Raw genomic sequence first — 70,447 nt, forward strand, 5'->3', positions numbered from 1 at the left:
ATAAAAAATATATTAAGTTCTATTTTTAAATTTTTTTATATTATTTAATTAATTATAAAAATTTAATTTTTTATATCTATAGTTATGTTTCCTATTTTGTAATTTATTTTTTTAATGTAAAAAAAGTGCCACTGACCATCACGATGTTCGTGACAATACAATACATTGTCAATCATCACTCTATCTCAAAAAAGGCCAGCGGTAGCCCCCAGTAGAGCTACCAGCGGTGCCCTAAGCATTTTCCCTAGAATAATTGTGCCTCCCATATATATCTACATCTTGTACAGATAAACCAACAGCACAACGACGATAGAGATTAGAGAACCTTCCCTCGCTCTATATAAGATAGATGGTGATAACCCAGGCTGGATTTGGGTAGATTCAAAGATGTTCTATGTTATCTCTCAGCCCTTGAAACAGAGCATCAAAAGATATAATTTTGCAGTTTACCCAACAATGTAGACTGCAAAACTCATTACAGCAATCTCATACTTAAGAATAGAAGTTGCGTTCCATTTTTGTAGGAATTTTGGTTATAATGGGCTTCGGTTTATAATAGCTTTTTGGGAGTTAGAAATACGAGTGGTGCTACCTGCCAACTGAAATGTGCAGAAGAAACTGTTAGAAACCCCCCAAGTGTGAGTTGCCATTTGAGTTTGCAGCCACCCACCCACATAACGAAGCTTCCCACTAGTCCTAGAGAGTTGTAGCAGCCCTTCAACAATCAATGAAAGCTGCTGGAAATTTCTTGGTTGTCAACTATGGAGGCTACGTTAGGTGGGCTTCTCCTATAAAAGGAGATCATTTGTAATGGTAAAAATTATCCTCACTGCGGTGAGAGATCAAGGCAGAGGGCTGGGCGAAATTTGGGTTATGGAGAAACCCAGAACAGAGGCCATTTGAGAGAGATAGAGAGTTGATCATGAGTATTTGTAAAATTGTACAAACATATTGAAAATATTGATTTTTCGCTTCAGTGGACGTAAGCAAGTTGCCGAACCACTTAAATATTATCTCTCTATCATCTTGTGTGATTTTTGGACAGGCCAGAGGCACAACAATTGGTATCAGAGCTCTGGTTCGAGCTGTCTGAAAATTCAAGTTGGTCAAAATCAAATTTTGAAGGCTTCAGGGTGTTACTCGAGTTGAAACGAATTCGTTGCTACAAACAGAATTGAAAACGGAGGTCGAAGGAGCCTACACGCGCCTCGAGAAGATCGGCGCGTGCATCTGCTGCAACCCACGCGCCCCACGCGCACCAGAGGAAGAAGACGAGAGGGGACACGCGCCCCCACGCGCGGCTGGACGAAGAAGATGCGTGGGGGACACGCTCCCACGCGCCCAAGAGGTGTTCTGCGGGTGTTCGTCACGCACCAGACGCGAACCCACGCACACTATGCCGCGTGTGTACTGCACGTGCCAGATTATCTGGACCATCTATTTTTCAGATATTTTTTGGGCTAGATTTAAGTCATTCGGAGTCTGATTTCGACGATCAAATAGTGCTTTCTAATTATTTGGATCATTTCGGACTTATCCGTACGGTGGGAATGTTGAGATTCGCCATCGGTACATTCAATCTGAACCGTTCATAGTTGCAGATCAGTTGTGGGCTTGATCGTAGCTAGTCGGAGTCGTGACGGACTCATTTGTTTTAGGCTTGATCGCAGCCAGTTGGAGTCGTGACGGACTCATTTGTTTTGGACTTAATCGTAGCAAGTTGGAGTCGTGGCAGACTCAATTGTTTTTTGGCTTGATCGCAACCAGTTGGAGTCGTGCCATACTCATTGGTTTTGGGCTTAATGTCAGCCAATTGGAGTCCAATGTTGCCGGACTCAGTTCGTTTGGGTTTGATTTAAGCCAGTTGGGATCGTGAAATTTGATGAGCAAATTTCAAATCATTGGACGATGCTGATTAACTTGTTATATCAGCAAGTTTTTTGCAGTCATACAATTCATGGAGAATAATGTTATTAAGAGGAGAACCGCAACGGATCTCATTGTGGCTTTCTTTGAAAAACCAGTTGCAAATAACAAAGTGCAGATGAAGAAACAGTTCAATTTCAGAAAAGGCAAAAGGTACTATTGTTACCCAATAGTATTTGACGTTATGGTCAAAAGGTTGGGAGGTCATGAGAATGGCTATGAGTAATTCTGAAAAGAAGTCGAAGTTGAAGTTTCTTAATGCAAGAAATCTTATCCTAGATGAGGAGGTGCGCAGAAGAGATTCTGCCAAGATCTCGAGTTGTTGGTCTTGAATGTTGATAGTAAGGACAGAAGTAAGTCAAGATCTAGACAATAGATGACTCGCTAGAAATTGTGGCAAGATAGGCCACAAGAGACTGCTAAAATAGGAGAAAATTGAGAATGATGCTGTGAATATGGTGACTGAAGAAATACATGGCGTTGCATTTCTTGCAATGCACAATGCTGTTAAAAACAGCTTGAAGACAATAGTCATTCAGTAGTGTTTTCTCAAAAAGACATGAAAATTCATGAATGATTCATTGGTATTGGCTCGTGGTAATGGTCCTGTGAATTAGATGAGGAAGTAAAATGAACTCAATTTTACTTTTCCTCATCTAAACCTGAAGAAATCTCCCTAGATCACGACATGAAACAAATGTGTGAGAGATGGGAATAAAACGTCAGATGTTCCTGGGATATCTACACCTAAAGTTGATGATTGCATGACTACCAAGACGATCAGACCTCCATGGTGGTTACTACCTTAAACTATATCCTGCTGAATGAAGGTAGTGAACTACGCTATGAAGAAAATCTTGCAAGAGTGGAGATTATGCAAGTCGAAGTTAGCAAAGACTGCACACAAGATGGGCACATCGACTGAAGATAGGATATGTTAGCAGCAGGATGTGGAGTCAGTCGCGCAGATCAGAGATAGAGACCTCAGCAACAAGTTCTCTAATATGTGTCAAGGTCCGTGTGAGACCATTGATTCTTAGTGCAGTAGGAGATATGTTGCCCTGTATATATGTGTTGATTAAGGGCACTGTATGTGATAAACTAAAGTTATGCATCACTTTAGTTAGTCTTCTAACTTGAAGACATGAGCTGTAAAATTGTATAAGGGATCATGCTGGAGATAGAGGCTAGCATGTTGAGAACCAGTTTCTAAGTTGGAGATTGGTATGATTGTAGGATTATGAAGCCTGGTTTGAAAGCTACAAAGGCACCAGGTAGATTGTTTGCTCGACTATGGCTCGAGCTAAACTCAGTTTGCTCAAGGTGTACATGAGTGCGGACTCATGGACTCGAGCGAAAGAAGAATCCTAGAGAGTTGAGATTGTGCAGTAAAGAACTTATAAATCTCCTCTGAAGAAGATCCCTTGCAAGTTTCGTGGATGTAGACGATGCGAATGCATTTGAAGATGCATTTGGAGAGGCATTTGGACATCCATTTGAAGATGTACCTGCAGATGTATTTGATAGCAGAAATCTCTCATGGCTAACAAGCATTCCAATGAGGGAGTGCAATCGTTTGACAACCGTTTGTAGCATCCTAGTATGGCACACTTGGGTGGAGGGCATCCTAGTATGGCATACTTGGGTGGAGGGAGTGGTTGTTGGAAACCCCCTAAGTGTGAGTTGCCATTTGAGTTTGCAGCCACCCACCCATAGAAAGAAGCTTCCCACTAGTCCTAGAGAGCTGCAGCAGCCCCTCAACAGTCAATGAAAGCTGCTGGAAATTTCTTGATTGTCAACTGTGGAGGCTACGTTAGGTGGGCTTCTCCTATAAAAGGAGATCATTTGCAATGGTAAAAATTATCCTCACTACGGTGAGAAATCAATGCAGAGGGCTGGGCAAAATTTGGGTTCTGAGGAAATCCAGAACAGAGGCCATTTGAGAGAGATAGAGAGTTGTTCATGAGTGTTTGTAAAATTATACAAATATATTAAAAATATTAATTTTCCGCTTCAGTGGACATAAGCAAGTTGCCAAACCACTTAAATATTATCTCTCTATTGTCTTGTGTAATTTTTAGACAAACCAGAGGCACAACAGAAACTGCGCCATTGATGTGGCCTTACCACATAGCGACCACCTCATCGACGTATTATGAAAGAAAAGCTAAAAACAAAACCGAAACCAAAACATCAGAAATCCATTTGAACGAAATGGTCTTTGAAGCCCTAAAACCGCTCCTTGGCGTTTTCCCCATAACGTATGATTACAAGAGATCTGGAGCTTCTGAAACAATATTGCTCTTGGTCTTCTTGGAAGTTACTTCCTGTAGAAAGTCTGCACCTCCTTTCATTTCTGGACATTTGAAACCCACACATTCGAAGAACTCGAGAACAATTTCACGTGGACCTTGATATACAATCTGACCCTCAGAGAGAAGGATAATGTCATAAAAAACACCAGATATTACGGGGGATGGCTGCAAGAGAGAGATGATCATGGTGACATCCATAATATGAACCATTGGTCTCGTGAACTTGACAATCTGAAACGTGGTGGAGCTGTCAAGACTCCAGCCCTGTTGATATTTCATTCGTTGATCAACTTAACTATAATTAAAGGGAATTTACAACTCTTTTTTGTATTTGATTTTTTTAAAAAAATTTAATTTTATTTAATAGTTAAAGAAGTAATTATTAGTAAAATTATATAATTTTTTAATTTTTTTAATGATTAAGGATATAAAAAAAATATTTAAAAGAAAATAATAAAATAATAAAAAATTTCTAATATTTTTTTAATAGTAAATAGGTAATAATAATGCAGTAATCCTATCACTGCCCATAATTAAAAAGAAGGAAAACGGCTTCAGGAAATGGTGCGTTGGTTAAATGGGAGAGAGGATACCATGTTCGGTCTAGGTTTTTGTTTTTTGTTTTTAAGAATGAGCCACCGTCAAGGGGCAAGTTCAGTTGTATACTTGAGGCGGCATCCTGGCATTTATATTGAACTGGACATGACATGCGGATCTTTTTAAAGGCAAATTGGTAAGTAAGGATAAGGATTGCTTTAATTAATTAGTCAAAGAAAGCCTTGTACAAGAGACAACAGGAAAAAGGAAAGGAAAAGACGAACCAATTACACCTGCAAGTCCTCTTTCTCATAAATATTCATTGCACCCCATGCTGTTTTAGTCCTTTTCACCTATTTTTTTTTTCTCTCAAAAACTTGAGTTGAGATTCCGAGTTCCCATGTTTGCATGGCTTCTTCTCGTTCTTCCGAATTTACGTAACTGAGAGGATAAAAGATGTGAAAGACAGACCAAAAGGAACAGAGATGGTTAAGTCACATTAGCCGTGCTGCTTTCTCAGTCCTTCCTACCCCTCTTCTCTCAAATCAATCCCCATTTTTCTGACTATAATGCAGACCCTCAAATAGTGTCAAGACAGTAATAGAGGGTGTTGAAAAAAAAAAATGGCAGGCAGCCCGACACACAGAGAAAGTAGACACTCATTTTTGGGTCCACCGTTGTGCTCCTTTTAACTCTTTGGTCGAACTGAGCGCATATTTGAACATTTAGTTCTAGCTTCTCGAATCTCTTTTATTTCCTTCTCTTTTCTCGCTATATAAACTCATGCATCCTTCTCTTCAATGAAACAATATGCATATCTTCCTGCACATACATTCCACTTCATAGCATCCTTAAATATCATCGTGCATGTCCTCACAGTCCCTCCAAGCCTGTCTTTTCTTTCTCAACATCCTTTTTTATTTTGCTCCTTAAGAATCTCTTACCCATGAGACCAAACATAGGCTCACTTGTTCATGACAGTTGCTGGAGTAAACAGGAGCACTTTGGCTTCCACCACAAAGGGAGAACGAAGAAAGCGGTAGGGGATTAATGGTGGTGCTATCCTGATTGAGCTATTTTCATCTCTTTCCCTCTAATTTTCTTCTGCTTTTTCTTTTTCAGTTTAATCTGTCAACAATCTTGTGATCTTCATTACTAGTATTTTTCTTATAAAGTTTTTCTTGACCTTGCAAGGCTTTTAAATTTTTATTTAATCGTTATGATTATTCTGTATTTTTAATTTATACATAATTTCTATTGTCGTCATCTCTAATACTCTCATCTTATCTGTACTGATCTATTCCTCCTGAGCTTTAGAAAGATGCGTGAAAACAGTGTTCATGTAATTTAGTTTATATAATTTGTAACTCTTTGCTTTTGGCTTTCATGTTCTGTTCAAAGGTTACTCAAATTCTCTCTTATTGTTTATGAAGTGTCGTGTTTTTTTGAGCAATAATAACAATAATGCACTAGCAAACAAGTTGGCAGTTGATAGTGATCATTGTCGATCAAGTTCTTGTTCCTTGTAGCTTCACGTGTATGTGCGACGGATAAGTTCTTGTCAATGAGCTAAAAGATTAGCTTTTTATAGTTTCTTGCATTTTGCCGCTTACACTCGAACATCAAGACATCAATGAAGCCGGAAGTGAAAGCAAACTGATGGATTCTGGTTCCGTTGCAGAAATCGATGAACTTGTTCTCAAAATAACAAAAGGGGCTGCAACGAGGCCTTTTTAGCCGGGCAATAAAATCTGTAAGTTGGACGTTCATGTAAAGAGTAATTGGGCCCGAAATTGATTAGACAAACCTTTTAATAGCAGGAAAAAATGGCTGATTTTGAATGGGGCGGGGTGGGGAATGAAGAAAGCGAGAATGACTGTACTGTGGGCCGTGGGCTAAGGCTATCAGTCCGATAGAACAGTCGTCAGGCCTCAAGCTAGCCCAAGCCGATTTTAATGTCCACGTTTATATCATTATCATCAGCGACAGTGCGACACCAAAAGAAACCGAATTATTAATAGAAAAAATATAATTACAGACATAATTATGTATTAATCTGTGTACTAATGTGATGTGATTGGTCAAAAAGTAGATTTTATTAAAAACAGTATTAATTTAAATTTTAAATATGAATAAATTAGTATTAGTACACAAATTAGTGCGCGATTGTACTTGTATATAGCAAAACTCTAACAATCTGTCATGGGTTTCGAACAAGAATCCTGCTATATGCAACCGGGATGGGGAACCGTTGGAGAAATCGGCTGACGTGGCATCGATATATTTAAAAAAAAAAAATAGACGAAACATAAGACGAGGAAGAAGACAACTGGGTGTTTTCATTTTCAAAACCAGAGAAAGTGGCCGTCGTTGTAGGTAGGGGAAGAGGCGTCTACGTCGTCATTGTCGTTGGTACAACCCCACGAGATTGAAGCCGTGGAATGATCTAATTTGGGAGCCTGAGAGGTTGAAAATGGAAATTTTGGATTTTCTTCATATGGGTGTTTCAGATTTTGTGTGAGAAGAGTCGGGTTCAAGAAATTGTGACCAAAACCTTTACATTGGTCATAGATCATCCATGAAAGTCCCTTTTGTGCTGCTAGAAAAGATCTATTTTAATCTGTTTTGCAAATCGGCTTTAGTGTGTGTAAAAACAACAATAGAGATCTAGAGAATTAAAAGTGAATAAAGTGGCGAGAAAACGGGAAGAAACAAGAATGAAAACAATACCCAGTAACTAATCTTACAAATTACACATAAAAGTTATGGGTTTTGTCTCAGGAACACACGAAAAAGTAAATACTAATAAAAGAAATGGGATTATTTGCAGCAAATTATAAAAAGAAAAAGGGTTAATAGCATCAAGGGAACCCGAAACTCAATGAAAATGTAATTAAGGTTTAAAATATTGAAGATAATTAGTAGAAATAGGTGGGTCTGAGCTTGAGATGGCCTTTTATTGAAGTGTGCTTTTTCTCCTACCCACTCAAATACGACCACAGATTTCTCTCTGTCCAACCACGACGACGACTACAATTTCTGGATCTATCACCATTAACCCCAAGAAAGTTATGGAACTCAAAGTAAGAGAGACCTTGCCTTAGAACTTCGATCCCAAATACCAATCTTGAGGCCCATCATCCATGCTAGGAGGGCGCACTTCACTATAAAGTTTCAAGATCTTTATAGTTTCACAGTAGAAGGGAATGTGGACGATTTCAATGTATGGAATGAGGTGAAGGAGAAGAGGGTTGCGTGTGGGGCTGGGAGCTTTTAGGTTCGTTGAATGAAGCTACGTCGTTTCATTTTTGCCACGTGGATGCGGTTCCCCTGCGTTTTCCCACCCCGGTTGCGAATAACATTTTTCTTCAGACAAAGAGATTTTTTTTTTTTATCATTTCCGACGCTAATAATATTGCAAATTTTATTGGTTTCGGATGCTGTACGCCCGTGTTGATACATAAATTCGTCCTTTATTTGTTTGTAATTATTTCATGCTGCCTTTTTATATTTTATGGAAGAGGCCATCGAAGGTGGCCACCAAAGAGTTCTCTTTTTTTTTTTATACTTTTTTTTATTTCTTTAGATATTTTTTTTTTAAAAAATTATAATATTATTTAAAAATACTTTTTTAATTATTAAGTAAAAAAAACAAAATGGGAATTGGTGGCCGGCTTTTCTATGTGGGATAAGCAATTCCCTTTATGAAAAGTATTGTTAGTTGTATTCAAAGGGTTTGACATTTTAATTTTCTTGGTTCGGTGAGATATAAGAACTAACCTTTGAAACTGTGGTCATATGGGACGAGAGTTGTTAACAATGATGCAGAAGATCAAGTGGAATATTAGTTAAGTTTAAGGCCGAGACCTATCTCTTATTAATTAATTGCATGTTTTACCTAATAATTTCTTCGATTGTTTTGACATTTTCGTGTCAATGTTTTTTAGGCACCGACGAGAGTAGGAATCATGCCTCCATCTCCCTCTAAAATGGTTCAAAAAACACATTTTTGGGAAGAAAATTTCAATGTTTGGGAGCTGCTGCTCTTTCTTTATTATTATTTTTTTTCCCTTTAGCAAGAATTTGTCAAAAGTCAACAGCCTAATCTTGTCACGGCCTTCTTGAGTTAAATGGTAAACATTTTAGATATATAGCATCATTAAAAATGATAAAATTGATCATTTCTCTTTTATTGTTACGTGCGTGTCATATTCGTGACAGTGCATGGAGCGAGTTCAAAAGCATAAAAATGCTGAACTCATCCTTGAGCAACAAGTCCGAAGCAGATGGTCAAGGTGCCAATTTAGTTGGGCTTTGAGCAGGAGGTCAACTAAAAGATTGAATACTTGAATCATAATCAATGGGAGTTAATATTGAAAAAATGCCTCGGCCAGCAATAAGATATGACATTGATCTTACCGTACAAGGACAAACAGAAGAGGCTAGCCGCTAATTATAACAACGTGGTCATGTCACACTCCCACCCATCAATTCTATTTGTAGGTTTTGGAGAAAATGTAATCGACCTTGGCCGCATGTATGGAAAACTTGTCTTTGCCTTCTTGTCATGAAGTGGCCTAGCCTGGCATCGTCAACTCAGGTTTTATATATATATATGATTCCATTATCATCCCTCCGCCCAAGGCAAACTAATTAATTTTGTATATATCATGCACAACATGATTGCACTTTCCACGCACTGTATACGTAGTTTCTGTTTTTGTATATTTCTGCATGAGGCTGTGGCGCATCCCGACCACGACAATCATATCGACAAAACTACTACATATATGTGTTTGTGTGTGTGTCAGCAAATTGCATCGCGACGATGTTGCTTCCATAAGCAAACTCGGATTCACTTGTGTAGTTGTTCAGTTGACTTTCTTTTATATAAATGTACAAACTGCAACACTCGTTCTATCTCTTTCTAGATTTAAAGAAGCAGTACCAATTCAGGGGAAAAATGAATTTGGATTCATACCATCTAACTATTTTTATGTATTTCTTCTACCACTTTTCTTTCGTCTCGCGTAGCCTTTGAAAAAATGTCATGGAGACTTTTTTTTCATTTCGGGTACTGTGCAATGCACGCATTTTAGTGTCATTGGTAATCTTACAAACGACAAGATCGTTTTCTTGAACGTGATATTAACTCGATCCAGTGTACAAAACATTATAATCCTTCTATGCTTACGCTTTTGTGTTACCTTCCAAATTATTGGGAATAAAGTTCATGTGTTTAACAAGTAATTAGTTGCCTTTAATCAATCATGCCTTTCCATTGTCGAGTAGCAGTACTTGAGAGGAGTGGTACGGAACCAGCGTCATTGACGTAAGTAAAATAAAGTTTTTTTTTTTTTTTTATAATAAATAAATAGCTGAAGTTTTTCCTGTCTTTTTAACGTGTTTTTTTTTTAAGAAACTTAAGATTGTAGATAGAGTATGGTCATACGTTAGCATCACTTAATTATAAAGTATTAAGTATAATTTCAATTTGATAATATGATATCAACTCATTATTATTATATATTATTGGTATGAGATTGACGAGCGCGCTGAAAAGTAATTGTCAATTAAAACATACATGGTGTGCCAACAAATTTTCTTGGAAAATGAGGCCGTTCGCTTTCTCAAAGTTGGCTGGTGTTTGGTAAAAACAGAGAGAAAAAAAGGGCATAGGGAGGAATCTGCCCTTGAGAGGGGGAGTGTGAAAGCATCAGCATTGATAGATATAGGAGATGAAGTCAAGCAAGAGAGAGAGGGGAAAAATAACAACCCTGACTTAAAATTATCGAGCCACGAAGATTTTTTTTTTTTTTTTTGAAAAAAAGGGACTCAGATTGAAAATTGTCTCATCTAAGATGTTTTGGCTTGTTAGGTTGCAAAGATCGCGGACTTGGAGAAGCATCTTCTATTCACCGCATGTACGTGAAAGAATTGATGTCGGAATCCAATGGCTTCGCGCGCATAGGCTATGTAAATCCTAACTGCATGCATGGTCCCTTATTTCAGGTTGACTTTGTTAGATCGAAGAAAATACAGTAAAATTGACAGAAGTCAAGAATTAAGGTTGTCCATGGGTTTTAGATATGTAAGAGTATTATTATTGGATTATGCATATGTAAATTATATTTGTGATGAATATAAGATGAAATTAGATTTTGACTATTCTATTTACATAAATCGCGACTCTCCTTATTGGAATAGCTATTTTTTTTATTATATAACAATAAAATAATATAAGATAAATTTGATTTTGGCTATTCATATCACATCTCCACATTGGATTATTTATTTATTTATTATATAGTAATGGGTAATTAATAATTTAAAAAATATTTAAATTTTTTATTTATTTTATTTTATCATATTTTAATTATTAATTATTTTATTTTATCATGTTTTACTATTTAATTTAAAGAAACTGAGAGAAGTTTGTGAATGTAGATAGAGAGAAGAGAGAGAGTGTTATAAAAAATAAAAAATTAAGTATTTGATATGTGTATAGTAATTATCGAATTTGGTTTTGATTTTAGAATTACTATAGCTAAAAGCTACTGTAGCTACCATTTGCCTAATCTAACGTGGACAATTTTATTGTCCTAATAACTAAAAAGTACAACATTTTAACATTTAAATATTTCAATAAGAGTGCTCTAAGAGCTAGCAGTGGTATGAGACTAAGTTTCTCTTCCTTGCGTTTTGCTGTTCTTAATTTCTACTTCTTTTGCTAAGTTAAAGCACTCGCAATGAATTTTTTATCTTATCACTTAAAATATATTATCAAAATTTACTTTTTTTTATTTTACATATTAATTTTTACAATATTTAAATTTATACCTTTTAATATTTTGTGAGAGAAAAAATACAAGGAAAGAGAAATTAATTTGGAAGAAAAAGTACAAGAGGAGATAGAAAATAGATAAAAAAGATGTTTACATTTGTGCACAGTTTCTTCTACATCTAGCGGCAATCCCGTAGAGAAATAGAAAATAGAAATGAAATGAAGAATCTGTTGGATACACATTTGGGCTATTTTTCTTTAAATTTTACATAAAAATAGATTTTACAAAATCCATTGAGAGTGCTCTAAGCCTCTTAAGTGAGCACTTTGAGAGGAATATGTCTAATAAATTGTCCTCCATTTGTAGTTATGTCTTGGGTCTCAACTTCAGAAAACAACCTAAACAAGTTGTTAGTTACCGACAAGATATCTAACCATACTCGACCATTCACAAGGTAGGGAATAATCTTACTCAAATACCTTAGCGCATTTTTAATTAATCAGTATTTAACCACACTTTTCAGGAGATGGGGAGGTCCTTCCAAATAACTGGCTCACTTTTAAATTGCACAGAACTCCGTATCATAAGCTTTCGGTTCTACCACTCTTTCCATCCAAAAATTATCTCTCTTGAAACTTCGTGACGACTTCCATCCATATTTTTGTCCTACCGAGGAGAGACCAAGTTACAGATTAGAAGTGGAATAGAAGAACTGAAAAGTAATCGGTGCAAAAAGAAACTTTAAAGAAAGAGGGAAAAACTGAAGACCCCACTCGAGTTCACATTTCCAAATGTAATAATAAAAAAATCCGCAATTTTCTACTGAATATTAATTTTTTGTTGTTGGGGTATTAAATGGGCATTGAAGTTGATGTAAGGGTTTCTTTGAAGTCAAACAGAAGAGCCGTGCATTTCATGAAATCATCGCAGCAAAGTCATCCCAACGTTTTCTGTCTTTCCTTTTTATCATTTACATAATGAATGGGATTGGCAGTCTAATTTTTAGCTAATGTGATATCTTTCCATTAAGGGCAGATTACTACTCTTTTTGAAATCTCACCTTCTGGCACCATTTATTTCTACTCTTTAAAACCTCACATTGAATTCGGTCCCTCTTTCTCTCTCCCTCTTTCTTGAGGGAAAGGAAAAGATTGAGGTGAACTATAGTCTCTGGAAATACATCTCTTTCTGGGCTTCTTCTCCATTTGGTCTTGGACTTCTTTCTTGCTACTGCATGGAATTCTTCATATTACATGATCCATCCTGAAAGCGGCATTCCGGGTGAGTTTTCTCAATCTTTCTTTCCAAAAGATGGACCGGGTTCTCCTCGAAATCAAAGAACAAAACTTTGCTGCTCCATCACAATCAAATTTCCTTTCTCAGTCAGTACCCCCCCCTCCATCACCCGCTATTCAGTCTGATGGCTTCAATTTGAACAACAGGGTCAGTCCAAGCGTATTGCTCATCATTATAATTCTTGCTATCATCTTCTTTGTTTCTGGTTTGCTTCACCTTCTTGTTAGATTCCTCATAAGACCCCATAATAGAGACCCAGATGATTTGGAGAGTGTGACTGCTCTTCAAGGGCAATTGCAGCAACTCTTCCATCTGCATGATGCTGGGGTTGACCAGTCCTACATAGACACCCTCCCTGTATTCCATTACAAAGCCATTATAGGGTTGAAGAACCCGTTTGACTGCGCTGTCTGTCTGTGTGAATTTGAGACTGAAGACAAACTCAGGTTGTTGCCAAAATGCAGCCACGCCTTCCACATGGAATGCATAGACACATGGCTCTTGTCCCATTCCACTTGCCCACTCTGTCGGGCTACCTTGCTCCCTGATTTCTCTCCAAATCACAACTGCTCACCCATTGTATTTGTTCTTGAATCTGGAAGTGAGAGCTCAAGAGAGATTATCTCAGAGGCTCCTACTCTTGGCAGAACCAGTTCAGTCGGAGGAGTCGGTCCCCATCTGGGTTCTCATGCTGCCAATGAATCTACCCGCATCGATTTATCGCAGAAGTCCGGAGATTTTTCTGAAAAAGACGATACCAGCCCAGTAGTAGTGGGGGATTCAGAATCAAAAGTAGTGCCCGTAAAGCTCGGAAAGTTCAGGAACGTGGATGGTGGTGAAGGAAGTAGCAACAACAATGCCGATGCAAGAAGGTGCTTCTCAATGGGGTCATTTGCTTATGTAATGGACGAGAATTCTTCATTGCAAGTACCCATTAGAACCCCCATAAAGAAGCAGTCGAGTAAGAAGCCTTCTTTGCCATTAACACCTGGACACAGGCCAGCAATGTCTGAATGTGACTGCGAATCTGCAAGAGAATTCAAGTTCAACGGGTTTGAAGCAAGTAAGAACTTCGAAGCTTATGGAGGTGCTAGTATTAGCAATGCCAGTAGCGATGGCAATGCTATTGGGAGGAACAAAAGAGAGAGCTTCTCCATATCAAAGATTTGGCTCCGAGGAAAGGACAAGCCGAATGCAGCAGCTGATGCATCGAGGCGGACCGTTTCGTTCCGGTTTCCGGTCCACATCACTGCTGAAGATTTGAAGGCCAAGAATGGGAATATTAATGGTGCAAGGAGGAGTATTTCTGAGTTTGACATTAGGAGCTTAGAGAATGGAGGAAGTGAAATGGGTGGTGACGATGAAAGGCAGATCTGTAACAGTTTAGATTCTCAGACAAATGCTCCATCTTTTGCAAGGCGGACATTGCTCTGGCTTACGGGAAAACAGAACAAGGTGGTTCACTCGTCCTCAGCTCCCAATGTCTAGTTTCCATTTTTTTTTTTCTTTGATAGTTAATTTGCTATTTGATTGCCAATCATGGCAAGGCATAATTGGAAGATTTAAGGTAGAAAATAGAGAGAGAAGATTTGAAAGGTGAAAGAGATTTGAGCAGAGTGTCTGCATTTCACTGCATATTTTTATTATAATAATTCGAAATAATAATTTATATATATACACACAAATAAATAGTTAAAAAAGAAGAAAAAAAAAAAGGGTTCGTGTATGTTACCCAATTCAAAAAATTCCCATTTTCCTTTGGCTCACAACATGAACATGTTTTTACGTCTCAATCCTAAAATTATTTTTCATTCCCAACAAACAAGACAAATGCAATTCGTCAATTCAATGGTTGACGCGATAATCCCATATGACACAACCACGTCAATTTATAAGACTATTTTATTAAAATGATTTATTTTCCCTACCCTGTAGGCAAGGAAAATGGGTTTGATCTGATAACATTTTACTATTATTAGATGCTTTTAAGCAATTCCACACAGTGACTTTTCAGGACCACCCACGATTTTGAAATTTAACGTACTCGAGTATATCCTGAACGACACTCCATACAACTCACCATTTAATGATTTTGAATCTAAAGTTGGGAGCTTTTATAGTTCCTTTCATTGCTTCGCAGAAAGCAGGGGAGATTTTAAAGGTAAGTTGTATATACTTATCACCAATAATGACAGAAAGTAGTTGTATCCTCTGTTCAGTAGAAGGTGTGATTTGAGATCTGACTATCGTAATAAATAGCAGCAGAGAATTCAAAATCGAATTGAACACAAACAACACAGGTTGATCTTTCATTTTCTTTCGAACTGCTTAAATGAATTTGAAGCTTGAAGGCTAAGCAGAAACTGCCATGGAAGGCAAATTATCATCTGTAAATATTTGCTGGCGGGTGCGTATCGAGGGACTAAAACATTAATGGCTGATGACAGATGTTAAGAACGTCACGGGAACGGTTGGACGGCGCTTTCTGTTTTACTTCGTGGCACCTAACTCGTTTTATGGTGCCTTGGCCTTAAATGTAAGGAAAAAAACAAAAAAGAGTGCGTTAGAAACAACAGAGTTTTCATATATGCATACCCTACAACAGCCCTCTCACTTTCTTGCATTTCCTCAGTCATTGCATGCATTGACAGATGTCTAGGATTAGTTTTATTACGTATAAATAAAGTTACACACTAATTTATATATTAATATTAATTTATTTATATTTAAAATTTAAATTGATATTATTTTTACTAAAATTTACTTTTTGACCAATCATATTAGATTGATATACATAATAACATATTAATGCAAAATTATATTTGTAATTAGATTTTTCTTAAATGTAATAGATTTCACAATAAATGATATATTTATCTGATAACTTATATTTATTATTCATTTAGTGTGAAATATGAAATATTCTTTATATGGGCATTTTAACAACTAATCGCAAAAGGTTGAAGTATGAGACAAGAGATATGGGATTGAGGTACGAGGTACTAATCACACACTTGTTTGAATATGACATCCAAAGACAAGTTTTTAGTACTGTTAAATATAGAGAAATACAAGATATGATTTGAGGTACACAAATATACTAATGGTATTACCATTATAGGAGATTTGATGAGGAACATATGGCTTTGTGTGGCCTGAACTGGTCCAGCTGTGGAAGAGATATGATGAGTAGGCCTTTTATTGTGTAGATTGCTCAATAACGAGGCTAGGATCTCTTTCCAACTCATGCTTAAATCAGTATTATTTCTTTGCCAAAAAATAAATTTTTCACAAAAATAGCATGATTTCTAAATTCTAATATTCTGTCATTAATCCTGCTATTTATTTGGGATGTTCATATAATCTGTGATTTGTAGGGATGATGTAGTTATATATGGATGGTATTGAAATAAAGTAATACTAGATATAGTTATGAATTGTGTAAGTGTTATGCACTTATTTTAAAAAGGAGTGAGATTTATTATTAAAAAATTAATTTTTTTTTATATGAAACTTATATTTATTCATTTTTTATAAAAGAAATGTGCAGTGCTTGCGTACTCTATGATTGTGAATATAATCTATTTTTAAAAAATTAATTTTTTTTTTCATTTGTATCCCATATATACTTCACTTTAAAAAAAAAAAAAAAAATACACAACACTTGCATATTTGATAACTGCATATATCATTTACAATTGAAATAGGTAGCCCCGATAGAACTTAATTCTTTGTTTCGGGCATGGCCTGGCCAGTTTTGATAAGCAATTAATTCACCGAGGTTGCGTTGGGATGTTCAGATGAATTGATTTGTGAATAGTAATATTTTATAAATCTTATTAAGATAGGTTTAACTTTTTTTAAAGTTGATATAAGTTTAACCTTTTAAGTTTAAATATACAAAGTATATTAAGATTAGTTTAATTTAAAAAAAAAAATTAAAAAGTTATGGGTTCTGTTAATAATTAGTTTTAGATAAGTTAAATTTTGTTCATCTTCCATACACAGCCTGACTTCTATATATGTATGAAGCCCAATACCAAGTTGGTGTGTAGAAACTACGTATGTCTGTGGCCTTTGATGCAATAAGGTTAGAAAATCCATCTGATTGGTCAAATAATATCTCTATAAGCTTGTTGGGAAGGCTATCTATAGTACTTACCAGTTACCAACCGACAAGGCTAAGGTGGACTTATTGAGAAGGACTGGCCCACAATAAGCTTCGTTTGTTAAAGATCTTGGCCCAGACTTAACTCACCAAGTAATACACGCTTCAGGCCAATCAAAGCAATTCGGCCCACCTTACATGGGAAATTCGAACATGACTCTTTTGTGTGTGTGTGTGTGTGTTAGGAGATCGGTTTTGGTCTCATGAATTCTTGGCCCACGAGCTTGCTATTTGCGGACTCACGGAGAATAAGCCTCGTATTTTTCCTTTTTGCCCTTGAGTTACGCATCCCCGTGAAATCATTCTCCTTTTTGGGGTCATCTCCGTGTGTGTCTGGAGTCTGGGTAACTTTCTGAAACAAACCCCGCCCTCTTCGTTCCCCACAAAAAAATCCCTTTGATCTCTAACAATCAGAGCGCGAGAATCCCCCAGTCAGTCCCCATGCCTCCTTACCATCACGACCGAACACCGCCACCACACCTGCAACCATCCCCATCTAAACCAAACCCAAAGCTCCTTTCCCTCCTCCTTAAGGCCATTATCATGACCCTCCTCACCTCCCTCTTCTTCCTCTTCCTCGGCATCGCCTCCGCCGCCTTGCTCCTTCTCCACCTCTCCCTCTCCTCCCACCGCCTCCGTCACCGCAGATATTCTCTTCCCTCCACCCCCTCCTCTGGCCTTCCCCCCAGAGACGTCAGCACCCTCCCGCAATTCAGACTCAAGCGGCACGCACCCAAGAACGGCGCCTCTGTAGAGGAAGAAGATTGCGTGGTCTGTCTTGACTCCTTCAGGGATGGCCAGTGCTGCAGGAAACTCGTCGCGTGCGGTCACGTGTTCCACATGAGGTGCGTGGACTCTTGGCTCGTCAAGGTCGCCGCCTGTCCGATTTGCCGGGCACGTGTTCGATCAAATGCGGGAACGAAGGGCTTGATGGTGGGTTTGGAGGAGGAAGATGAGGATAAGCAGTTGCGGGGGGTTTTGTAGGCTTGTAATTGTTGTAAGTTTTGGAAACTTTTGAAATTTTGTACCACATGTAATTTTTGTTCCCTCTTTCTGTTTTTCCGTTGATGTATAGTTTCAGATATAATTTGCTGGTATGTCTGTTTGGACTTCTGTTTGCTTTTCTTAAGGTTTTTCTTACGGTGGGTTTTGTTTGGTTGCAGAGGAAGTTGTAAATTGCGAGCATAAAGTTAAATTCTTATTGATAAATTTTCTTCTTTTTTTTTTAGCATTCCTTTCATTTGTAATGCTAGTCTAAATGCGTTTACAACATCTAATTGGCTTAGTAAATAAAAATTGATGAGGATGAATGGGAAAAGGCGAAAAAGATAAAGAGTGGTAGATAGTACTCATTCATACCATATGTTCTCATTACGCTTACGGAAGACTGAAGTTGGAAAACTTGGGTGCTCTTCATTAGAACCCTTGAAGTTCCATTTAGATCTCGGAAAGCTCGAGGAAAAGACACAGGTGAAAGCAGTTTGCTTGATGGGTTAGTAAGTCAGGTTCCTTCCAGCAAGTTACATTTTTTCCCTATATGCTCCTTACCAAGATTCGAATGGATGGTAAATGGTTCAATCTTTAATCGTCGCGTTTGAAAAGATTGGAGGAAACAAAAGAAAAGAGAACAAGGAAAATTCTCCACTTTTGCCATGTTACGTTTGTCAGTGGGTAGAGAAGAGAAAGACTGTTAATAAAACATGTCTACTTATTCTCTTTTTTCTCTTGTAGAATGTGAACGAACAATAGTGTGTTAGTATTTTGACGGTGTACTTTAAAGCTTCAAGCAAACTTTATGGAAGTTGTGGCGTGATATATATGGAGGAAAAATGACTAGATATGTGAGAATTTGCCAAGTGAAAGAATATAGACAGGTGGGGTTGTGCATTCAAGATTCTGCCTTCGCAAGCTTCCACGAAATAAAGAAAATAAGTTATCTATTGGCCTTTTTCCTTTACTTCTTGCCTTTGCGAACCAAGTGCAAGCATATGGGTCTTTGCTTGAGGCTTTGCAAGGAACTGATTGGTATGAGTTATCTCAAGTTTATCGGGTCACGGGTGTTGGAAATGCTATGATGGAATGTTTTGACTCTTGACTCTTTAATTTGTGTTGCAAATGCTATGATGGAATGTTTGACTCTTTAATTTGTTCACAAATTTGTTGAGTTTGAGAATACTTGGTTTACTTTTGAGCCTATTTTTCTACTGAATGAATTTTAGTTTGATTCCATCCGCAGATGCTATGATGGAATGTTTGACTCTTTAATTTGTTCGCTGAATTCAGTATATAGATAGAGGTATGTATATATGCGTGTCCTGTTTTATTGGGGTTGGATTGGTGCAGAATGATAAAGTTGGAGAATGGTTCAGAGTGATAAGTGATTGGAAATGCCATTCAGCTCTGTAACGAAGGAAAAGGAATCTGAAGTGGGGTTACTGCTTTTGGCAGGAAGCGTGTTTTGTATTTGAAGCCCTGCCGCATCAGGACGGCCTTTTGATAGTTGCTTCTCCTCTTGTTCTATCAGTCTGTTTTACGCTTTCACTCAAACATGTACATCCGAACTACCTGTTTGGTTTTGGGAAATCTAATCGGGTCTCTCTTTTTCTTTTTCTTTTTATTTTTTTTCTTTTTTTATGTTGTAATTTTTTTTTTTTTAAATTTCGTCCATTTTTTTCTTAATGAACCACTTCTGACAAAAGTAGTCTTTTAGGCCATGCTGTATGTTTGAGAATGGCTATCCTAAATTTCTTTATGCACAAAACAAGGGAATTGCATGTTTCATCTTACAATCTACCATCTGTTTTTCGATGCAAAGTATGAATTATTTTTATTTACACGGAATGGTTCCTAATAACTTTGAGAAATGTAGATTGTTGAATTCCCTTTTTGTATGATATGATGATCCACTACCCAATTGTATTTGGTTATCAAATTTTCGTGATGACTATTGCTTATGCTTGAGCTTGGGTGTCATTGGATCTTAGCAAAATGTTGAAAACACAGGAGAGAGAGAGAGAGAGAGAGAGAGAGAGAGAGAGAGAGAGAGAGAGAGAGAGGTCAAATCAAGTAAAAAAAAAATAGTTTTCACAACCTATTGTGGTATTGTTAATCTAATGAGAAATGATAAAGTTACAACCTTTTACAATTTTTTTTTTTAATTTTTAAATAAAATAGTATTTTTTAAAATACTTTATTTTAATTTGATGTGTTTGAATTTTTAAACAATATTATTTAATTAATAAATCATAAACAAAATGTTAATAGGTTGTAACCATGTCATTGTTCAGATATAATAGTTAGAAAAATGAAAAAGGAATAAAATCCGACCTATAACGGGCATTTAATTTTCGGGAATGACGGCCCTCGCAGCCGGCTCCAACCCATCAAAACTCGGAATAACCATGATCTAGTCAACCTGTGACTCGCATTTGAGGGCCGAGGAAACGGAAGCTATGTTGGAAAGGGACGATGTTCTCTTCCAAAACCCCAGCCCCCGCTGTTTTCCTCCTCCCCTCTCCACCCTCCTTATTTCCCTCAAGATTTTCCTCCGAAACAAACAACTTTTCCTTTCCATCTTTGCCCTCTCTACCCTCCCCCTCTCTTTCCTCCTTTTCTCCCTCTCCCTCTACGTCCAGCCCATCAAATCCCGCGTCTACCACCTCGAGGCCGTCGCCTTCCTCTCCTCCACCCGCTTCGAGTCCCGCCACATCTGGCAGGAATCGCGCGCCGATGCCCTCTCCATCCTCAGGGTTAAGGCCTTCTTCTTCCTCCCCACCTATTTCCTCTCTCTCTTCACCGCCATAACGGCCGTAAGTTCTACCGCCTCCGCCTGCCAGGCCAAGCGCCCCAGCCTCCTCTCTGCGCTCACAGCCGTTAAGCTCACGTGGAGACGGCCCTTGATCACCACCATTCTCATCTACGCCATGTCTCTCTTGTACGATCAGGTTCCCCGCACATTCGCGGCTCTGTTCGGATCGCCCGGATCCGAATTTTTTGTACTTGTAATGGGTTCTGCTTTCGAGATTTACTTGATGGCGGTTCTGAGCCTTGGCCTCGTGGTGTCCATCGTGGAGGAGGAACTCGGGTGGGAGGCGTTTCGCGTTGGTTCGGGTGTGATGGCCGGCAGGAGGTTATCCGGGTGGGTGCTGTCGGGTGTGTTCCTACTGGTATCGGGTACGATCACGAGGGATCTTGAGATGACAACGGACGGTCAAGATCCGTCGTTGGAGACGTCGACGATGGCGATGAGCGTATCGACGGGGATGAAAGATAAATTGGGGTTGATTGTTTGGTACGGGATAGTGGTGCTTTGGAGTTACGTGGTTACCACCGTTTTTTACTTGGAGTGTAGAAAACAACACGTGGTTAGGGACGATTACGAAGATGAGAGTATAACGATTTAGTTGTCTCTAAAAATAAAAATGAAAGATCCCATCATTTTCATTTGTTTTGTGGAAATGGAAAAATAAGATTTGTTTGCAATTGTGTATTGACTTGAGATGACATATTTTGTATTATTGTAAACCATCCTTAAAAGAGAAATTGTATCCTTTGTACGGACTCATATTCAATTATATTGATTTAATCGGCCTTCTTATATTTAACAATTTAAATGGAAAAATAAAAATTGCTTTTATTAATCTCATAGACTATGGTATCCTTAAAAGGCTTTTCTCGATGCTAAAAGGTGGGATTTGTATTTTCACGAATTGGAAAATGCTTTGCGACCGGAGACTGGATAGGCAGAGTTCCGGAGCCACTTGAAGCCTCCTTGCCAACATGCCTCTAAAATATCTCAAAAAAGAGACAAAAAAGCACCGAAAAGAGAAAAGGGGTTCCAAGATGAGGATGAGGTGCTAGAATTGGTCTAACCTGCCATATGATACTGATGGGTGCATGTTGTTATAACTTTGTATGCATTTTACATGAAAACTTTACGCAATTGCTGGAGAACCCCGCCCCCCCAAAAAAAACCAACCCACCGGAACAACCAAACACATGTTGCTTGATTGACATAATCTCTAACAAGTTCGAAACCTCCCTCCAAACGTATAAATATATATATATATATATATATATATATATATATATCGCATTTGTTTAGAATTAAATTTAAAAAGTATTTTTTAAGATATAAATGAAATAAAATGTCATTTGATTTTTTTATAGATCACAAACATATTATCGATAGAACTAAAATTTTATAACAAAAATAGGAAAGTAATCTAATAGTATTTCCAACAAGTACAATGAAAAAAATCCATTCAACAATGCATAAATGAAATAGTAATACAATTACATATAATATAAGGACAAAGTTATAATTATATAACAGTTATATAGGTATTTCCATTCACTGATAATTTTTTTAAAGTGTAATTACGTTTTCCAATATATGAAAATTGCATTTGAGAAAAAGAAAATGATAAGACTACCGTTGACGTGTACCGAGAGTTTATACATAATTATTTTTTTATTTAATAGTTAAGAAAATATTTTTACAAAATTTTTATTTTTATTTTTAAATATTGAAAAGGATTTAAAAAAAAATGTTTAAAAAGAAAGCAAAAATAAAAAATAAGTTGCAAACTACACTATCGGTAAAAAGGCGAGGTGGACATAGCAGCGTCTTTGAGAAAATACATTAAATTAATAGTTTTCTTTAAAAAGTAGTTTTTAACTTTTTTATATTTAAAAGTATTTTAATATGAGTAAATTAAACAACCTAATTTTATTATTAAAATAATTTTAAGGCTTATATAAGTATTTTTTTCACTCTCCCAACATAATTCTAATCAGACTTTAAATATAACTAATTATATAAAATCATATAAACTGATTTAAATTTGTGACATGCCTATTATTTATCTCAGTTTTTTAGGATAAAATTTTAGGTTATACAGATGAGATGAGATGAGATATTTTAAATAGTAATGAATAAAATATTATTAGAATATAATTTTATAATATTAATTTTGTATTAAGATTTGAAAAAATAAAATTATTTATTATATTTTATATAAAATTTAAAAAAATTATAATAATAAATTAAGATGAAATGAGATAAATTTTTTAATTTTGTTAACCAATCCGGTGAGTTGCAGTTTAAAATACAGGTTCAGATTTGTGATCTCAAGCGCTTCTCAAGATCAAACAGATCAGATTTTAACGAGGATTAAATAAATAAATAAATAAATAAAAAAGGCAAAGTGTGGGAGGACATGGAACCGAAAACAGTCGAAATATAAGCACAAAACGGACATAACGTAAGGAAGAGTTTTAGACTGTAGATGGCGTCCGCATCTCTACCACTCGTCGATGGAGGCTTCATTTTCCACTCACAACACTCGTTCCACTCTTACCATCGCCACTCTGCAACTCCTTATAAGTAAGTCCAACCCTCAATCTCCCACTTGTCCACTTCGATCGAATACCCGGATTTCTTTTCTTCTGCTCCTTGGATTCTCTACTATTCGTTTGTTTCCTGGGAAAGATATTGAAGGTAGAAAACATTGTTTAGTATATTTAAAATTTGACTCTTCAATCTTGGACATCCAGCTTTCCAGTTACTTTAGTTATGCCATTTCTTTGTTGATTTCTTGAAATTGTCTGTACCCCCTATATTAATAGATACTTTCGTCTCAATATCTGTCCCTCAAATTCACATACTTTCGTCTCAATTTGTGGACTGCTCTGTTTATTTCTAAAATTGGCGAAGGCCAAGAAAAATTTTAAAAATTGGAAAAATGGAATCCATCCACTTATCAGAGCACATGGAGAAGTGGGCGTTGCTTTGATTTTGACTTTGAGAAAACCTATATTTGGTTATTCAAGATTTTTTTGGTAATATGTTTCGGATTTTATACTTGGCTGTTTTTGGCACCAGATAGAGTCGAGGAATGCGCACTATTGTGGCATTTAAAGTTAGAAATTTTGGTTCTTTCCATTTTCGTTTCTTTTTCTTTTTCTACTTTTGTTGGTAACCAGGTATCTGAATTTCTAATATGGCATAGCATGGATTGAGTTCTTGGTTGTGCTGACTGATGACAATATGTTTGGAAAGAGAGTAGAACTTGGAATGGTCTGGTATAAAAATAATGAGATTCAGATTGTAACAATGCATTGATAACGGTATCACAAAACATACAAATAGTGCACATATTATTTCTCTTATGGTCATGATTGATAAAAATTCTGTCAATAGGGTATTCAGCCATATGCAGATGATGAATGAGTGAAATTTAACGTCGCTAGATACTTTAAGTTGCTTATAGAAAATCTTGTCAATGTGGGTGGAGTGAAACATGGTGAATGAATGAGAACTTGGACACTGACACGGGAAGTTGCTTATTGTAATTTCTTTTTTGTTGGTCTTTGTGTCACCTCAGAAATTTTGGGTTTCTTTGGAAGGAGATATGGGTGAAATCATGCTAATTAACAAAACACATGATACCGGCTCTTCTTTATAAAGTAAAGCAAGGAGGGAGTAGAGCTGGTAACGATTATTTCTTTTCCCACCCAAATGGCCATTTCTTTTACTCTTGGCTGGCAACTCATTGAAACATAATCTGAAAAATTGTACAAGATTTTGTAGTTAGCTTCACTATGATATTAAGCAAAATGAATTACATGGCTATTTCATGATAAAACTCTTGAAGGAATATTCAAAGTCTAAGGATGGGCATTTTTGTTTGCATGTGTGGTTATGCACCATTGTCTCAGGTAACTCATGCTTTTCAGGGTCATGGTCTTCTTTATTAGCTGTAAGCATCATAAGGCCCCGTTTTGTTTCTCTTGGTGGAATAACGGAATTCTCTGCTTATTAAGTTATCAATGAGGTACAGTTTCAGGAAAAAGTATTGATATTCATGCAATGGCTTACTCATGGCTTGATGAAATGTGGCTTGGAAGAAGAACTGTGCTTTTCAAATTTGAAATATGAGAATCCAAAAAGGAAAAAATGGATATAATTGAGCTTAGAATAAGAACATAAAACTGGTTGAGGTATCCATTGTCTATATAGTCAAATGGTCAATGTCAGCCTTTGAAAAAGAATCTGTCCCTAAAACTCAATCAGGTTTCTCAGTTCATCAATCTGGTTTTTCGGTTCATATTTTACCATCTCAACTGATTAGAGTTTAGAGGGATATAGCCTGAGCATTTCCTTACCTATTTGTTTTATTTGTTTCTATTATTCTCAGTTGGGGATGGAGAAGAGACCAAGAGACAAGCATGGCCATCAACAGAACCAGAGGACAAGCATTTCAAATCTTGGCTAATCCTAATGTATGCTTTAATCCAAGGCTTCCACATGTATACTGACGAAATATTTGGTTTGAATATGATCACAGGTTTTGTAGGTATGTTATTTGTGATATAATTAGTGCCTTGTGGGAGCAAAATGTTTAGACTCTACTTGCGTGTTAGATGATTCAGTTTTAACTGCTTGATTAATGGTCATACTTAAAATTGGAGCCATCATCAAGCGAATTTAGGCACTAATAGTTATAGACATGATGTATGGTAAGAATAGTATGGTCTATTTAATTTATATAATCTACCTTTTGCAGTAATAGTGGCAAATTGGCATCTTTCTTTTTATTTGTTTCCCTTTTTACATCAATGCATCTAGTTCTTTCTCTAGTCTGAAGTTATTAATATTTCTGTTCAAATTTTCAGGAGATGCAAGCATGGTCATCAATAAATTGACTTCTTTCTTGTTTTGTGATTGTGCGTCCATCTGAGAACCAGGATTTCATACTTTTGTTCAAGTTTCTCATTATCATATATGTAGAAATTCGGGGTAAAGACACTTTGCACCATCAAAATATCACAAGTTTTACACTTTGCACTACAAAACTATCAAAATGACATGCTGAACCCTCAAACTACCAAAAACCAATATGTTATCCTCCATTCAGATTTGACTGTCATGACTGTGCCACATCACCCAGCTGTCCTTAGCGGTTAGAATTGAATGAGAATGCAAAGTGTAAGTTTTCTGTATTTGGCTGACGTGACACACCACTTCGGTAGTTTGCAGTACAAAGTGCAAAACCCTGATAGTTTGAGGGTGAAAAGTTTACTATTCCTAGAAGCTTATATTACAATCTTTTTTTGATAGGTAGAAAATTATGTTACAATCTTAGTCATTGAGATTTAATGAAGTAGGAATTTACAGTTATTTTTCTTTTTCTCTTGCACGCTTCCTTTTCCTTTAACTTACTTTGTTGCTTGACCAAGGTGCACTGTGTGATGAAGATGTTTTGTTTATTGAATTTCCATTTGTGTAAAATAGCAAACTAGCAGCCATACCAATAAAATAATCTTCTGATTCTTATCCTGCGCTTATTGTCCATTATTGGATGTACCCTAACCAAACTAAATAAATGCACAGGTGTCTTCAGCGAGAGGAGGCTCAAATAAGGAAGTGATCATGGTTGATCCTTTGGAAGCCAAGCGGTTGGCTGCCAAACAAATGAAAGAAATTAAAGCAAAAGAGAAATTCAAGGTGAAGGAAATCCCCCATGTTTGGTGAAATGACTCGTTCCTGTGCACTCACTCTATTCTACCACAATCTTCTGGTTGGGATGAATATTAGCTGAATTTGTAGATCTTTCATAGTGATATCAATCTTTGCATTAACTGTCAGCAGGAAACTTTAATGTGTTATGTAGGGCACGGATTTTGAACTCAGATTGTTTCCTATATGTTATATGCTTTACCCTTTAGCTTAAATATTCTTGGAACGAGTTACTTGTCAAAAGAAAAGAGGGCTAAGTTTGTTTATTTCTGTTTTTTTCTTGGCTCCCTAATGCAAGATAGATTGGATCAATCAATGATGCCATAACATAGATCATATTCAAGTTACTTATCGGTCTGGCTGGAATTATGTTGTGATTACAGAGAAGACGTCAAATTGAAGCCATTAATGGAGCATGGGCAATGATTGGTCTCACAGCAGGTTTGGTAATCGAAGGTCAAACCGGAAAAAGTATTTTGGCACAGGTAAACTTACTATTGCTCCCCGTATGTGCACATGTACACTCTCTCTCTCTCTCTCTCTCTCTCTCTCTCTCTCTCACACACACACACACACACACACACACACACACTGACATGGAATGGTTTGAATTTTGTTAATTGATATCTAGTTCCTCCAATTGACTGTATCTTTTGATTTACCACACATATGATGAATGCTTTTCACTTTCAGTTGGCTGAATACTGGAGCACCATTGTCGGTCTTTTTGTGCGATAGGGGTGAAGTTTGAGAAATTGCAGATTCTTCTTGGATCGTTCTTTGAAACCGAACCTGTTAGATCTTTCAAATAATGTTGCTTCTGTCCACAAATCTTGTACCTTTTTACTTGAATTGATACCCTTTACATTGTAAAAACTCTTTCTGTCAGCACAGTTTAATCAGATTCTAATATGTAAAAACTCTTTCTGCCAGCTCTGTTTAATCACGATTTGCTGCGATGATGTCTACTATAATATTAGAGCCCCATTCGTCTTATTTCAAATGATTGAGAAAGTTAGGGTTTCTTAGAATATTTGCTTTTAACGTTCGGGTTTCATGGTTTTCACATTCGTGCATGAAACTATGATAGGGTTATCGGAAGTCATTTTTACTTCCCTTTTAGTTTTGAAGCTAGATGGGTTTGTTGCTAAATCTTTTAAAGAGGGTTACAGAAGGCTAAGTAAAAGCCACTCTTATTACCCTACAATGAAGTTAAATATGTACCTGTAGGATTTCTGAAAGCGGCTGGAAAGGCTTTCCCCTCCATTTAGCCCGATCTAGCAGAGTGCTTGAGAACTGCAACAACGGTGATTAATTAGAAGGATACATGGGGTTAAGCGTCCTTAATGGTTGTTTACACCGTATTGAATGTTGAAGATAAATTACCAGTAGTTAAAAATAAGGTAAAATTTGATGTATTTTATTCTTTTTGTGCTTGTGATTCATGTGGATGAGGACAATCAAATACGGGCCAATCCTACAAAAATTGTTGTTCCCTGTGCTTGGAATCCTGAAAAGTCTAATATGGTATATAATCCAGAATTCCTAAGCTTGGTATTCATCCATACAAACTTGCTGATCACTTTAGGCATCTTTGATGCTTGTTTACAACTTCCTCATATATATATATATATATATGGATCAATGGCCCAAGTAAATGACCTCGTTTCGTTGATGTCCTTTCAAGGTCCCAAACTGACAGGCTACAAAGGACAGATGCCAGAACGGCAAATGAAAGTCACCCTCTCCAGTCACCCTCCACCACCAAAACTGTAAAGGAGAAAATAACGTGTGCATCAAGAAGACACCTAACTACTCAAAAGAAAACCCAACAAATTATAGATAATGCCAACTGGGAGTGGATACATCTCATGCTACTCTGTATTGTGATAATTTCCCATTAATCTGTTCCACTCAGCTTGGTACTATCTGTAGAAAAAAAAATTAATAATAATAATAATATATCTATATATATTAAAAAAAAAAAAAAAGCAAGGAGGAAAGTGCATTGTTCAATCCGTATGTCAACAAATGGAAGCAGCTTCCTAGAAAGGGGCGCCATTGCTCAATCAAAACCCACAAAGATATGGATAGACGTGTTATAATCAACAAGGAAAGAAAAGTTTGTGCTTTTTTTTTTTCTTTTCTTTTTTTTCCTTTGAATAAAGGATTTAGACCATTCTCAAAAGCACATTCTCTCAGATTTTTTTCATAACCATCTTCGGTCTTCTCTTCAAAGTTCAAACCCACATCTTGGAATTAAACGTGGTCAAATTACCAGTCTTCCAACCAAGTTGTACGTTAATTTGGAAGTGCTCTTCCCTTTATTCCTAACAACCTATTCATAACTTATAGACAATTTTAAATAAAATAATATATTTTATTAGATTTAATCACATCAAATCAAAAATCAAAATCAAAATCAAATTTAAAAAAATATTATTTTATGTATATTACATAGTTGTACACAAGTTGTTATTTAGTTAGAATGCTATCATTAATCTTATTAATTCATCGTATCAAAACCTGACAAAATCCTCGGTGGCCGGTTCTTGCCCCCTTTTGTTTCACAACGACCAATGCAGCCAATTGTGTGCCCACAAGTCACCCTTTCTCGTGACGACGTGTCGATCAATGATTGAGTTTTTTTTGCACATTGACCGAAGACTTCGACGTTTGTTGATACGTGCAGGTTCAAGGAATCTCAGTAAAGAAGATTCAAATGCTCAGAGTAGAACTAAAGTTTAGACCTTAGAACCCACCGTTTTAGGTACTTCTCAAGCATTTGAACTCAACAAAATTGGGAATTCAAATTGAAGGAGCTGGCAGCTCTGACTAATCTGGCATGGGGGTAGAGGTGCACCTACCGGCATTTCTCCACATTGGACGTTGACCATCCCTTAATGATCTGCCACGTGGACAAACGTTGAAGAGACCTCTAACAATATTATGGGTTGCCCTTGATCACATGGAATAATTGTTAAGAGCCGACAAAATATATATATATATATGGTAGACTTGGGTAATAAATACTTACCAAGAAAGAGCCGGCCAGGGAAAACCTATTCATACTTCACACATGCATCTGTCCAATGCATGTTGGCATAGGATCAATATTCCGATAAGCTTTGTTTGGCTTGACTACAACAATTAAATGGATCTAAAGTACTACTAGCTAGAGCCATATATATATGATCCTCGATGTTAAAAGATTTACCTTTTTCCTTGTTGTGATAAATGTTTGGTTAAGGTCGGTAGAGGTAGTTATGTCAATCTCCTAACCAACACTTTTTTGATTTTTTTGAACATGCATGGGTATTATGTTTCGATCTTGTTGGGTGCCGGCAGGCATGCCGCATGCATGCTTGCCGCTTGAGGAGTTGGTATCATTTGTTGAATGATTTTAATCTTTAGCGCTGTCTCCTTTAAGATTGTAACACATACCCCCTGTTGGATGTCCAAATCAAAATTATGATGCGTGGCCGGGTGCTGTCCCTCTATACATATATGCTGCATGTATCATGCATGCATCACATCCATATATTAAACATTAAAAGAATGCACTGTTTCAAGTTTCAACGTTTTAATTAATTGACCCCCTCCTTAGATAAGCACGTACGCAAAGAAAGAGCTAGCTAGCTTTGTTTCTTTCAGCTTGTTCCGGATAAGCATCTGATCTACTGTTCGAGGGAGATATCTATCTATAACCACTCAGAATATTCAAAGTATATATAATATGGGATCATGATAGATTAATTAATGTGCAGAAATATTAATTTTACGCCAGCTAATACGTACGTAAATGCCAAGTAATTGGTCGGCAACTTATAAATATTTGTCTATATATATCTAAATATATATATATATATATAAACCTATTTATTGAGCAGAAATTAGCTGCATGCATTTCGTTTAGCTGTTAATTCACGTGTGTAAATATATACATTAAAGTTGATAATTAATGACAATTTATTACAGGATGATCGATGAAGCTTATCCAGAATTAAATATTAATCAAAGCTTCCGTGTTTGGCCGTTCAAACCTTTGACTTTTCCTTTTAATTATTTTTTACTTTTTATTTTCATATCTATCTAGATATATATGAACTAGAAATTACGAAGAAAACGTACGCTAACATAAATATGATCAATGGGTCATTGTCGGCTGCCTCGTCAAACCAAAGAAACTGCATGCGAGATTGGGTCACATTTTTTAACCAAAAAAAAAAAGGAAAAAAAAAAATTCACCTACAGTGGATACAAAAGCAGAAAAAGACGAAAAGGGGCGATGATAAATTATAACAATTAATATTCCTGGGTATGAAATAAAAATCGTACAAGAGCGACGCACAAAGTGAGAAAAAAGGTTTTTTGGGAGTACTAATCCTATTATTCGAATATTCCCCCCACCCCATCTTTAATCTTTACACTTTTTAAATAGTAAAAAGTTTAATTACATTACGTTAGATCCCATCACTACTCAATATTTAATATTTATGGATAATTAAAGTTATTAATGATGATAATTATTATTTTATTTTTTATAAAATAGAAAATTAATCATTTAGAGGATTAGGAAATACTGACTTATATCATATTCGGAGTTAATAAGGTTTGAATTCGTTCTTAGAAAAATTAGCTTAATTGATTATTACATTAAATAAATAAATAAAAATTAGAATGTTCTCTCGATATCCTAAAGTTTTATTATATATAAAAATAAAATAAATAAAACAAAATATATACAAAATAATAAAAATCTAAACTCAATTTGCGTGATGAGTGGGTCCCATAGACAAACGCATCTAGATAAGAATACCAAACTCCGCAGACATTTAAGACAAGGTTGCCGCCCCCGTTCTCGTTAGTGGAAAATCTTGTGGATAAAGTGGGACCCACATATAAAGCAGCTGCCACGTAGCTGCCCAGAGTCGGCCTCTCTTCAACATCGGTTTGGATCACTCCCCAGTCGCTGTACGTGACTCAATTATGAAAAGTTTTAGACAGCTTCCATCGAAAGTCAGGTTGCCACGATGGTCCACTAAAAATCCTCCACGTTTTTCAGATTTGTACGCCGCGGAGCCCTGTTTTTTATTTTTTTTCTTGTCCGGTTATATCATATACGAGTACGGTTCATGAATAAATATATGAGTACGGTTCATGAAAAACGTATCCTGGACAAGAAATTAAAATAAAGATTTATTATATATAAATACAGTCGCATATTAATTTATGTATTAATATTAATTTATTTATATTTAAAATTTAAATTAATATTATTTTTAATAAAATTTATTTTTTAACTAATTACATCATATTAATATACAGATTAATACATAATTATATTTGTATTTATATTTTTCCATTAATATATATGATTACTGTTCATTAAGAAATTAAAATTTTAGTTCGATATCAAAAGTCAAAAAGTAACGTTGATACATATTAAGGGTAGGTGAGTTTTACGCATATTTTAAAAAATAATAAAATTTATTATTAAAAAAATAATTTTTTAATATAAATTTTAAATTTATCTAAAAACATTCTAAAATTATAAATATTATTTTTTAAAGTCAAAGTCAACCCTTTCATTTTAATGGTTTTAAAATTCAAAATATTGAAAACATTCTCCCTATACATACATACCCAAGATCAATACGTGGATAATGATCAAAACACTGCAATCTCCTCTTTTTTTTAATTATTGTTTTTTTTGTTTATTATAAATTAATGCCCGTCTATAGAATATTTGAACTCAAAGTTTAATTGAATAAATCTCATCCCAATATTTAAGTGATTTCCCATTTTAAGAAGACACAATATCTTTGACTTTATAAGATAAGAACATCTTAACTATTTTAATAATATTATTTAAAACATTGGATAAGAATTGCATCGTAATATTAAAATAATGTTAGATATAATTATGGATTATGTGTATTTTTTTCAAAAAATAATAAAATTCATTATTAAAAAATTATTTTTTATATGAATCTTATTTATTTGTTATTTGTAAAAAGAGTACGTAATATTTAGATTGTAAATATCATTTCTTAAAAAAGTTAATCCGCTGTTAATAAGTCTATAACGAGGGCAATGAAGTATCCGAACTCATATGGTTCCATGCTATGAACAAAGGTTTGGACAATAAGCACCGGTTCCATTCCAAATTGTTAGAGTATTTACATCTCATTCTACATAAAATTTCTTATAATTTAGCTAAAAAGTATATTTCTTAAAAAAATTTCTTAAATTTTACTCATATTTTAAAAACCTCATACATCTAATTTTTATTATTTTTCTATTATATTAAAATAATATTTCTCTATTATTTCATTATTACTTTTTTTTTTCTTACTTCCATTTACAAACTTTAATTAGTCAATATTTTTTCTTATGTTTTGAATATTACTGTAATGAATATTTTAAATAAAAATTTAAATTATTTTTATGGATATGATAATATTTTTATATTTTCGTAATTAATTAAACTATTTTTAAAAATTATTATATAAAACTATAATAAATATAAATACGAGAGAAATTATAGATAATTAAAAGAATAATTTATTTTATGTATTAGAATAAAATATTGATAAAAAATAATTTAAAAAATGAATAGTAGTTTTCTGTATTTACAAAACTGCTATTTATTTCTTCAATTTTTACTCTGAAATAATGATTCGGATGTAAGATATGTTTCGATTAAAGTCGTAAAATAAATCTCAAATTATGAAAAGATTGGTGCTTTGCGACCGAATGTGAACGCTCTTAATAATGTCAACCATGGTTTATATGTAAGAACGTGCAGAATGAGGAGCGGATGCAAATTGGCTGTTGGATACGTCAGCAGTGGAAGCAGCACCTCGTTGCCAAGTCATCAGTCAAACATAGGTCCGTGACTTTGGCCGAAACGACCCCCCACACGCCACGTTTGGCCTATAACATATCCCCACGCGGCTACTTCTAGTAGGAGCTTCCTTCCCATTTTCCAACTTTTTTTTTATTTAACAAGTCTGCAGGAGACCGCGTTACCGAATCTCGTTCTTATCATGTTGATCGGAAAAATATATTAAAATCATATTTTAATTAATATCATAATAAATTATGCTTATAAGACGTTTTGAAGGAGTAATTATAATTGATATGAAAAAAAAAGGTATGAAGCTTCCTTTTATTTGACTCTACATATATATATATATGAGTAAAAAGTTTGGTAAAGAAGAAGATATTAATTACTATTTATTATAGATTTTAATAAATTTAATTATGAATTATAAAATATTAAATATGAAAAATTTATAAACGGCAGAAAAAAATTTATTAAAAAAAGAAAAATGGTTTACGTGTCTGATCGAGTCGATAATTTCAAATGTTTTTAACGAAGTTATTTTTGTTAAAGCCGGTGGAAGGAAAAGGAATACCAAAGGCTATATATCCTTATCAGAATTCGGCCAAATCCGATACGGAGAGAATCGGTCGTGTAAGTAAGGCCTGATGGCGCGATCTTGAACGTTGAATTCATCTCGTTATGACGTAACTACATACATCCTAGTCTAGCACGTCGTTCTTATCCTCAATATTGCTACGTTTCTTTCCATCTTCACGGACACCTCTCCGTTATGGAAATTGTATCAGTCCCTTCGAGACGATTTACTCCCAGAATTCAACGCCCAACTCTATAATTCTTGGATCAAAATTACTACAAAACCAGAAAGACAAGAAGAAGAAGAGATCGAAGAGTTTTTATTGTTTGTTTGTGCGCTTGGGTTTCTTGAGTACGTCTGTGTCTTCTGAATATGTTTCCGAGCTCTTGCATGGACCTGAAGAACATGGTTTCGGTGGATGACTTTTGGTCGTTGAATCGGGATCCTCCGAAGGAGATGCGGGTCCCAAAAGTTATATCTAGATACGGCCCATCCACGGACGACGACGACGGCGTTGTAATTCCCAAACGAATCATCGTGGCGACCGAGTTGCCGATACGGGCTGTCCGCGACGGCGAGACCGGCCGGTGGTCATTCGAGTACGATGCGGACAGTCTATATCTGCAGCTCAGGGACGGGTTCGGCGATGAAGTGGAGGTCGTCTACGTGGGGTGCCTAAAGGCCGAGATCGACGTGGCTGACCAGGACGACGTCGCGCAGGAACTTCAGGACAAGTTCCGATGCGTCCCAGTTTTCTTACCGAGCGAGATTCGGAACGGGTTCTACCACGGATTTTGCAAGCATTATCTTTGGCCTTTGTTTCACTACATGCTGCCGATAACGCCGAGCCAGGGCACGCGGTTCGATCGTTCCCTGTGGCGGGCCTACTGCAACGCGAACAAGAAGTTCGCAGACAAGGTGACGGAGGTGTTGAGCCCCGAGGACGATTACGTTTGGATCCACAACTATCACCTCATGTTGCTGCCTAGTTTCTTGAGAAGAAGGTTTCACAGAATCAAGCTCGGTTTTTTCCTGCACAGCCCCTTCCCTTCGTCGGAGATATATAGAACCATACCGGTACATAAGGAAATTCTCCAGTCTCTGTTGAATTGTGATGTGATTGGCTTTCACACGTTTGATTATGCTAGACACTTCTTGTCCTATTGTAGTCGGTTGTTGGGTCTTGATTATCGATCCAACCGGGGTTACATTGGGTTGGAATACTGTGGTAGAACCGTTGGTGTTAAGATTTTACCGGCAGGGATTCATATGGGTCAGCATCAATGGGCTTTGTCCCAGAAGGAGACGGCCGAGAAGTTCAAGGAACTGAAGAAAAAATTTGAAGGAAAAATTGTGATTTTGGGTGCGGATGATATGGATATGTTCAAGGGTATTAATTTTAAGCTTTCTGCGATGGGACAGCTTTTAGAAGAACAAGAAAAGTATAGGGGAAAAGTGGTTTTTGTTCAGATTAAAAACCCTGCAAGGAGCCAGGGAAAGGATATTCGGGATGTCGAGAGTGAGATTAGTGCTATTGCAAAGGAAATTAATCAGAAGTATGGAGGACCCGGTTACGAGCCAATTGTACTCGTCAATGGCCCGATTACGACCCAAGAAAAGGCCGCTTACTACGCCATTGCAGAATGCTGCGTGGTGACTCCTGTGAGAGATGGCATGAATTTGGTTCCTTACAAGTACACTGTATGCAGGGAGGGCTCCCCGGTTCTGGACAAGGCACTGGGAAATGAGGAGGCTGTGCAGCCCAAGAAGAGCGTGATCATTGTGTCTGAGTTCATTGGATGCTCACCGTCTCTTAGTGGGGCGATCCGCGTCAATCCATGGAGTATCGATGATGTTTCTACTGCCATGTATTCGGCAATTGAAATGGAGGAATCAGAGAAACAATTGCGCCATGAGAAGCATTACAAGTATATTAGCTCTCATGATGTTGCCTATTGGGCTAAGAGTTTTGATCAAGACCTTGTGAGAGCTTCTAAATGGGTAGATGACGTGAGGCTTTGGACCATGGGGCTCGGTTTGGGATTCAAAGTTGCAGCTTTGAATAGTAATTACAGGAGGCTTTTAGTTGATTACGTTGTATCTGCTTATAGGAGAACAAATAGCAGATTGATCCTTTTGGACTATGATGGCACTATGATGCCAAAAACGCATGTGGACAAGACTCCTGGCAGCGATGTTATTTCAGTATTGAATTCGTTATGTAGTGATCCCAGAAACGTTGTTTTCATTGTGAGTGGAAGAGGAAGAGATTGTCTAAGCCAGTGGTTTTCTCCATGCGAGAATATGGGTATTTCAGCAGAGCATGGTTACTTTACTAGGTAATGATGCGTTAAACTTTTTGTGCTTGTGGTATCTGTTGTATACATCCGCTTGTTTTCTCGCTTGATGCGTTATTTTTTCTCTCGTTCTTTCATTTGTTGTAGGTGGACCAAGGATGCTTCATGGGAGACTTGCTCCCTGATAACGGACTTAGATTGGAAAAATATCGTGTTACCTGTGATGGAACACTATACAGAGGCAACAGATGGGTCTTTCATAGAGCAGAAAGAAAGTGCAGTGGTGTGGCACTACGAACATGCTGACCTTCATTTTGGTTCATGGCAGGCTAAGGAGCTTCTCGACCACCTCGAGAATGTACTTGCCAAGGAGCCTGTTGCTGTTACAAGGGGCCAGTTCATAATCGAAGTGAAACCACAGGTATGAATCAATTTCATTAAAAAAAAAAAAAAAATCAATCAATCAAGATCATTCCTTTTTTGTTGGACAAGCATCTCAAGAATATCAGTCACCATCCCATCATGTTATTTTGTGGATTGCAACGGTTGTAATGGATGGCCTTTTTTAATGAACTTCAGGGTGTTAGCAAAGGGAAATCTGTAGACAACATTATCTCGACCATGAGAAAGCAGGGGAAGTTGCCAGATTTTGTGCTGTGCATAGGGGACGACCGCTCAGATGAACTTATGTTTGAGACTATAGCGGATAAGGTTGTCAGCCAATCCTTGCCAGCCATTAGAGAAGTCTTTGCCTGCACTGTTGGTCTGAAACCAAGCAAGGCAAAATACTTTCTTGATGATACTGATGAAGTCATCAAGTTGCTTCAAGGCCTTGCTGCAGAATCATCAATTCAAGCAAATTCGGATTATCTCAAGGAATGCGTTGGAAGGAATCCCTCGGATGACTGATGTGGGACGTGTGCTCAGTTCACTATGGAAACTCAGATTAAGTGGAGTTTGGAGATATGTTCTTCTGGGATCATATCAGTGTTAGAAGGGTTAGATTTTAAAATGAAGATTAATGATACAGCTAACCTTGTATAGATGATGACACTGACATTGTCGGGTCCATCTCCAAAGCCAATACTCAGGAATTTACTCTCATAGCTTTATTCATGTTAGAATCTTACAAATTTGTTTGTTCGTGTTAAGATCTCTTCAAGTTCCATTTTTTTTTTTCGTACTTTTGAGCATAAATTTATTTTAATATTTACAGGAAATTTGATATCTTTTACGTGCAATGAAATTTACGACTCTGAATTATCATATAGGTTCTAGAAGGCTAGACATCGGTTGACATTGAATGCACAAGAAGCGAAGACTGGAGATCAGTACTGCAACTCTCTTTTTCGTTAACGTTTATGTTTTTGAGATGTGATGTGATATATCGATAAAGACGTTAATATATTATTGACGTGGGAGTATCACAGGATAGACTATAAATATTGCATATACGTATGTAAATTGGGTTAGGTATCTCTCCTTCCTTATGTACCACATACTAATAATGGGGGTGTTTCTAATTCTCAGAAAAAACGATCATGATTAATGGTGATAGATTTTCAACGTCGCAGACCTTTAATTCCATAATTCTAGCATTTAATTCACAATTAAAACTATATACGGTGGACTTTGGTATTTCTGGGTTTCTAGATTTTGGATCAAAAAGCGCAACTTTAATAAAAAAATTTAGTTATAAGCATAATTATATATTAATATGTGTATCAATTTAATATAATTGGTCAAACAATATTAATTTTATTAAAGACTGTTAATTTTAAATTTTTAATATGAAGAAATCAATATTGATATGTAGATTAGTACGTGACTTTATTTATACGTGACAAAACTCAACTTTAATAGGCATAACCACTAACCAGGGCTAGGAATACAATCTCATTCGTTTGTATTTTTATTTTTTAAACGGAGTTTCGTTAAAGCCCCACTTCACCCTAAGCTTCTCCACAGGTTTTGCAAGATGTAGTAAGTTTTCTTTTCACACACACATCTACATGAATGGAACTTCTCCACTTCTGCTTGTCATGGATTACAAGACGACAATTATACATTGCACAATTAACTTCTATAGGGTTGAAAACTTGAAAGAATCTAACACTGTTTGCTACCTACATACAAAATACAACTGGAAAAATGTCGCATATAAAAGGTATATAACGCAATAGCCACTTCTGCAGCACTATGTAGAAACCTAAATCAATAGGTGTATCAGAAAATATATGATACAGACACTGCAGAAAGGAATCTAAAGTGCTAAGTATCGCCATGCCTTCATCAGAAAGCTAGATCCCCATTGTAAGTTCTTTTGCAGAACTATCCTTTCTGCCTTTACCTTTCAATGTCATAAAACTCTATGTTCTTGTACTTCTGGGATATTATTTCGGCTTGAACTTTTCTTGCAGTGTCTGTTGCACAGCCAACAAGAATGAGAACAGAGGTGCCAGCAAATCCCCGAAATGCAGTTAGGTGTGTGGTTTGTTCAATCAAGGCAGGACCACCAGCCAAGATTGCCAAAAAGGCCGAACCAAGAACAGATATGCGACTAAGAACCTATATTCCACCATAAAAGAATGAAATTCAATTAACAGCCATACTTAAACCAATAAGGTTTACAATTCATGCCGACTCAAGGCACATCTAAGTCCCTGATACAGTTGATGGCTAACAGAGTGATGTAAAAGCTTAACATGGGATAGTTTTATTTTTGGTGCACGCTATAGGTTGAAAAGTAAATGCAACTCCAAATCACAAAGAAAAAAAATAGAGAGCACTAGTTCAATTTGAAGCCATCTCATGAGAGGAATGATATTTCACCGAACAAGCATTTCATAGTCCCACAATGATAACACCAAAGCAACATCCTTCACGTGCAAATCAAGATAGAGTTGACCCACTATAACAGGACTAATATGTCTGCTAGGCCATAGATTTTATTTAAAAAGTAGAAATTACCATTTTAATAAATGCAGCCGTACTTTTACCCGGTCGGACAAGTGGAACTGATGCGCCTTGACGCTTTAACTGTTCACTGACATCATCAGGGTCCAATTGCAGGAAAGTATAATAGTAGTTGAAGAAAGCTATCAAAAGGATGTTCGTGGGGAGGTACAGAGAACCTACAAAAGAATCATCTGGTTAGAACTTAGGTTTAAATTGTCAAACAGTAAATCTCATTGAACAAGAACTTGACCCTGTCCATGCTTATAAACTGATGGAATGTTTCTTTCACTTAATTTTATTATCATTACTCAGTTTGGACTATCTCATCATCACTCTCCTTAGATAAAGTACACAGTTTCAACTTATTGTCGAACCATGAAGGCAGCAACAGCATTTTTTGTTTTTTGAAAACTAACCCTGAAGACTACAACAGTAATAGGCTCAGCCTATGGGCAATACTCGTAAAGATTTTACTGACTTATGCATATAGCAAACCATTTAAGAGACAAAAAAGAGTCACAATGATATTTAATCTTTGAAATTTAGTTTCATCATGTACCTGCTGCCTGTACAACGTTTAGGAAAAATGTGAACATTTGCAACAGATTTTAGAACCAACTATGCCAGCTGAATGAGACCAGCTAAACAGACCATACACCGTCTATATCCTTCAATATTCATCAACTTCAACCACTAAAAATTACAAATCTTACCCCCTGGATTTAAAGCCACCGCAGCATTCTTCAGACCAGCTAAACCAGTAAAGCGGGCTAAAGTACCAGGAAGAGCTAATGATGATGTAGAAAATATGATTGGCATCACTCCAGAGCTATTCACCTGCTTTGTCAGGAGATTTAGATCATTCAAAGATAACAAACTAATAACATTTCACCTAGAAAATATAGTGCAGTAAATAAAAAGCAAAAACAGACTCGTAGAGAGAATAAGATAAACATAAACATAAAATTACACAAGACATGAGCTGTAAGTGCATAAAGTACATAAACCCCAAGGGGTTGGCCCAAGTGGTGAAGGCCTTGGTCTTGGGTATCACTCTCCTCAAAGTCCAAGGTTCAACCCTCGTGGGGTGTAAACAATCCTTTGGGGCCACACCCCCTAGTGAAAAGCCAGCGATTTAACCAATTCCGTGTAGGGAAACTTCTGAGGGTGCGGTGCACGGGACCCAGGTTCACTCTGTAGGGGTGGATCCGAAGGGCCCTACCTTGGAGAGGTTCCCCGACATAAAAAAATTATAAAAAAGAAAAGAAGAGAAAAAAAGAAGTGCATAAACTACATAATAAAGTAGGAATGGAATGTGGAGAACCTCTGGTAGAGTCTCTCAGTCTGAAATAGATATTGTAATAACAAATTAAGAATGGCTAAAACAAAGTAGTTGAAAGAAATGACTGCAAGATAAGAAAGAATAGAAATCTGTAATCAATGTTTTCACTAGATGCTAGAGGTAAAATTGTTTTCAAATGTCAACAGAACGAGATATTATTGGTTGAGACCTAGTTACTTTGAAATTTGAAACAAGATAATAAAGCTGACCCATGGCCACAGAGAAGTTAATCCTGTCATTACAAGCCTTAAAGTACAAGTAAATGACATCAGGAAAAAAGAAGCAGCATACATTTCCAAGTATATGTGGACTAGAGCCCTGTAATTAGAGGATGAGAACTCTAAACTATAGAAACAAAAAGGAAAAAAGCTAAAATACAAACCTTAAAGGGCAGGTAAGCAGATTTTTGAAGCCCTCCACTTTTACTGGTATATCTTGAAGCATAGTTAAGTGGGATTTTCCTCTCAGCTTCCTGAAATCCTTTGTTGATATAATTGTGAACATTTCTTTACTTGCAAAGACATCTTGTTAAACAAAATGAGCAGCACTTACCTGAACGTATACGATACTGAGGACCAATAAAAAGAAGGAGACAACGATGGCAATGAGACCGACATAGTTACCATCCTGAAATGCCTGGGAAACAGTCCTACCAAAAGATGCTGGTAAGTAGGAGATAATACTTGTGAATATCAAGAGAGATGTTCCGTTTCCAAGTTTCAGGTCTGAGATTCGTTCTCCAATGTATGTTGTGAATACTGAGCCAAGTGTCAATAGGGTAACGGAAGTAAGAACCCATTGTGTACTGAAGTCATTGACGTAGGGGCGAAGATAGAGTACTTGACCAATTGCCTGTTGTAGCAACCAGAGACGGAAAAATGAAAATTATGATAAAAGCTCATCAAACACCATAACCTAGAAAAATGACCCAAAGAAAATCCAAGTCACATATAAGCTTATATTCTAAATGCACTAGTCAAGGTTGTAATAAGAATTTTTTGATTCATTACAAAGCCCAATTCCACCTGGTAGGGGATCAAAGTGAGACTTGACAACACTCATGCACCTTTATCATGCCTATGTACCTCAATTACAGTCTCCTCCACCCAATGCGGGACTTAGCAAGGTGTCATTATAAATAATACAATGTACACGGTCTAGTTATGAAGGAAACTTTAGCATGGTCTAGGAATATTCAGAAGAGGATGTTGAAGATCTATCTTTCAGGCACAATGGGGCCATATTACAGATTTAAATTATTTGTTAAAAAACAGATTCTATACCAGCTCAAACCAAAATTGCCCACCATATACTCAATTTCAACATGGTAGGTTTTGGTAATAGGAATTGACATGCAGCATATTGTTATTTTTTATTGGCGTCATAATATTAGTTATAATTTTCATTTTAAAGAGTTTGGTTCCATTTGTTATAAGTTAAAAGACCCAAATCAATTACTCAGCACAACGGTAAGCTCTTTTTCAACTTTCTTCATTCAAGTTAAGTGAAGTTCCTCACCTGTACAATGGCAAACCCAACTGAAGCATATCGAGTATACTGAAGAATTTTCTTTCTTCCTGCTTCTCCTTCTCTTTTCTGAAGATCTTGCAACTTGGGATATACTTGTGCAAGCAGCTGAAACACAATTTGTGCATTGATGAAGGGAACAATACCAAGAGAGCATATTCCAATTCTACCAATTCCACCACCAGAAAATGAGTCCAAAGTGCTTAATAAACTGTTCTGGTCCAAATTTCCTAGAAAAGCATCCCTATTTACCCCGCCAAGAGGTATATATATTCCAAGCCGGGATAAGGCCAGAAAACCCAAGAGCTTAAGAAACTTTCCTGGTAATGGCCCTTTGAAGAAGTCCCCAAAATCAATGGAACTGTCCTCTATTGCTGCTGACAATTTCAAACAGTTAATAAACTGCTAAAAGCTACAGGCATCAATTGCAACCTGAAGACTGAAGACAATTTGCAAGTCAAGAGACAAACCTGCCACTCCTCGAGCAGAGGTAGGTTTCTCCTTTTTCGTACTAGAGGTACTCTCAAATGTTTGAGAAAACAAACATAGGAAACTATCCCAGATTCCATTTAGACCAGAAGATACATCTGAGTCGATACCCAAGGGATCAAAAACAGAGCCCTCACAGCTGCAAAGACATCCCAGTCAGCAAGAAGGATAAATATGACTACAATAGCAGGTACCCAAATTCTGGCAGTTTCTCCAGAATATGGACATGACTCAAAAGGAATTTCTCATTTGATCTATATTCTGTTAAACAGTATTGAAAAGATCAATGTTCAAAAAGCTCACTAGGCATATAAACACAAATATTCCATCTGAGGTCAGATTTTTGTATGATCAATGAAGAATATAGCACCACTTAACACCTTTAGATTATAGTTCTCATGAATGGCTTTCTCAAGGTCTCACCTTTTTACTAGTCCTTCAAAAGTACCCTTCAAAACCACGCCCGTACTTCAATTCAATTTGGACAGATCAAACTGAATCTAGGTGATGACTTACCGAATAATGGATATTTTTGGGAATTTCATTACACAATCTTGGCATCTCCATCTAAGTCTGGTCCACTTGGAAATTAAGTTGCTTTTCCAATAGCTGCTAACCTAGTTTCTCATAGACCTACAGAACCCAATGAGTTGAACTGCTACATTTTTTGCGAATAACTTCAATCCAGCCCTGTTCCACCACTTCTGCATTAGAGCTTCAGTTGATCGATTATTCACCAAAGGCCCAAAACCCCCTATTAACCGTATATTTTCGAACTTGGAATTCTACCTAATTTTACCCTTACTCTCAGTTTCTCCCCTTGTGTGTAAGCGTATATGTGTGTTCGTGTGAAAAGCAGTGGTATACACGCTATATTCGAATAAACAAATAAGACAAACTGCAGCTAGAAAACTATGAGAAAACACGCACGCACAATTAATGTATTAGCCAAGGCAAAGAGCCACATATTTAAAAACCTCAGAGGCCGATTACTGAGTAACTAAAGGAAACAAAAATGGCTATAGCTGGAGGAGAAAAGTGAAAAGGGTTATCGCATACCTGTGGGAAAGAAGACCAACGTTCCATGACTTGGAACTGTTGGGTTTTCTCTGAAGAGAATAGCTGGCTCGGCAGATTGATGTTTTGAATCTTGGAGAGGCCTTGGGGTTGAGATGGGAGAGGGTAGATAGGCGGAAGCAAAGGGGAGAAGCAGAAGAAGCTTCTGCGACCGTTATCAACATGTTTATCTAATATCTACTACCACTGCTCTCTCACTTTGGCTCTGCCCCTTCCCCGCTTCACGCAGCCTTCTCAACTTTCTATCCCCCACAACCAAATAATATTTAATAATAATAATGTCACAATTAATACGAAGATTACAGGAAAAATAAATAATGAATATTACTTCTCATTCCATATTATATATTTTAAAATTATTTTTTAGTTTTATTTTTATTAAACTAATTCAATTATTCTACTTATTATCAATACACTATATATTTATTATAAAAAATAAAAATATAAAATAAAATAAATGATGTGTGGTATGTAGAGATGATAAGCAGAATTATTTTAAAAAAATATAGATTTATGTTCGGTGCTATTAATTTTGTTCAATCACATTAACAATAAAAAAAATCAGAAAAATTAACGTAAATATTATACTGAGTGGTGGCCTTAATTATTTGGGAAGAGAGGTTTTTTTTTTTTAGGTAAATGTCATTATTCATTCATTTATCAAGATAAATTTATATTTATGATCAGATATATGCAGAGCTATCCCTATATCAACCATTTGGAGCTTCATCAATATACTACTGAATTGATCTAAACTATATTGTTGTTGATATTCTCTATAGACAAACGTATAAGAGACATCACTCTATCTAAACAAATACTCAATCTCACATTTCATATAAATGGATGACTCAACTTCTATGAACAAATTGTCTATGAGACAAACTCTTTTTTTATTAAACAATAAGAAAAATAAGAATGAAAAAAGATAAATTACAATTTAGACCAACTGTATTAAACTTTGATGGCAGATAAAGGCAATAAATTTATCTATTTTCAACTATAAAAATTAAATCTAAAAGAATCTGGCAGTAGTGATTTTGGTAATATGATAATAGCAAAAAGAGCTGTCATAATGGATAGTACGTAAGAACCACACGTAATCGTGAGTGTCGCGTGAGGAATATGTTTCAAAATTAACATTAGTTTGGGATGATTATTATTAATGGAGACAATAAATAATTGTGAAGAAAACTGTTTTGACTATATAAATATGTTTTATAAACAAAAATTATAAACGGACGTGACGTGGATATTACCTTTAACCTCAATCAATTTAAAAAAATATAGTTGTAAATATAATTATGTACTAATTTATATATTAATATAATGTGATTGGTTAAAAAATAAATTTTATTAAAAATAATATTAATTTAAATTTTAAATATAAATAAATTAATATTAATATATAAATTAATATACAACTGTATTTATATATAACAAAATTCAATCATTTTAATAGGTACCAGTCCAATACCACACTTTGCAACTTCATCAGTTGTCAGAAAACTTATGGACTGAGCCCATATTTGTCTTGACATCAACATCAAAAGACAGACCTCAGGCCTAAATTATACTGGACCTGGCTCACTGTCGCCTTCTTTCTTTCTTTCTTCTCTTCTCTTTTTTCGGGATAATGTGGACCGAACGGGGCCTGTAATTTGAACTGGCCATGTACTAGCTAGAGTGGGGTGATGTGCTTCGATTGGGCTTAAAAACATGGAAAGGAAGAATGGAGATTTTAATACCTTGCCATGTTACCATGCCATACTCTAATGATAAACGTTGTTGGTAATTCAAATATGTCATTTTTTATCGCATTTATTGACGCAAACTATTTGAGTGAGATAGTCACTTAAAATGCATCAACATCTATCTAGGAAGAAAAATAACATTGCTCGGCTCCAATAGTAAATGAAACCCAGAAAAGGAAGAAAATGGAGCTCAGCTCACAAGTTGATATGTCAGGTCAAGCAGTGTCAACTATACAATGAGATTGATCCCACCACACACCGCTAGCTATACAAGATTTGGATAAACTTATTCCTTAAGATTTTGTTCCCTTTGCAATGAAGTTTATTTTTTAAAGTTAATAAAAAGGAAACGTAATTTCACGACACAAGACACAGACTTTGGCAAAGAGTGGAGGAGGAGGATATGGTTGGGGAATCGTGCACAACCATACTTTTGAGCTTTTGTCCCCTTCCTAGAAAGGTTTACCCAATATTTTGATGGTATATCCTCTTTTTGAATACTAAAATACTGAGAGATAGTTGAGATCTATGCTTAATACATTATCACTATAAATATTCATTCATTACCTGCACACCTTTTCAAGATCATAAAATATGGAGCAGTTGCAATATTATGTGGATGTTCCCAATTAAAATATGAAGAGAGAACAGAACCCTTTAGGTAAATTGTACTAATTTTGAACTTAATGCATGTTTGGTGCAAGAGTTAGTTGTTGGGTCCCTATCATTATCCTCCACACCAGTGACACCACACTCACGTACAAAAAGTGTTAAAAGTAGGGTATCTCAAATACAAAATATTCTTTATAAGTTATATAAATATTGAATGGACCATTAATTAACTTTCTCTCAGATATAAGGCTCTGTAATAGAAGTGGTGTTGTGGCCCAGATTAGTCATCCCTAGATAATAAATTTTGAAGAAAAAGGGAAGAAAAGTTGAGTAGATTAATAATTCAAGTGTGGTCAGAGGGGACAGGTAAGCATGGTGCTCAAAAAGCCTGCATATCTACGAAAAGGCAACTTGGGAATTGTCATCTACCTGTTCCTTGCCTATACATATCTACAATTCTCGAATTGCATTTTAATAATTAAATAAATCAAGCTTTTCTGTACTAAATTATAATAATTTCTCTTAAAACTTGAAAATCTGGACAATCGATTCCCTGATATTTTATATCCAAATGATCCCCCAATAGAATAATAATATAGGATATGAAAATCAAAAGTATAGTAGTGTTTAATAAACAAATCCAAAGGAATATTTGATCCTAGCTTTCCAACCTCCCCAGCTACCTTCACTTTCCTTACTCTTCCTTCTAAAATATTGGGGACTTCAGATGTCTGCATCTACTTTTTAAAGGTAGCAGAAAAAGGTACTGGTCTAGTATTCCTTCCAAAACAATCCTTTTCTTTTCATTTAAGAGTTTAGGTAAACCAAGCTGGACCTACGATTACTTTGTTGAGAGAGAGAGGGGTCAGTGGCAGCAGTAGACTTTGATTTTCTCCTTTTTAGAACATTACAAAAGCAAAAGGCCAACAAAGTAAGGTTAAGAGCATGCTTAACTTTATAATGCATCGCATGTTTCCTCTGCTTTCCTTTCTTTTGTCTTATTCTGAGTTGTGGTTAAGGGTTTCTGGCCTGCCTTTAGTTGCAGAGACTTGCACATGGGGTTTCTACAGCCTCATCAAAAACCACTAGCTACTGCATATGATGAGGGTGGTTTAGTATATATGAAGATGGAACGGAATTAATAGGTGGAAATTAAGGCCTCCTAGGCTCCTCCTGGTATATAGAATAAGTGCGGGTTACTGCATCTAAAGTTAAATCTCGCATTAACCAAAAATATGGGCTTTTGATATGAATATGAATATCCCATTGATCATCCATACATGGCATCTAAAAAACCATAGGAAATTTGTTTTTTTTTTTTTTTAATCTGACCAATTGTTTAACGTACAAATTAACGTTACTCTCAAATATTATTCCAGGATCGTTGAAGATTTTGTGCTCTCATTTATGATCCTTGAATGATGTCAATCCACATGATGCAATCCTTAATGCAAAGTTAGGCAAAATAATTGTGGAATTCGGAGTCAGGAACATAAGCATATATTTCATGATCAAAGCAGATAATTATTCTGATCGATCTGATATAGAGCACATGAACATCTCTGACTAATGGAGATTGCTAATTGCATGCAGGTGATCTGATCAGGCATGCATGTAAAGCATCTTTGTACGTACACGGTCTTTTCATGAAACAATAACTCTCGCGTACACATGACTTCAATACCAAGCAAAGATCAAATCAGCGTACGGTTCATTGATCTTCTCCCATTTGTCTTGCTCTTCTGAGAGGCATTTATGATTTATGTAATTTTGTGAAGCGTGGAAATTTCGTGGGAAAGCCATGCACATGTTAGGAGGTCTGGGGAAATTGGTTGAGGGGTCGAATCGAGGGGTCCGAGACATCTAATGACTAAATCATGATTTCCCATGTCAATTTTCATTGAGCCGCCGACACGCATGGCCTCCAGCCACCCCTTCTAGAATTAATATACCGGCCAACTACCTTTTTTTTTTTTTTTTCTTGACGAATATTAACAAATTCAGAAACGCGTTTTATATCTGGCTAGTAGCTAGGGTTGGAACATATATAATATATATATCCACGTAGACTTTTGAAGTAAATCGTGCAGTAGTAACAGCATGAGGATTAGTCAAACATTCTTATCATTATGTTTGGTATTATCTTTAGATTTTAGTGCCAATATGTTGAGATAATTTGTGTGTTGATTAGGAAATGTCAGATATATTGTGAATGAGTACTAATTAAGCTCGATCGAGGAGAAAAAAAGATCAAAAAGAGGTGCATGAGTTTAATATTGCAGACCAAAATGGAACCCACATTTTGGAATCAAACAAAAGAGACACCTCGGATTCGATAAAATGGGACATGTTAGGGACAAAGTTGTGGTCTATATAACATGCTTTTATATTTTTTTATCTATCCCAAACACATACAGGTTCTATCTCTTTCTGACTTTCCTCCCTTTTAGCTTAGATTCGCTGGATTTGATAGATTTCCACGAATAAATCTTTTAGCTAATCGATGGCCCTAAAACAGACAAAATTGGGGGTCCATGCATGGCATGCATAGACGAATTCATGATCATAGTTATCTTGGGGACGAACCTGATCGCGAGCACAAAAACAAAACACTAAATATTTGAAGATCTCGAAAATAACATTCACAAATCACCTTACAATCGATTCCTATATATAAGCAGATAATTAATAAAGATATATAAGCAGAGATAAGCAAACATGATATTTTGGGTTGAAATGATCATGTCAAGTACACCACCTCATTTAAAAGGCAACTCAAATGACATATAATTTCAACAATTTCTTTGGAGTGGTTAGAATTTAGCTAGGCCGACCCCCCTTACCGCCTAGATTCTTCTCTGCTCCGCGTCATTATTTTTTATAGATCATCTAAAAATATATGCATGCATTGCAACTACAAGCTTAAGACACTAAACTGACGTTTTGAAGAGTTTAGCCATGGAAATTAGCAATTACATAATGAGAAAAGTCTTAGCCACAAAAAATTTCATAAAAATAAATCCATAAACTAGAGTGAGTTAATATGATGCGTTAGATCGTGAAACTATATTTACTGTAAAATAGGTATAATGTATTATATGAAATCACGTCAATTTATAAATTATTATTTTTATAGTCATAATATTTCTTGAAAAGAATTATATTAGCAACACTATGTATATATCTATAGTAACCCTAGCTTCTTATTTATTAACAATGCTGCCATGCAAGATGAGTACTGGGGACATGCAGAGCCAAATGAGAGAACAAGAAATCAAATATGGTTAAGGTGTGGATGTGCATGCTTAATTAATAAAATAGGTTGGCTGGCATGGGGTAATTTTGATTCGGGCCCGGCCTAGCTGTCTCCTGGCGGCCTTTTGTGGTTTGTTTCCTGCACTGTTGATGATCTTTGGAGTAGTGTTTCTTTGGGTTGAATACATGCATGCTGAACTTATATCCAAAACCTATATATTTACAACCAATTAATTAATTAAGAGTGATATAACATTCTTGCCTGTAGCCTTTTCTGTCATCTATATATGTGTGTGTGCGTGTTCTTCATGACATGAGAGAATAAGTGGACAAAGAAAGTGAAAGGGCATCAGCCTGATCAATCGTCCTTCCTCGATGATCTTCTCCATACCTCGTCGATTGATCGATCATGCCTTTCCCTTTTTCTCTCCGTAGGTTTGTAGAAGCGTATTTCTTTCTAGAGTAGAACCTTAATTACCACTTGATCAAGCTTTAATTTAACTCAAAGAGATTCACGTACCAACAACTTAATCAACAGATCTTTTCCATATAGTTGCCCTTTTTTTTAGACGCAAGCAGACAATATTATATAATATTGGTGTTTTATTTATTTGAATCGGTTAATTAGATCAGATTAATTGGTAATGACGCAATTATACAACGATGGGAAATCACGAATCATTATTCGATATATAAATCTGCAAAAGAATTTAAAAGGGGGGGGGGGGGGGGGGTAAACGTGATCACCAGGTCCAAATTAATTAATAAACATTGACTTTAAATTAGGAGTTAATTGCAGAACCCAAATATCCGATATATGTATACGGTTTCTACACACACAAAATAGAGCGTGGCAGTTTTTCAATGCCTATCGCAATGGCACAGTACGTTAATATCTGCATGCTTATTAATAAAAACAGTAAACATGTAAGAAAAAGCAAGGCATGAAAATCAAAATGCCCTAAATTATCACGTCAAATAATTCTGTGGCCTTTCAAATTAAAAAGTAAAAGTATTCAGCAATCAATCTGTCACGGCCGGGAACACGGTTGGATGTGACAAATTTGTATATATTATGAGCCGAGCACGTACGTGACCAGATAATATGGTGATTGCTGTACGTGGACGAGTAGTCGTTGCTAATGCCCATTCTTTCTTAATTCTTCGTACGAAAGTAGGAAAAATGGTGCATCAATAACTTTTAACAAGATTTGAATTAATGCCTACTAAGAAAGATGGACTTTAGCGAGAAATTTCCTGTGTGATTTGGCAGCTAATTATACATATTTGCGTAATTTCGGTATCAAAGTCCAGATAAGGACGCGTTTTTTGTGAGGCTTGGACTATTATAAGAGTTTGACGGAAACAAAAACAAAAACACTATTCATAGCTTTTAGTAAGATTAAATTAATGCGGTCTACTTTCTGAGGTGGGGAGTGGTTGGTTTTTGTTTTTATTCCAAAAAGGCAGATATGACGCGAGGAAAGGACATGAGTATAAAGGTGTTAAAGGTTTGCGGTGTGGGTTGGAGAAGAAAACGCCAACCTCCCCTTTTTTTTTAAACCAAAAAGAAAAATTCCTCCCTACTTTTTCTGCATATGGACAAAACCTCCTTGTTTGTCATCAAGGATATTCATTATTCTGCTTCTGCGATATGATATATGACCTTCTCTCTCTCTCTCTCTCTCTCTCTCTCTCTCTCTCTCTCTCTCTCCTTTTTTTTTTTTGTTCCTTTTTTTTTTTTTGTTTTATGAACTCTCCAAGTTGATATACTGATACATAAAATATTGATTTAAATGTATATTGATATACTGATACATTAAAGGGTTTGATGCATATTTCTTGTTACAATTTTTTTTTTTTTTTGGGGTCAAATGGTTGTGGTCAGGATTACTTTGATCAATACAGACAATTGAAGTCTTTGCATAAATGGTGTATTAATGATGGGAGAGTGACGTGATGATCTACATGAAATTAAACACGTGCATGGTCGGGGTGATATTCAATACAATAGAGCTCCATTTAATGCGACATTTTTAAAAGAAATCCGTTCAAGAAATCAAGCTATGCATAATTTCATACATCAACATGATTTTAATGATATTTTGTGACCGTCCATCCACACAAACTCCTAATTAAGTAGTGTTTGGCTCAAGATGAGTAACGTGGTCAGAAACTTGCTAGGACGTACGTCGGCTTTTAAATATAGCAAAGTAATAATTTAATAAGATTTGATCTACTTCATAATTTCTACCTGATCAAATATCTAAGGGTTAGGGGCAATAAATATTAGGAAGGGCTATTAATTGTACGTAGATGCATGCATCAACATATATATTTTATTTATTCGATCTAAAAAAAAAAAAATAGAAAAATTTCTAAATTAGTCAATGGTAAAAGAGAGTATATGATTCAAAGCAATCCAACGACAATAGAATATCATTTCTAAAAGAGAGTGCGTATGTGAATGGCAGGAAGTTTTGCATTAATGATGGAGCGTTGAAAGTCGAGGGTGGACGGCTTCTAGGCCTTGGAGAGCACGGCATCAACACGATAAGAAAGAGAGTGAGAGACGGAGAAAGTTTGGTATTTATATTTGAAATTGAAAGAACATCGATATACGTACATAGTAGCCAGCTTGTAAGTAAGGAAAAAGATCCTTCTATCTATCCAGATCCTTTCTCTATTATGAGATCGAGAGCATCATCTGGCCATTCATCACGGCAAGTAATTAACAAAATTAAAAGAGGTCCATTGTCCTTTACTGGTACTGGTGGTCCTCGTGGGGGGCATCCGCATGCTTTTCTCTATCTTCCTTTTTTTTTTTTTTTTTTTTTAATTGTCAAGCTGACTAACTTTGAATATTGACTAGTCAATCTTCCATTCCAAGTAACGCATACAATTTTTTGTTTGGATTTTGGAGTGAATTTTTGAAGAGGAATAGTCCATCCGTATATATATATATATATATTAAGAAAGATTTTTACACATACGTATTACGTACAAAGGAAATAATATTTATTTATACAAGAAAGAGAAGTAGAAACTGTTACACATAGTCAAGAGAAATGGCAGTCCCAAAGTGTCAAATATTCCATAAAATTTCTCTTGGAAGCTGAGTTCCCAATTTCTCTGTCTCTCGTCATTGTGTTCTTTCTTCTGCAGACAAGGGCCACGTGGTGTGAGATCACATGGACAGGGCAATTATACGGATGGAAAATGATAAAAGACATTGGTAAGAGAGAGTATTTAAGGCTTGTACTTTGTTTTCATCTGTATATAGGGTTTAGGTGGCGGTAAGACCAATTTGTATCTTATCAACCGGACCCAAAATGTTTGTCCAATTCGTAAAATCTACTTTGCATTATTGGAGTTCTTAAATTAAATTACTTTCTACATATTTTTTAAAAATTATTTTTATCAATTTTGTCAGTTTTAAGTTCCAATCAAATTAACCCCACGTTAACATCAATCATGATTCAACAGGTCAAGTAAATGTCAAAACGTAAGCATTCACTCTTAATCTAAAACAAAATACAAAAAGGAAATTAAAAAATCACACGTTACAAAATCTTACCTACCTACTCATATCATAAACCTCAATTAAAAAAAAAAAACACATGTAAAAAGGTTTTTACCAATGACTTATCACCTTTCCTCCCAACTTTTTATAAAATTCAATACAAATACATCTCTTGATTTTTTTTTTTTTTTTTTAAATCTGAATTTTGGGTGACCAAATATGCCCCACATGGACAAAATCTAGACAGGGAAAGAAGTTAAATAGAATTCAGCTCCTGGGAGGTCCTAAGAGGATCGAGATGCCACGCAAAGTCACGTAATTAATGCAAGCACAAGAGTCGCGTCGCACATTATGAATGTAGACTGTAGTAATGCTTAGCCCATCGTCACCGTCCACGTGATACTCGTGCGAGGTTAGAATAATCTTATATAACACATTATCATCTTATTTATATTTTATTATATATAATACAACATATTTATTATTATTTAATAATATAAAAATATATAATAAATAATTGGTTAATAATAATAAATATTTAATATCTTATTTAATAAAATATAAATAAAATAATAATATCATATATAAAATTCCTTAATTTTATACCAACCCCCCTATTTTTTTCACGAATCTTCCAAGACTTGGGAGTCATGTTGAATGTGGCTAATATGGTCGATGATACTCGTGCCACCATGACACCAATCGCCACCTTAAAGTTAATCAGCCGTGTTAGATAAGGAAAATTTTTTATTCGACATTATAAACTTCTTTTTCATCTATTAATCATTAAAAAGTGATAAAAATTACACATTTTACACTTTAAATAGATAAATAAAAGGAAAAATAATTTGTATGGTATTAAGATGGACAAATCTCACATATTTTTTTAAATAAATAAATTTAAGATCTACATGAAAAGAAATATTTTTTAATAAAAAATTATATATATATATATATATATATATATTTAAATAGAATACATAAAAATTGCATATCTTTAAACTATAACCGACGATACTCAAATAAATAAAAATAAAAATATAAACGGATTAGGTAGTGAAGGGCAATGCTGATCTTTGCTATCAATTTATTTAAAGGAGTAACGTAACATAATACATACCATTCTTTTATTTTATTTTTATTTATTTGAGTATCGTCGGTTATAGCTTAAAGATGTGCAAGTTTTATGACAATTGACAATTCGTTTATATTTGCATTAATGTGTCACATCGTTTATATTTTTAAAAATATTCGTAGCACACAATTGACAATTCCACTCTAACCTAAAAATCAATATTTTCATGTGTCGACCGAATGTCAGAGTAGTCTGGATGAAATCTTAGAACAGAATCGTATTTTAAAGATATCTGATAAATTTACAGTTTATTTCAAAGTCATAATTTAATAAATAGAAATAAAAATGGGAGCATAGAATCATGACATCAAAGATAATGTAGAATGACATAAAATCTTATTAATCGTTGTCTATGTATGTAATTTGATTAAAGATAATATAAAAACATCTAATGATCTTTCTATTTATATTTATATATTATATGTGAGGAAAAAATAATACAACATCAAAAGAAATTAAATAATAAAGAAAAGGGGGTGAAGGCAGGCACACTGTTAAAACGGATCCCGTCTATGTATCCAACGTTTACTACTCTCTTCTAACGGTTTTTTTTTTTGTTTTTTTTTGGGTTTAATCTTTTCACCTTTTCAACCGTCACGCTCCCCGCCAAATATTTCAGCATATTTACATCTCTATTCAACACAAATGTCAAAATACCCGCTGCATCCACCGACTTCATGACAACAACCCTTCTGTCACCACCTTCACGCTACTTGGGAGCCATTCTCCACAGCTCCGGCTATCCGAATTGCCGTCGTATTCGAGCCTAATGACCATTGAATCATTGCGGACACTGCTGGGAGGGTGGCACGCCTTGATCATCTGGTGGAAGCTCGGAGCCAATACTTTCTCCGTCCATTCTTCTAAACCCACTTGGCCTTGCCATACCCCACTCATAATTTTATCGAGAGCCTCGTCTTCCACTTCCATTGAAATTCTCATGTCACCCATGATCTTCGTAAATCTTTTGGTAATGGATCTTGTGACCTCGCTGCGAAAGGGGCCCAAGTCCACAGGCTTGAAGACGATGGCATCATCAACAGCATCAAGCAGATCACAAGGTACTGAGGAAGTTGTGGGTGATCGCAAATTGGTGTTGTTGAGCCCCTGCTCGTACTCGTGTTCGACCGTGAGCTCACTTGAATTGTGTGACCCATCTGTCCGGTCGTCCTCGATATCGGCAGCTTCATTTAGATCGAATGCTAAACCTGAACTTGGTTCCTTCCTCCTAGGCTTCATTGGCCTGTCTCCACTGTGTAGCCAATTGGCCCGTCGTTTTGCAGTCTTCTCACAAAGGGATAGCTTTAACTGCCAACCGCCTTTTGCTAAACCGGCAATCTTCTCCTCCTCGTCAAGCGTAAAGCCATTGGATAAGTATTTGAGATTTTCTGGCAGCCAACTTGCAGTAAGAATGAAGATGACATTTCCGAGACTGATTTCACGTCCATGAGAGTCAGCAAGACGCCCTCTCTCCATTGCCCGTTTGATGCTCCCTCGAACTAGCTTGTCTGCTTCGTTAATGTCCTCGAGTATGATTACCGAAAAGGGGTTCCTCCTAACTGCCTCTGCAATACGATCCAGTGGTGTCTTACCACGGAAACTCATATCTGATTCTCCATCATTGCGTCGAGGGCCAAGACCGATCATTATTGGATTGGACCTCGATACCAGCTCCGCAAGAGCTGATGCCATCTTCTTCTTGCCAACCCTGTCGGGACCCATAAACAATAACCACATATCACCTTTTGATCCAGCACCACGTTGTCTTCCATTCCCGACTTGGCATTGCGTCACAGTTGTAGCTATTGCTGATGCGGCTTCCGGCTGCCACCACACCTTCTCGATGAGACCCTTGAGGAGCTTCTTGAATGAGTCAGCATCTAATGTGCTTAGCAGTTTATTGGTCTGCATTTCATGCAAGTTGTTCTGAGGTTCAGAAGACACGCGGCCCAAAAGGTCTTTCATGTGCTCTTTAGGGGTTCCATCCAGGCTGCGTTCGGTGACCTTTGTTCGCCCAAGAACGAGGTCAGTCCTCACAGGGCTACCTGGCGAGGAAACTGCCTTCTCGGGGGGTTGAGCGGGGACTCGATTAGTGTTCGGCTGCAGAGTTTCCTCAAGATTTCTGTTCAACTGTAATTTGGGTTGAAAGGCTTGGCGACCAATCAGAGATGTATTGTACAACCCTGTCAACGAGAGAGGGATAGGAGCAATTCTCTCAGAGCTGAGATTGGGCTGATGGAAATTCGGATGCAGACGCAAACATGCATCACTCCATTTCTTGAGTAACTCTTGACTCCTCTGCTTCCGAACCAGTTCTAGGTCCTTATTCTGTAAAGGATTAAAATGACAACTGAATATAAACAATGTCTTTTAACACACAAAAGAACCAAATGAAAAGGGAGGTATGGAGGGAGGGAGGGAGAAGGAAGATTAGGCTTGTTTCGAGTTTGTGGACCAATTTAAGTTGAATTTACCTGTGCCTGATCCATTGTTTTTGCATCACCTTCCTGGGCTTTAGCATTTTGCAACCACTGCGGCAGTGGTGGTTGGGCCGCTCCTGATTTAACTTCGCAAGATGAACTGTCAAACTCCTTGGGTAAAAGTTTTGCCATCTCTTGTTCATAGTTCTGAATGCACTGTGGGCAGCAACTTGTTCTTCTGGGCGGAGCGGTTGTTGCAGCGGGGTAGCCCTTCAAGGGCGACAAAGACTCGACAGAGCTGCTAAGGATACCGTTGGCGCCAAGCCTGCGTGACAAGAACAATAAAAGTAAATAAAAATTGTAAGTAAGCATGGGTTCAACGCCTAAACTGCATCACACAAACAAGAAGACAAAAGATATCAAGTCCTGTAAACTGCCTGAAGAAAGGTATCTATGCGATTTCATCAGTTTTTGAAGCTTCGATGGATGGAAAAAAAAAAAAAAAACCACCTAAATTTAATCTTAAAGCATGATTAACTTTTCAAGGAATAATGGGTTTCTATAACCAACAATCACGCCGCGCGGTTACGAAATTCACAACAAATGTACAGCATAAAGAATGGCATGATCGACGTCTCTGACATCAGAACTATTACCTCCGCGATCAAGTGCCCCTCCAATAATTTCATAATAAGCATTATATTGATCCAATCAAAAGAAGAACACCAAAGATACCTCGAAAACATGGTGGAAGGCCCTCTCGCAGCAATTGGCACTGCCTGAAGATCCCAATCATTTTCCATGGAAGTATGATAGATCTGGCACCTCAAGTAAGTCTCACAAGTTGCAGTCCCGATCAACCAAATTCGACCCCCACTCCCCTCTCCGAACCTCCCCAGCAGCTTCCCCATCTCCGCCACTGCAGCACGCCCTACCTCTGAAACCACATGTTGCTGCGGTGCAGCTCCCGAACCCGCCACCCCAAAAGTCTGCTCAACTAGCCATTTTAAATCACCCAAATCAAGAATAACACCACCACCTCCATCACTCGAGTTAGCAATCCGCGTCTCGATCAAATCCCCCAATTCTTTAACCTTGACCGGTAGTTGGGTTTTATCCGAAGAAAACTCCTTGCCCAAAGGAATGACCTGAGCGTTCATGAGAGGCCCTTCACCCAATTCCTTATTCTCAATCCTCCTCAATAGTTCCCTTACCACCGCCTCCGGCTCTGACTCCCCTACCAATACCGGGTTCCTCTTCTTCGTCCTCAACAAAATATCAATAACCCGCTTCACCTCCTCACCCCTCTGCTGCCCCAATTGGGCCGCACTCCCCTGCTGCAACCGGGGATTTAAATACAGATTCCTGTTCGTCGTCGAAGGGACCGGTGTTGCTCCAGGTCGGAATCCCAATCCAATTGGAGAAGAATTAGCAACCGAAGCCGAAGAATTCATAGACTGTTCAATTGTGGCCTTGACAGCCGGGCTGGAGAAGCTGGCCTCTCGCATAACTCGGCTCACACTGGGGTCGTCAAGAATGGATATAATCAGCTGCTCCAGCTCGACTTTGACGGCCAGAAGTGGCTGCTGCTGCTGCTCTGGGCAACCGCGGCGCTGATGCGCCTGGGCACGCTTAAGCGCCGCCATTAGAGCATTGGAGATGGGCGGTTCCATCCCGGGGCTGACGTTCTGGGCCGTCGGGAGGCGCTCCAGTGCCACGCTAAAGCAGAGCTCGAGGGCCCGGCACTGGAGCGGGTGCGATGAATTGGGATGGGATTTGATGCAAGCTTGTCGGAGGAAACCCGTGGGAGAAGCCAAAAGGGTCGCCGCCACGTGGAGTGGCGTAGTCTGGCCGTGGTTGCGTCGACCAGCCTCTGCGATCGAGTGGTTAAGCACGCTCGCCGCCTCTGGCGTTAGGGTTTGCTGGATTGTGCTGAGTCCGGCTCTCATTTCCAAATGACGAATTCGACAAAACCGCCCCGACCACACGAAGCCCAGAAGGTTTTGCTTATGGAAGTTCAGTAAAGCAAATTTAAGTCCTTTGCTTAGGGAGTGTCCTTGGGATTGGGCGTATTTGGAGAATGAAGCCAAGTATGCGTAAATTCACTGGGAAGAAAACCAGAAATGCAGAGAAAGACAGAGACAGAGCAAGTAGCAATGAAAAGGGTCCGGTTGGGGTTGAAAATGGACAAAATTCGGGACTTTGAGAAGATGGGTTGAGGAAAAAAAAAGGAATCAGCAAAAAGAGAGCTTTTTTACAAGCACGAACAAAATCAAGAAAGTAACACCTACTAGGCTTTTAAAAGTTTCCTTTAGGGATCTATATACCTCTTATTTTCTCTCCTGCTTTCTTCCTTTGTTTCTATCACTCCCACATACATCCCACCAAAAAAAAAAAAAAGACAAGCTTTATACGAGAGAATTCATCATGAAAAGGAAAGATGAGATCCCCTCCTTCACAAGAACCTTCCCATCTCTCTCTTCCTCTATTTTCTCTTTTTATGTTTATTTTGGAGCTATCTCCCTCCCTCCCGTTTCTATCTCTGTATATCTTAATAATCCATATCCCAGACAAAATACTCCACTTTAATAAAAACGCTAAACTCGATTATGGAAAAAAAATAGGAGGTGAAAATATACCCCCCAAGTCCAAACCTCGTCAAAATACATGCTTTACGTCACTACGTGAAATAAAAACGTCAGATCAAAATATTTCCTTTTTTTTTTGTGCTTATAATACTTTTTTTTGGGGAAAAAAATCTACATCGTGTCAATTCGTTTCAGATAATGGAGAGTCTGTGAGAGGAAGAAAAACAGTGGTTTTTAGTTAGAGAGAGAGAGAAGCCGGTCAATCGACTCAAATCCACAGTCTTAGGCCGAGAAATAAATGTTCAAAATAAGAGAAAATAAAACAAACTCCACGCTCTCACTCGGCAGGTCACGCCACTCCCCCAGTCTCTCTAATTCAATTTTCTGCTTTTCACGCAAACGCTGCAAAGGCATCGCACGGCTCCCCCTTTTCACCTTTTCATACTTAAAACTCTCTCTCTCTCTCTCTCTCTCTAACTTTATATCATCATCAACCCCCCTCTCTCTCTCTCTCTCTTTGTGATTACCCAGTGCCAACTTTTTGTATCAATGCGGGCATATTAAATAAGATTCTTAAATTTATAAAGTTAGATCAGAAATCTACTTAACTTATAACAAAAAAAATTAGTGATTTAAAATGATAAATTTTAAGATAAAAATAATAAAAATAATAAAAATATTTTAATTTACGAGCTATTATGATTACCCATTTTGTTTTAGGGATTGTTTGAAATCTTATATCATTGCTTGAATGAAGCCGGAAAGAAATTTCAGAGTGGTATGGAAAAAAAATGAGAAAACTGGCATTAATGATTGTGGTTTGGAAAGTTTCAAAGTTTGTGTGCTTGAACGCTGTAGTTAAACCTCAATCCAAAAGTTTAAAGAGCCATCATGATCTTCTTTTACATGAAAAGTTTAATTGTACCAATTAGTGTGTTTTCTGTAATGAGTTGTAAAAATCCTTTATTCAAAGTGAATCCAGTACAATTATCGTTTCTTTCTTTAAAAGAAAATACACGAATTAAAAAAAAAAAAAAAACCAAAACAAAACAAAAAACACGCTTTTTGTTGGTTTCTTTTGAAAGGAGAGTCTGCATTAAATGCCTTGAAAATGGCACAAACCTACCCATCACAAGACACAGCCGCCCAATAAAATCTATCAATTAATTGAGTGCAGTACTTCAACTTGGTTCATATGAATCAAACCGGTTTTAGATGGGGCTTTAATTAATTAATTAATCAAACGGGTTTTCCATTTCATTTTGTCATCATTCATTAATGACTCATTATCATGTGCACCTAAGGAAAAAAAAACATATTTCATTAAAAAAAAAAAAATGTAACACATCATGATGATGGTTAGGTTTATTGGGTTGCAGGTAAGATCATGCCATTTTACATTTTACTTGATCAATGCGCTTTTTTTAATCTAGCCAGCGATCGTGACAATGTTTTTGATGTTCCTACAATCATATTCAATTACAAGTATAGAGATGGATTTAATATATTTTGTTGGAGTTAAGGATCATATTTCAAAAATCAGATAAGTAAGAGACTTTGGGTAGTATTATAGTAGTAGCTCGATTCCATTGAGAGCCAAACCATCTGCAGTTAAATCAGAGCCAGCTATCTTCAATTTGATGAGTTGATCTATGGCTTATAGCCCTAACGTTACTTATATATATACATCAGTAAGCAAAATTGAAGATTGTTTTGACTCCATTTATATATCTGTTTCGATAAACACAATATATTAATGGGTAAAACATCCATAAGTTTAGGCTCCAAATGGCAAGCTTCTAATCTTGACCATCATCATCATCGTGGTGGATTTAAAAAGACTGTAGACTTAAAAAAAAAAAAAAAAACTAATAATGGGAACGAGGAGCCCTGAGGATTACATTTACTACTGCTCATGATCCACGATAGTACAAAACATAAACAGGAAATGAAAGGCACGAAAAATGTTTTAAGTCCAAGTGCTAACTTTTTGGGATTCCACACTTTATAGCGGAGAAAGCACACAACTTTTGATGAAAGAGTACTGTTTCGCAGTTAGAAAGAAAGAAAGAAAGGAAAGGAAAATCATCATCATCATGTATATTCCCTTTTGGTAACGCACGCCCTTCCCTTGCCTTTTACGCGTTTCTCGAGTTCCCTTTTCCCACAACTGCTGCCCTGCATGCCCACCTGTTTACACTTCCTTTCTTTCTTTTCCGCACACCCTTTTGCCCCCTTTACTCCTCCATCCAAACTTACAAGTACATCCACCTTATCCCAACCTCACCCACATAGTCCTCCTCCTCTCACCATCTCCATACATAAGTCTAATGACTTCATTAAAAAATTGACACTTTGGCTGGTGATAATTTAGATTTGTATGCAAGTTTGGATCGCGTATAATTATGTATTATTGGGTAGAATCTCTTTTTTTTTTTTTTTATGGTCACCAATTATTTGTTTATTGTTATCAGATTATCGTAAAAAAAAAAATATATATATATATATATATATAGAGTAATCATGTAAAGGATAATCGTGGTAGCAAAGCCTATGATAATATTCTTACTAATCTACACATGATTAATTCCAACGTTGATGATCTTATCATAAAGTGTGATCTTTGTTTATTATTGATTTATCGCAATACAATAGGATCCATAATGAAAATATCGTGACAAAAGAGATAAAAGAGAGAAAGCTGACGCGTGAAACTCCTATCCTTTTCCAGTGGCCGAAATAATATAAAAAAGTGCGAGTTTGAAAGCTGTAAGCAGAGAGAGAAAGAGAGAGAGAGAAGATAGAGAGACTTCCAACTTTCAACATTTATTACCGTTCACGTATCCTTGAAGCCTCTTTGTCCCTTTATTGGCAATATCTAATTACTATAATGCCTCTACCTACTCACTCAAATCTCCCCAATTACCACCTTCTGCTCCAACAGTGAGCCACGTAGCAATAATGAGTGTCTAGATGCTGATGTAAACGAAGTCAAAAAAAAGATATACATATAAAATAAATATCATGATATTTATTTAATATGTAATGTCAACTTATATTTTTTAAATAATTATAATTATTATTATAAAACATTTAATATATTTTTTTTTAAGATCTTAGAGTTCAAAGGATAACTTTCAAAAAATTTGACCAAATATTTATTAAAGAGAAATGATATTTTCAGTTATGAGTATGTAAGCGTTATGTAATCACTTAAAAAAATAAATATAAAATTTATATAAAAAATTTAATTTTAAATAATAGATTTACTTTTTATTTAAATAATTATATAATACTTATATAATTTATGACTATATGTAACGTTATTTTTTTTATTAAAATATTTTGTAGGCAGTAGTCGGTCTTAGAGCAACTAATTAAGTTAGGGTACTGTTTCAAATTTGATAGGTTTGAGTCTTTGGTAATCATAAACTCCACTTGAGATTAAGCTAATTGGGTAGAGTTATCTGCAATGGCAAATCTATACATAAAGTATGTTATCCCATAAAGGTTTATAGAAAAGGCAAAAAGGAGAGGCGTATGCTTACGGCTCGTTGATAGTCTCAAAAAAGTCTTTTTAACTTTTTGCGGGGCGGGGGGAGGGATTGATGAAAGGTATGACCAATTAAGAGATGCTTCGTTGTTTGAGACGTTCCAAGCCGCTAGCTAGGGTCATAAAAAGATGCACATATATTTGCTTTGACTGCACTTTGTGATTCATAATTCAAAGTGATGAGGGCTTGTTTGACTTTGAAGATCGTCCATCCAACTCGTGAAATCGTAATCACTCATCCAGTTAACTGGCTAGCTTTGTTTGACACTCTGACGAATGGTCCTAATTCATGAATGAAATCGCATGCATATTTAGTCAAAAAAAAATAAAAAAAGTTACATAAAAGTAAATTAATAAAATAATATATTTCGATATAATACATCAAGTTATAAATTATTTTTATCATAAAATAGATATAACAGATTATATACATAAAACATATCAATCATATAAAATCATGTCTATAATATATCTTATGCTTTGCATTTCTATCTCTATTGAAAGCACAGTATTGAATATGCTTTTATTTTGGACAGCTTTGTATGATGTGCCGTGTACGTGTAGTTGCTTTTTATTTGACATTTTGGGACTTTTACTTTCGTTTTGTTTTCTGGTATCAACGTTTGTGGATTTAAAATATGATTCCGTTTCCATTGCTTTAGAAGAGCCAAAGGCGAGGGAATATATATATTCCATTGTTTTTGTAGGTACTTGGCAATTTGGCTACGGGCCTAATCAAATTATTATTTTCATGTAGTGTGAAACTTAACACTGAAATGACGAGAGTACAGTACGTAGGAAAGCATAGGCTCAACAATTTGGACTTTCTATTAATTGAATCTTGTCAACAAGCTAGCTAGCCAGGGTCCCGTACCCAAGTATTTCCTTCGCCACAGCCAACCATTTCAATACCCAAATGATGACAGTCATCATGTTTCAATGCTATACCAAAATTATTTGGATTTTTTTTTTTTTTTGGATATTTGAATACTCGTGTCCCTTGTCCAAGTTGGTGGATAATTTTCCTTTTAGTGTGTACATAATAAAGGATAAGATTTCAATGTAACACGTCAGTAATTGTCATCACTTATATGTAGAATGAAGTTGAATGATAAGATTCCAATTTTTTTTTTTTTTTTTTTAAATGGCAAGAATTTCAACACGCAAAGTCTCACAAAAGCACTTGATTAGGTAGCTAGCAGTCTGGTAATTTATGTCTACGCGGATCTTTACTAATTAATGAGTCTATTAATGGAACTTATGACTTTCGGCTTTGATATTTCATCACGATCAGCCGTATGAGGCCTAATCAAAGCACACATAAACGCATGCATGCATACATATACATATATATATATATATACTAATAGTTGGGCAACGTCTAAGGGACGTTCGTCCAGTGTATAGAAATATTATTTTTATTAAGGAAAAAATTTTGAATAATAATGTAATATTTTTAGAAAAAAAATATATAAATTCTAACATCAAATAGTAAAATAGACTTAAATCAGTTTTAAAGCATTTAGAATTTATAAAAAAAAAAAAAAAAAAAATCTTGAAACAAACATGTGCAGCACAGGAGATAAACTGTTAATAGTAAACGAACGTGCATAACACGTTTTCTTAATTTAATAAAGCGATTATTTTTAAAAAGTAACATAATTGTTATAAAGAAATAAAATACTAAGGTTTTTATAAGATATTATTATTTGATTTTAATGTTTCATAATGAATTTAAATTGATAAATAAATAATATTTTATTAGGATAATTGTATTCGTAAATGTAGTTGGTAAATATATTTAAACTTAATTATTTTACATTTCTCTTTGTTTATATAAGGAATGAATAAAAATTTTAAATCACATAAATAAATTGATATATAAATTATAATTTATATAAAAGATCATATATATATAATAGAATATAGAATATATATTTATATAATTTATATAGATATATATAATAGAATATATATATATAGATATCTAATATACCTCATAAATAAATGATCATCAATGCATAGGTTACAGGATCATGCATGCTGCATGGATTTTAATAATTATGAATTTATTCATAAGTGATTGGGGAGAGAGAGATTAAAAAATTAAGAACTTTTAAGAAGAGAGAGCCACTTTAATTTATTCATGTAACTAACGGCGTTAATTTTAACGGTAAAACAACAAAAACCGTTAAACCAATAAAATTCCGTTAGATAGCCACTTTATATATATAAAGATATAGACGTGCATGTCCGCATAGAAGTGTAATCAAGATGTATAAAACCGTACTTAATTTCATGTCAGAAATAATTAAATAATAAGCTTAAAGTTAGAAAGATTTTGTTGAAAAAGAAATGCTCTACGTACGTACCGTGTCATATTGTTTCCTATCACTGAAGTCCATCTTCATACATACATGAATGTGTATGCATATGTGTCGTGTATTTATACCGGTCAGAATCATGCTATAATCTTCATATATAATTTCTACAGATGAAACCGCATCAGTATTGCCGCAAACATTTTTGGCAAGTTTCCTAGTTAGCTAGCTCATCAATATTGACACGATCGATCGAGGGGTTAATAATTAATTTATAATGACCTTTAATTTAAGTAACTCGTGTACGTACGTATAAGACTTCAATCTTTTAAATATTTCCTTCGTATTCTTTTACGTATCCCTCAAGCTGGGCGCCCTCCATGCATGCTTCGTACATTTATAACTGCCTTTGATTTGTGCTAATTGTTTAATTAATTTGTTTTTTGTCTGATCTAGCTTAGCTTAGCTAGCAAATTAAACCCACATCATGAATTTAAGCATGATACCGTAATAATACCGCCCAGGCCACTTAAAAAAGGCAGCCGATAGCTAGCTAGCTTACTTGACCTCATCGATAAACCCTAATTCCCACCTCGGTTGATATCTCTTTTCCATTTTTCTACTTCTTCTAATTCCCTGTGTTTTGAAAATCTGAATTCTCTCGATTATTTTAACTTTTCAGCATCATTATCAAAAGGCCGGAGGTTGCTTGATTTGTAGTTGGTTCCTAATTCACAAGGGAAAAAAAAGTAGTAATAAAAAAATAAAATATACTTTTCCCCACTACTACTACACCTTCTCCCCGCCCATGGCTTTTTCAAGTACTCCCTGATCCCTAGCCCCACCAATAATCGAGGAACCATAATTGAAGAAACATTTTTTTTCACACAAGTAAGGATTGCTAGATTAACCAATGACCCCAGCAATAAGGATCGAGATCTCCCATCTCCCTCATCTAATTTGTTTCTAAAGTAGCCATTTATTTGACCAATTAGAACATCAAAAAGGCCACCTTTCTTTTTTCCCACCAAAGTTCAAATGGAAATCGAACAAACGATGATGATCAACTATAAGTAAAACTTTCCGCCGGAGGCTGGCCAGGCTAGCTATCTAATTGATGGAATATTATGAGACATGAGTAGGTCCCATATTCTTTTCACTAGTGCAAGCCAAACCCCACCTAGCTTTTGTCATAGATATGAATATGTTCAAATCATGTCATCTAGGTCAAACTTTAAGCAAACACATTACAACAATCACTCACAGCTGGGGAGAGAATTGAGTGCCATCTTCTCTAAAAAGTTTTGGTAGCTTCTTGCACTCAAAGCAAGTAAGACTTTTAAGCCCCCCCATCTACCCCCCTTCCTCCTGGCCTCCCTCCTTTTTGCACCTTTTTTTTTTTTCCTCGCTCCCGTACGTCTAGAATAAACGAAAGTGGTCTTGCTTTTTGGTGAGATGAATTCCGCAGGAGAAGCACCAATCAAGCAAAAGACGACCATTGGTTCCCCCATTTTCACATTAGAAGTATATATTTTATCTTATTATTAAGGAAAAGAAAACCAATTAAGGGGAAAAAGCTGTTTGGACGTGATGTTAAATGAAACTCCGACCAAACAAACAAATAATTTAATGGATTATTATTGATCAAAAGAGAAATTTATAATTATTCTTTTTTCATTGGATCGAGCTGCGTCACTTCACATGCAATATATAATGGCAAACATCTACATGGATTCTAATGCTGATTGAGGACCTTTAATTTGTATGCATGACACATGCATATAACTACCAAATTTATTAGTGGTTTTGGACCTAGCTAGCATATTATATATATATATATATATATTATATTCATTTAATTAAATGACAGATTTGGAGGCACCGCCCCATCAAAGACTTGATAAAAATTTATCCTATACTTTTATCTTCATGAAAAAAGGGACAATTGGAAGATGCTAAATCACCACCTCAAAAGCTTTAATTGAAGGATCATGAACATGGCATCTGCTTCCTTTTTTTCAACTTTTTGGAATCCTTAAGAGTTACCAACAATAGAAAATCCCACTTAGATTAGGCAGATGAAAAGCTACTTTTTCTCCACTAATGCTGCGGAAATTTGGCTTTGTCATAGTACTAGTACTAGTCCCGGCCTATCATACTTTACACGTACACAAGCGTTTTAACTTTTCGATGTAGAAATTAACAAAAGGTTTCTAAGAATGACTTTTGGATACATATTAAAAAGGAAGACATGCGTGCGTAAGACACTTGAGCCTTACATCAATGGAATGAAGTGCTAGCTGATGACTGATGAGGTTCCTTTAAACCAAAAAGTCGGGTTTTTATTAAATGTGCTTTTAAAGTTAAGACAAATCTTTAAGATACCAATATCTTAAGAGGGACCGAAGCCAATTAATTAATTTACTTTTTAATTTTATAAGCTATATATATATGTGCTAATAAATAATATTTAATCTTTTGTACGTAACAAAATAATTTAAATAATATATATTTTCTTATATATTCTACATTAATTCTATATATATATATATGCTAGCCGGGCACGTACGCCATGATATCGTACTCGTCTGTGTGATACGGTACTTGTCAAAACGAAGTTTCCTATTTCCCTTAATTGGCTTCATAATTTTTTCATTTGTAGATAAACTCTGTGTCGTATCCCACATATTAAAGATATTCATGGCCAAATCATTAATTGCCGCCCATTTCATCTTCATGCATGCGTGTAATTAGTTGTATCAATGCATCGAATATAATTCCAGTAGAACCCTACCTTCAACTGCATCCATAAATGAATTATATTGGGGCATGACTATACTCTCTCCTCATCCTCAACACTCAATTACAAGCTAAAACAATTAGGTGGCATATTCAATACTTTTATGGCACATCTGTCAAGAACTACGTACGTCAGAGAGAGTATGTGTAGTTTTTTTGGTCAAGTGTTCATTAATTTGATGAATATATATATATATACCGATGGCTAATGTGCTCCTGAAGTTAGTTTCTGAGCTTATCCCTTCAAGTGTACTGATTAATTAATGATTCATAGATTAAAGATGGTACTAATTAACGTTTAACTAAAGGGAAATCTTATATCTAAAAACCCATTAATCGATCGGATCGGAGATTAAAATTAGTTTGATGCGAAGGATTAATTAAGCTATCACTAAGTTTTCCATATACACAGATAGAAGACAACTATCTTTTTTCTAAGGAGAACAAAATTAAGTAAACTGATATTTTCTTGGTTGGAATCATGTCATGATCTTCAAGATCGAGTACCAGGTCCTAAGTGAAACCAAATCTTTCTTATGAATTAGGATTGTTGTTTACCATATATGCGATTTTCCGACCTGATTAATAATAACAATTCGATTATAGCAATAATGTAAGATGATGATGTGATAATCAGATATAATAATTAGTTTCACCGTACCAATATATATAATCATGACAGAATTAGATGGTTCGATTGATTAATTGATTAGGGCTACCTTGTTACATTCAAAAATATCTCATTTTTTGATATGTCGTATGTGCTTAATTTATGGTTTTGTTTTGGAAACGACCATTTCTCTCAATTCTCAGTGAGTTAATTTAGAAGTAAAACGAATGCCCTATGATGTCATCACCCATCCGTATAATGCCCTATAGAAGACTGCAATAAGCAGAACCAATTCCTACTGTGTACCTCCCCCAACGGAAGGTAAAAATTAAAAAAAAAAAAAAAAAAAAAAGAGAGAGACTGCAGGGGAAGTGAAGTAACAAAAAAAAATCCAGGGCTTTAGATTTTATGTCTGAATTGTGAGATAGGGCGAGAAACAGAAGGCTTGAAAGTTGAGACATGCGCCTGTTAGCCGCAGCCAAAAAAGCTGATTTTGCCCAGAAACTTTCATGTCAGAAAGAGGGGAAAGCAAGCATGGCACATCTGCCAAGAACTACATCTTTTAGACCTCTTTAAAGTGCACAAACAAAGCTACACCTAAGGAATCCCTACTTTCCAAGGCATTTATGCTACATTGTACTATTCGCTTGACTTTATCTTTGCCTTGTTTGTGGGGTTTTGGATTCCCTGTGGCCTGGAATTCAAAAACTCTCCTTTTCGCATCTAAAAAATTAGCAGAAAAGATAGGGGAGAAGAGTCACATTAATGCAAAAAGTGAAGCCGGTTTGGCCAATAACAGGCAACCCCCGAAAAATGCTGCCGTGGTTCAGTTATGCTTGAATTCCTATTTCGCATGTGAATGAGGAGGGAGGGGGAGAGAGAGGGAGAAATGACTTTTTGAAGGATATGGAGAGTGGGCCGTGCAGTATTCAGGAGAATAACGAGACTTTGAAGACGATGCTTTTGTGTTCACACGCGTTCAAGGGCCCAATAAATCTCTCATGAGATAATTATATAAAATCTAAATAAAAAATTGAATAATTGCAAGAAAATAACACAATCATATTTATTAGTTTATCGTTAAAATAATTGTATGGATATAATTATTTTAATTAAAAATATGGGATTTTCCTGTTATTTTGTGATGATGCTATGGGCCTGGTGGCATAAGGAGTACAGTAGTCTTTGTAAATTTTCCCAGCAACTCTCTCTCTCTCTCTCTCTCTCTCTCTCTCTCTCTCTCTTCTGTTCAATTTTTCCTTTTGTATTGCACTTTTTTCTCATAGAATTTTTTTTTTCATCATTTACAAGCATCAAGCATTGTGTGGACTGTTGTATAAGCTATAAGTACTAAATACAAGGAACTTCGTAAATAAGAAGGAATATTTCCATCCTACACATATCGCCAGTTTTAAAATAGGTTCTGCATTTGATTTGTACGCAGCCAAGAAAATATTGTTGGCATGAAAAGAAGATATTACATACATATAACAAAGCCCTTTTTTTCAAATTAAAAACAGATTACCGCTTGATTTGCTTCGCTTGCGGGGGGATCTCATCATACTCAAAACTGTTTCTCCACAACTATTGTAATAGGGGCCTGACTTCCTTCTAATGCTCTGAGAAAACCTGACCGTTTATTGGTCGCTCTAAGAAAAAGCAGATTTTGGTAGACCATCAATTAAAAGGATCAACTCCATCAGTTCAAACCCAGATTCTCCATCTTTTTTGCTACTTCTATCGATTACTACCCTAACTCAAGAGTCCAGAATGTTAGATTGATTATATTTTAAGCATCCATTTTCCATCCATCTCCTTTAGAATTTATTCACATTTTTCATTTTGATTTAAATATTTAGACAACCGAAAACTGTATTTCTTGCATCTTTGGGTTCGGACGCCGCTCTAATGATTTTTAGAAATCTTTAATCGTTTCAAAAAATCGCAAAGAATCATCCAAATGATTGTTTCAAGAAAATTTCTCTGCAAATTTCGAAACTTAGTAGAATTGGGTTCCTTAAATATACTTAAGTTATTTCAACTTATTAATAAACACTAACTCTGGATCTCTGCCCCTATAACATGAATTACTACAGTTTTCATTAATGCAGATCTTCGAGAATCCAAGTCCATTCTTTTTGGGTAACAATCCTTGACAGGACCAACTTTGAGACGACTGCTATAATCTATTTGGTGCAAATAACAGCAGG

General features: G+C 36.0%; 7 protein-coding genes and 1 long non-coding RNA gene across 13 annotated transcripts; 5 read left to right on the forward strand and 3 right to left on the reverse strand.

The window, feature by feature from the left end:
• Window positions 1-12,553: 12,553 nt before the first annotated feature.
• On the forward strand, window positions 12,554-14,461 carry LOC122315766 (RING-H2 finger protein ATL13-like). Its single transcript, XM_043131911.1, has one exon. It carries the CDS (start codon window positions 12,875-12,877, stop codon window positions 14,345-14,347), a length of 1,473 nt encoding a protein of 490 aa, XP_042987845.1. The 5' UTR covers window positions 12,554-12,874; the 3' UTR covers window positions 14,348-14,461.
• A 2,832-nt stretch (window positions 14,462-17,293) lies between these two features.
• On the forward strand, window positions 17,294-18,236 carry LOC122315767 (RING-H2 finger protein ATL56). The gene has a single exon (XM_043131912.1). It carries the CDS (start codon window positions 17,469-17,471, stop codon window positions 18,009-18,011), a length of 543 nt encoding a protein of 180 aa, XP_042987846.1. The 5' UTR covers window positions 17,294-17,468; the 3' UTR covers window positions 18,012-18,236.
• A 2,243-nt stretch (window positions 18,237-20,479) lies between these two features.
• Window positions 20,480-21,430, forward strand: LOC122316398. The gene has a single exon (XM_043132916.1). The coding sequence runs from the start codon at window positions 20,480-20,482 to the stop codon at window positions 21,428-21,430; it is 951 nt and encodes a 316-aa protein (XP_042988850.1).
• Window positions 21,431-23,255: 1,825 nt separating this feature from the next.
• On the forward strand, window positions 23,256-27,482 carry LOC122317501. 3 transcript variants are annotated; one of them, XM_043134624.1, is made up of 5 exons: window positions 23,256-23,415; window positions 25,229-25,313; window positions 26,425-26,538; window positions 26,934-27,035; window positions 27,244-27,482. In XM_043134624.1, exons 1-5 carry the CDS (start codon window positions 23,318-23,320, stop codon window positions 27,286-27,288), a joined length of 444 nt encoding a protein of 147 aa, XP_042990558.1. In that variant the 5' UTR covers window positions 23,256-23,317; the 3' UTR covers window positions 27,289-27,482. The 3 variants fall into 3 exon arrangements, with proteins under 3 accessions (XP_042990558.1, XP_042990560.1, XP_042990559.1); XM_043134626.1 differs by lacking the exon at window positions 23,256-23,415 and adding an exon at window positions 23,511-23,529; XM_043134625.1 differs by lacking the exon at window positions 23,256-23,415 and adding an exon at window positions 24,582-24,865.
• Window positions 27,483-27,702: 220 nt separating this feature from the next.
• LOC122317502 lies at window positions 27,703-29,751 on the reverse strand. 2 transcript variants are annotated; one of them, XR_006244490.1, is made up of 4 exons: window positions 29,588-29,751; window positions 29,077-29,509; window positions 27,937-28,479; window positions 27,703-27,846 (listed from the first exon to the last, which is right to left on the reverse strand). It is a non-coding gene; the product is annotated as an uncharacterized LOC122317502 (long non-coding RNA). The 2 variants fall into 2 exon arrangements; XR_006244489.1 differs by having other exon boundaries at window positions 27,703-28,479.
• Window positions 29,752-33,996: 4,245 nt separating this feature from the next.
• On the forward strand, window positions 33,997-37,425 carry LOC122315188 (probable alpha,alpha-trehalose-phosphate synthase [UDP-forming] 11). The gene is made up of 3 exons (XM_043130972.1): window positions 33,997-36,316; window positions 36,422-36,695; window positions 36,854-37,425. The coding sequence occupies exons 1-3, from the start codon at window positions 34,350-34,352 to the stop codon at window positions 37,181-37,183; spliced, it is 2,571 nt and encodes an 856-aa protein (XP_042986906.1). The 5' UTR covers window positions 33,997-34,349; the 3' UTR covers window positions 37,184-37,425.
• An 858-nt stretch (window positions 37,426-38,283) lies between these two features.
• Window positions 38,284-43,918, reverse strand: LOC122315189 (preprotein translocase subunit SCY1, chloroplastic). 3 transcript variants are annotated; one of them, XM_043130975.1, is made up of 8 exons: window positions 43,650-43,916; window positions 42,572-42,729; window positions 42,093-42,475; window positions 41,127-41,426; window positions 40,957-41,046; window positions 39,946-40,069; window positions 39,245-39,408; window positions 38,284-38,842 (listed from the first exon to the last, which is right to left on the reverse strand). In XM_043130975.1, the coding sequence occupies exons 1-8, from the start codon at window positions 43,829-43,831 to the stop codon at window positions 38,621-38,623; spliced, it is 1,623 nt and encodes a 540-aa protein (XP_042986909.1). In that variant the 5' UTR covers window positions 43,832-43,916; the 3' UTR covers window positions 38,284-38,620. The 3 variants fall into 3 exon arrangements, with proteins under 3 accessions (XP_042986909.1, XP_042986908.1, XP_042986910.1); XM_043130974.1 differs by having other exon boundaries at window positions 42,093-42,478; XM_043130976.1 differs by having other exon boundaries at window positions 38,701-38,842; window positions 39,268-39,408; window positions 42,093-42,478; window positions 43,650-43,918.
• A 10,409-nt stretch (window positions 43,919-54,327) lies between these two features.
• On the reverse strand, window positions 54,328-58,895 carry LOC122315190 (protein SUPPRESSOR OF MAX2 1-like). The gene is made up of 3 exons (XM_043130977.1): window positions 57,102-58,895; window positions 56,421-56,691; window positions 54,328-56,274 (listed from the first exon to the last, which is right to left on the reverse strand). Exons 1-3 carry the CDS (start codon window positions 58,313-58,315, stop codon window positions 54,622-54,624), a joined length of 3,138 nt encoding a protein of 1,045 aa, XP_042986911.1. The 5' UTR covers window positions 58,316-58,895; the 3' UTR covers window positions 54,328-54,621.
• Between the last annotated feature and the right edge of the window lie 11,552 nt (window positions 58,896-70,447).

Source organism: Carya illinoinensis, chromosome 7 (genome assembly GCF_018687715.1).
Source record: "Carya illinoinensis cultivar Pawnee chromosome 7, C.illinoinensisPawnee_v1, whole genome shotgun sequence".
Classification (NCBI taxonomy): Eukaryota; Viridiplantae; Streptophyta; class Magnoliopsida; order Fagales; family Juglandaceae; genus Carya; species Carya illinoinensis.

Excerpts from the sequence above, each read along its gene's own strand:
- LOC122315188 (XM_043130972.1), top strand. The coding sequence starts at position 34,350 with ATGTTTCCGAGCTCTTGCATGGACCTGAAGAACATGGTTTCGGTGGAT. Across the intron at positions 36,317-36,421 it reads GAGCATGGTTACTTTACTAG|GTGGACCAAGGATGCTTCAT; the intron begins GTAATGATGCGT and ends CATTTGTTGTAG. Across the intron at positions 36,696-36,853 it reads TAATCGAAGTGAAACCACAG|GGTGTTAGCAAAGGGAAATC; the intron begins GTATGAATCAAT and ends AATGAACTTCAG.
- LOC122317501 (XM_043134624.1), top strand. The coding sequence starts at position 23,318 with ATGGCGTCCGCATCTCTACCACTCGTCGATGGAGGCTTCATTTTCCAC. Across the intron at positions 23,416-25,228 it reads CACTCTGCAACTCCTTATAA|TTGGGGATGGAGAAGAGACC; the intron begins GTAAGTCCAACC and ends TATTATTCTCAG. Across the intron at positions 25,314-26,424 it reads AAATCTTGGCTAATCCTAAT|GTGTCTTCAGCGAGAGGAGG; the intron begins GTATGCTTTAAT and ends ATAAATGCACAG.
- LOC122315189 (XM_043130974.1), bottom strand. The coding sequence starts at position 43,831 with ATGTTGATAACGGTCGCAGAAGCTTCTTCTGCTTCTCCCCTTTGCTTC. Across the intron at positions 42,730-43,649 it reads GTTGGTCTTCTTTCCCACAG|CTGTGAGGGCTCTGTTTTTG; the intron begins GTATGCGATAAC and ends ATGTCTTTGCAG. Across the intron at positions 42,479-42,571 it reads CTCTGCTCGAGGAGTGGCAG|CAGCAATAGAGGACAGTTCC; the intron begins GTTTGTCTCTTG and ends TGAAATTGTCAG.
- LOC122315190 (XM_043130977.1), bottom strand. The coding sequence starts at position 58,315 with ATGAGAGCCGGACTCAGCACAATCCAGCAAACCCTAACGCCAGAGGCG. Across the intron at positions 56,692-57,101 it reads CCTTCCACCATGTTTTCGAG|GCTTGGCGCCAACGGTATCC; the intron begins GTATCTTTGGTG and ends CTTGTCACGCAG. Across the intron at positions 56,275-56,420 it reads AAACAATGGATCAGGCACAG|AATAAGGACCTAGAACTGGT; the intron begins GTAAATTCAACT and ends AATCCTTTACAG.
- LOC122316398 (XM_043132916.1), top strand. The coding sequence starts at position 20,480 with ATGTTGGAAAGGGACGATGTTCTCTTCCAAAACCCCAGCCCCCGCTGT.
- LOC122315767 (XM_043131912.1), top strand. The coding sequence starts at position 17,469 with ATGCCTCCTTACCATCACGACCGAACACCGCCACCACACCTGCAACCA.
- LOC122315766 (XM_043131911.1), top strand. The coding sequence starts at position 12,875 with ATGGACCGGGTTCTCCTCGAAATCAAAGAACAAAACTTTGCTGCTCCA.